The sequence below is a fragment of the Nyctereutes procyonoides genome, unplaced genomic scaffold (genome assembly GCF_905146905.1).
Source record: "Nyctereutes procyonoides isolate TBG_1078 unplaced genomic scaffold, NYPRO_anot_genome, whole genome shotgun sequence".
Lineage (NCBI taxonomy): Eukaryota > Metazoa > Chordata > Mammalia > Carnivora > Canidae > Nyctereutes > Nyctereutes procyonoides.
This window is the reverse complement of record NW_026575049.1, coordinates 26,767,239-26,836,902: the sequence shown is the minus strand read 5'-3', so window position 1 is coordinate 26,836,902 and position 69,664 is coordinate 26,767,239. Positions and strand designations below refer to the sequence as shown.

Sequence of the window (69,664 nt, the reverse complement as noted above, 5' to 3'; positions counted from 1 at the left end):
CGACCTCGCAGGTCCCGTGTGTCGCACCTGCAGGAATGCTAGTGGGGTTCCAGGGTAAGAGGGGGGACCCGGGTAGCGTGTGGTGGCCGGTGACAGGGCCGACGTGTCCCGGGCTGGAGGGGCTGGAGCAGCGCGGGGCCAGCAGGGGGACCGGGAGGGACGGGAGCCAGGCCGGGGCTGAGACGGAAGCCCGCTCCTCCCCGTGGTCCCCATGGAGCCCTGCCCCCCCCCCCCCCCCCGGATCCAGCACCGGATCCAGCAGGGCCGGCTCTAGGCAGCAGGCGGTCGGGGCCACCGGGAAGCGTGTCTGTGGGACTCGCCCTGGGCTGCAGGTGGCAAGGACTCGAGGGACCAGTGGGATGTGAGGTCGCGCCGGGCCCTCGGGGAGCGTAGCCTCCTCCTGGACAGGCTGGGAGACGAGCACTGCCCCTCGGGGGGTCGGGCACCCGCAGCTCCTGCAGGCCCGGCAGCTCCCAGCCCCTGTGGCCCCAGGTTCTCCTGTCATCAGGTGGGCGGCCCGGCAGGCCCCTCGTGTGCCCCGAGCCCGGGCCGGGTGACCCGCCGGGCGCTGGCTGGACATACGTCTGCTCCGGGACCCGCTCTCCTCGTGCGCCTCTGGACGATGCCCCTCCACCGTCTCCATTATCCCGTTCTGACAGCTCTCCTCTCTGGGCTAAGCTGACGGTTGACGCCTCTCCTGGTCTCAGTGGTCATGAGTCCGGACTCCAGGTGGGGTCCCGGGCCCTCGGCTGTGCCCTCTTCACCCAGCGGGGCTGGCGGGCGGGAACCAGTGCGGCCCCCACCTGTATTCTGAAGTCACCGGCCATCTGGGCTGGGTTGGCATTTTTTTTTAAGATTTTTTGTAAGTTATCTGATAGCAGGAGCAGGCGTGAGAGGCAGAGGGAGAGGGAGAAGCAGACTCCACAGCGAGCAGGGAGCCCGTCCTGGGGCTCGATCCCAACTCTGCGACCATGCCCTGAGCCAGAGGGGGGAGCCCTAACCCACTAGGCACCCTGGCGCCCCAGGGGTGGGATTTTTAGTGACCCTTTTTATCAACATAATTGAGTTGAATTTCATCTATATAATTAAAATAAAATTTGGAAATTACATTTAAAAATGGATCAAAAGAGGGATGCCTGGGGGCCTCGGCGGGTGAGCATCTGCCACTGGCACGGGTCATAATCCCGGGGTCCTGGGATCGAGTCCCACCTCGGGCTCCCCGCAGGGAGCCTCTTCTCCCTCTGCCTGTGTCTCTGCTTCTCTCTGTGTGTCTCTTATGAACAAATAAGTAAAATCTTTTTTTTAAAAAAAAGGATCAAAGGAGAGAAAGAGTGAAAAAAGAGAGAAAGGTGTCCGACCTGCCTACATAGACCCTGGGCTTCGTACCCTCTTCCTGTCGGAGGACCGCAGCCAGCTGGACCCCTGTACTCCCCGGAGCTGGACGCCCACAGTCACCTTGACTCTCTGGGCCTCTCCTCCACGTTCTTGGCTGTTTCTGCCTCTGGTGCTCTGGGTCCTGGAGTGTGGCCCACCGTGTGACCTGGGAGCTGACAGCGGGTCTCCCCCACGCCCAGCGTGGTAGACTTTAAGGACTGGATCTGAGGCAGGCAGGAGCGAGCCTGACTGGCCACCAGGGTCTGTTCCTCATGCCTCATAGGACTGGGAGTGGCTCTTTGAACCCTCCCACCCCGCCCAGCAGTGAGGACGGGTCCTCTCAGGTCCCCCCACAGGGGAGGACACAGCCTCTGGGGGAGAGGTCACAGCCAGAGCCGGGAGGTGGCCGTCGTGCTCTCCATGCTCGGTCCATGCGCCCCAACTCAGAGCCTGGCAAGCTGAGGAACGTCCGAAATGGGGCACCAAGATGTCTTTGTAAGCGTGGAGGTTTACGCGATCCCACAAGCAATAGCCGAATCTCAGACACAATGATGAGAAGAAAATAGGAGGGAGCTCCCTTCAGGGGAAGAGGAAGTCATACAGGCTCCTAAGGAAACAATTACTTTTCAGAGAGGAAGCCCACTTGTCCTGTGTTTTCAGACAACTCACCACACACTCAGTCACTCCCGTGTCAAATGATCAGCCCACCCTTCACATGCTTTCTTAGAAGTTTCCTTACATAAGGATTGACGTGACGCCAAGTGAGCCCCCAGTGCCCGCGCCCCGACTTAAGAAATAGACACAAGACTGGCCGACTGGGCCCCGGGCCCCCGTTTCCTGCCCGCTGGGAGGTTCGGGAAAATGGGTGTCCCCTGACCTCCAGCTCGGGGCTCAGGAGGGGCGAGGGATTAAGGGAGGGTCGGGGCAGGGCCTGGGAGGGGGCCGGCCTCTGGTCTGCAGGTGGTGGCCGTCCTGCCCTGGAATCCAGGCGGGACCCACACCTGGAGGCCTGCCCCCCTCCGCCCGGCGGCCGGGCCTACACAGCCCCCCAGGTCTCAATATGTCAGAGGAGGAAGGCGAGCTCCTCAAATCCCGAGAGACGCCATCAATATTCACAAGGGCCCGTGAGATTCTGCATGTGCACGAGCCCTGATCCACTTGATCCAGCCAGTCCCCTAACGGAGCACACTTCGGGTCTTTCCAAATGTTTGCTATTCTCAAGAAAGCCCTGGCGCTGAGTTTTACAAATGCTCTGGCATTCTGGACAGATGGTCGTTGGAAATCCCCAAAGCATTGCAAGCTGAGGCTCTGGTTCGCCTCGACAGATTTCCCTGTGACACCCTGCTTGGAGCCCTCTCCCACTGAGGCCGTGAGAGGCGCCTGGTGACACCCCCGCCCCGGCTCTCCTGCATTTGGGGGATCCTGGCAGGGGAAGAACAGGACCACCCAGCGGCTTGGGAGGAGGTCAGCCCCAAGCCATATCCCGGCCACTATTCTGGAACACAATCCCTGAGTTACTGAGCTCACGTCACTCTGGATGAAGGCCCCTCCTTCCACAGCTGGGCTCAGCAGAGTCACCCAGGTCGAGGCTCCCTTGTTGGCCACCTAGAGCTGCTCGCTCAAGGAGAAGGGGTTCAGGTTGGACCCATGGGGTTGATGTCCTGGGCTGAGGAGAAGCCCAGAGGGCGTGGGGACGGAGGATCAGTGTCCTGGGAAGGGGGCCTGGGGACAGTCATCATGTAGAGGGCCTGAGGGATGGAAGGGGCAGCCCCTGGGTCTCAAGGGGTGACCGTGTTCCCAACTGCAACAGAGAAAAGCATGAGATGTGACCACACGGACCAGCCGAATTCGGGGCAGGGCTGCCCAGAGGCCACCGGCGAAGGCAACAAAAGCTTCCCGGGCTGGTCCCACGTGGCTGGAGACACAGAGATGAAAAAGCCCCTGCCTGGACCCCGAAAAGCCCTCTGGACCTTCTTTTTTTTCACCCACCACCGTCCCCCTGGCCTCCAGGAACCTGATGCCCCCAGAAGACTTTATCTTCCAGGGATAGGTGACGGGTGGCAACAAGCCTTCCCTATGTTACCATGTGGTGCAACAGGCCAGTGACGCCTCCTTGTTTCACGATGACTTCCCGCACAGCCAGGCCCCAGGCGGGGACAGGCCCAGACAGCCCGACATGCAGGGACAAGAGTGAAGCCGTCGGTGGGCCTTTCTCAATCATACACCTGTCCTCCCAGCGCGTGGACTGTGAAGGTCCTGGCAGCAAGCAGGTGGCTGGGGACACCAAAGGTGGAAGCCGGGTCCTGAGGCATCCCTTCAGCTGGGGTCCACAGGCAGAGCAGGGGGTGGGTCCGTGGGACGAAGATATGGGGTCACCTGGGTCCTCTCCTGTCTCCTCTAGGCTGCCATCTCCTCGAGGGCAGGACAGTACCTAGCACATCCTTGCATGCCAGGTTCCTGCCGGGGTGGGACCCCGAGTAGGTGCTCCTGGGTGCTGCTGGATGGCCGAGGGACACAGGGAAGGACTGAACCAGCCTTGCCTTCCCTGTGGGTGGGAGTATCACATGTGGAAATGTGGCATACCTTCTTGGAGAACATTCTGGCAAAGCCAGACGCACACAGGCACTGCCGGGGCCCTGGCAGGTTCCCGGAGCCCTGGCTCTGAAGGTGACTTGAGCACAGAGCTCCGTGCCTGAGCCCTTTGTAGCCAAGACCCCCTCCAGTCCTCCCAGCAGATGGGCAGGAGCTGGGACCGTGCACAGGCGGAGGTTGCCAGGGGTCAGTGGTCCTATAGGGGCGGCGGGGGTGTCCAGCTAGCTCCCAGAGGGAGGATTCCAGCCTGTGCTGAGCGTGAGGTCAGGATCCTGGGTAGGTGACCCTGGGGACAACTTCAGAGTCCCTGGAGGGCGAGGAGGCAGACAGGGGCATGTGTGGTGGGGCGGCTTCTCTGTCCTACAGGGAAGCTGACTGTCTCCTCTCCCACCACAGAGCTCCCAGGATGTGGGAGGACGCAGGCACCCCAGGGAGGCCGGGAGCCCTGGTGCCACCTGTGCACAGGTGCTGGGAGAGCCCCGGGGTGAGGATGCCCTTGGGCCCTCTGCTCCTCTCTTTCCCATCCTACCTGTTACTGGGTCTTCCTCCCTTTGGGGCTGACCCTCCCTTGTGTATATTTTCCCTCTCCCCAGGCCTCTCCTGACTCTTTCTGACCCTTGTGTTCCCCTCAGCCTAGCTCTGCTGTCCCCAGGCAGTCCCCTTTCTTCCTCTCTCTCACTCCCTTCTTCGGTGTTCCCTACCTCCCTCCCTCCCTCTTTCCCCCAATCCCATTTTTCTTGTGTTGGATCCTTTGGTTCTCTCATCTGCCCAGTGTGCCTTATCTTTCCCTTTGATTATGAATTTTTCCCTCCACTCCACTTTTCTCCCCTTCTCCCTCATGGCTGCCTCTTTCCTTCCCTTGAAGTCTTACCTCTGACTACTGGACCTTATTTTTCTTTGTCTCTCTTAGATCCAGCATGAATTACAGGCTTTCATTCCTCCTTTGACCCCCTGGGACTTTCCTCTCCAACATGCCCTGAATGATGATAGAACCTATTCTTGTAGAAAGAGAGAGAAAATCTCTTTTCCCAATCCTCCTGCCCATCCCATCCAGCTGTCCTCTTCCTTGTAGTTGTGGATCTTTGGTTCTCCTGGCTGCAGGGTATTCCATCTAGGGAGCACACTGTTCTTCCTTCATCAGCCCTGCTCTCATGGGCACTCACGACTGTGAGGTCTTTACTTTAGACTCTTTCCAGGGAAATCCTGTCCACCTTTTACCCCTCTTTATTTTTCTAAGATTTGACTCTACCAGGCTTCTATTGGCTCTCCTGCTAACTAATGATGTTTCATAGCCTCACTCTAAAAAATCTGCAAATCTTTATAAATACTGAATAACATAAGGTAGAGATGAAAATGTCCCTCCCTCCCACCACAACAATTGAGGGAGAGAGATCTCGTTGTGTCATAAAATTAGTTCAAGGAACGAGTTCAATGAATCTGAATATAGATTAAAATCTCACATTCTCAGCACCAATCTTGATTTTCTGTTCTATTGTGTGAACACCAGCAGCTATTACCCAATAGTATAGAGGACTGGTGGGAGGAAGGACTTTGGAACCAGTTGCCTGAGTTGCAATCCTGCCACTATCATTTACTGGATTATGATGTCTGGCAAATTCTTTAGCCAGATTATAGGCATACTTACGGGAGATAATAATGGAACTTTCACCTACTTGGTTGTGAGGCTTAAATGAACTTGTTTATATTTATATCTACATATATTATGAAGAGGGCCTGACTTACAGTAAACATGATGAAAAGATTTGCTATTACCTATTATAGAAATCTGTCTCTGAAAACTGCACTAAAGATTATCTTGCAAAAGTGTCTAAGACCCATATAATGAGAACTACAAAACATTATTAAGAGAAAGCAAAGGAGGTGTGAAAAACGGAGAGATATACCATGTTCGTGGATCAGAAGTCTCCATATTGTTAAAATGTCAATTCTGGAGATACCATGTAATCTCAAACAAGTTCTAAGATTCTGCCTTCCTGAGGCAGCTCTGATACAAGGATTTGGCCAAGCTGACCCACATTTGCCCGAATAATTCCATTTACAGTAGTCTAAGATAGGGATGGGCCACAAGAGATGTTAGTATGGCCACTTGAGTGGGAAGCTGTGAGGAAGCCGTCTTTTATAACATGGACCCCTGCTGAGGTACTGATTTGACTCACCTCCTTGGTGTGCAACCACAACTGCAAGAACCTCCTCCACATCCTCCTTGAGCTTCTCCCACCCTTGAGTGAGGTGTGTTTGCTAGCTCTTTGGTGAAGGGAATCTTAAGAAAGAAAAAACCAATACAAATTGAATAATTTGCTTCCCATGACAGCAAGCCAAGACTTAATTACTGGTTCAATCTATCCTAAGAATGCGACTTTTTAAGTCAACCTGAAGTTTTGTAATCAAAACTCACCAGCACTGGTGAGGTCATCTGCTTGATAAAAACAGAACATCTGCTATTCACTTCCCTCCACCACAAGAAGACAATCTGACCTGAAACAACCCTCTTTTCTGTTTTGCTAACAAGTTCCTAGCTCCATCCCCTGCATATGAAAACCTTCACTGGTACAACTGGCCTCAGAGCATCTCTACTTGCTAGGTGGAATGTTGCCCAATTCATAAAGCATTTAATGAAGCCAAATAGATCTTCAAATTTACTCAGTTGTGTTGGGGCCAGGCGGGAAGGGAAACTCCTCAAGATGGCGGATACCCCAAAATGGCTGAGGTTCCTGTCACCACCTCCACTTGGGACGCCAATGGACCAATGACCTGCTGACAGCTTGACGAAGACCCTTACACCTCTCTTTTGGACTTCCCCAACCGAACCCAATGCCCTTCAAACCCCAGAGGAGGAAGTCACCTTTGACTGACCGAATTACAATCCTTCCTTTGCATAGTGAGGGTCACTCTGACTGGTTGGATTGCAATCCTTCCTTTGCATATGAGCCAACCAATAGGAAACCGGTCTGCCTTACAACGTTATGTAAACCCCCTACCACCTTGTCTTGGTGCGACTTCCCCGACTCACTCCCTTCCCCACCCCCCACTCACTCCTCCCCCCCAGTCGTGGAACCTCCCCCGAGGGTGCCTGCAATAAAATCTGTTCTTGGACCCTCGCTTGCCTTGGCGGTCTCATTTCCATTTAGTTACTAAAAAACCTAACAAGTTGAAGTTTGTTGTTGTTGTTATTGTTTTTAAATATTTTATGTATTTATTCATGAGAGACACAGAGAGAGAGAGAAGCAGAGGGAGAAGCAGGATCCATGCAGGGAGACCGACGTGGGACTGGATCCTGGGTCTCCAGGATCATACCCTGGGCTGAAGGCGGCGCTAAACCGCTGAGCCACCTGGGCTTCCTCAAAGTTTGTCTTTAACAGGACCTCACAGGACACCTAGAACTAAAGTCAGGGACAAGAACAAGACATGGATTTTTGCCCACCCTCACATGCTCTACAGCTCACTCTTGTAGGCTCCAGTTCATCCTCGCTTTCCCACACCCTACCTCTATCACCTCATCACACAACGCTTGTGCCATGGACTTCACGTCTGCTGCACAGCAGACATGAAGATGACAACTTACTGACATTGCTTAACCTTCTCCTAAAATGGCATAGAGTTAGAGTCCCATAAGAAGTCCTTATGCATCCCATATGATCCAGCAATTCTACCTCTGGGTGTGTAGAGCAAGATAGCTCTGTAGAGAGCAAGATAAAATCACTTGTGTCAAGCAGTGAGTGATTCATTCAGGTGGTAATGTGAGCAGCCAAGGGTGTTGCAAGTCAGACCAGATATCCCCTAAATAGCACAGGTTGGCAATATCCAGCACGGATAACCAGCAGAACCAAAGCGCAAAGGCTCAAGGCTGATTAAACTCCAAAGGAGCTTCAAGAGAAGCTGCAGCAAACTGTCCGCCTCTCCAGATGCTGACCCTTTTACATCTGACTGCATTGAAAGGGCAACTGAGGCCAGAGGCTCTGCCCAATTGGTCTCCGAACATAATACAGATCCTCCACTGCTTGAATATAATAAGCAGCAAGTGCCAAGAGCTGACCTGGACTGGGTGGAAACCTCATCTCACCTGTGTGCCCACAGACTGACTTTGAGTGTGGTTCATTAATTTCTTGACTCTTGTATCTTGTTTGTTGTGTGATTTTGTTTTGTGCTTTGCTTAGTGTGACATATATGAAGCCAAGTTAAATGCATATGAAATGTCATCGAATTTGGAATCCTGACTCTGCTTTACAGTGTGATTAACCCTGCTTTATGACTCGATAAGGCTGGCATTTCGGAAAGACAACTCATGTGTGCACCTTCATAGTGTGCTTGTAACAATATCCAAAGGAAACAAAATCAATATTTTGAAGAGCTAGTTGCACCTCTGTGTTCATTGCAGTATTATTCACAATAGCCAGGATATGGAAACAACTTATGTGTCCAACTGATTGATGAACAGATAAAGATGTGGGAGATTTTATATATATGTATGTGTGAAAAGGGAATAACAAAAGCATCAAAATCAAAACCTAGTACTTTGAAAAAAATAATTGAGAGAAAGCAAAAATAAATAAAATTATGAGTAAAAAATGGGATCATCTTTTTTTAAGATTTTATTTTTCATTTTTATTTATTTGAGATAGAGAGTGAGAGAGAACATGAGGGGGTGGAGGAGGGCAGAGAGAGAGGGAGAAGCAGGCTTCCTGCTGAGCAGAGAGCTTGATGTGGAGCTTGATCCCAGGACCCTGGGATCATGACCCAAGCCAAAGGCAGATGCTTAGCCAACTGAGCCATCCAAGGGCCCTCATCTTTTGTTTAAGATTTTAAAGTAATCTATACTCAACATAGCTGAAACCCACAACCTGGAGACCAAGAGTCACCTGCTCCACTGACTGAGGCAGCCAGGGACCCCTGAGGTTGTCTTTTATAGAGCTGTAGAAAGTCTGAAGAAAATACTATAAACACACACCAATCAGTTTGAAAAATGAGGCTGAATGGACAACTTCCAGAAAAAAAATATGATAAAAATGATACCCAAAGAAATGCAACACCTGCGTTAACCATAAACCATTAAAGAAATGAAATTTTTCCTTAAAATGACCACATAAACAAATATCAGATTACCAGCTCCAGATATTTTATGGTAAGTTCAATCAACCATGTAAAGATTAGAATTGAACTTTCCTAAGAAATTAGAAAAAAAAAAACCTCCCCAGTTGATTTTGGGCAGATATAATAATCTTGATTCAAAACTACATAAGAAGAAGAAGAAGAAGAAGAAGAAGAAGAAGAAGAAGAAGAAGAAGAAGAAGAAGAAGAAGAAAAGAAGAAGAAGAAAAAAAGACTACATAAGAAGAGGGTGCCTGGCTGGCTCAGTCAGTGGAGCATGTGACTCTTGGTCTCAGGGTTGTGGGTTCGAGCCCCATGTTGGAGAGATTACTTAAAAATAAAAAAAATAATAAAACTAACTAAGAAGATGAGTGAGAAAAATTATAGCCATATTTATTTATAAATATAGATGCAAAAATCATAATTAAACTGTTAGCAAACAAATATCAAGCCAAGAAAGATTTAAAGAATATAGGATTTCAACTATACTCAAAAAGATTATTTAAAAAAAGATAAAGAATATGGGACTTAAAATTTTCTATTTCCCTCTTAGAAGAATTTCTCTTAAAATGGAAGGACAGAAAAAAGTCTCCTTTATGAGTGCCATTGTTCAAGCCAGTGTCCCAGGAGCCTCAATAAAGGACAAGAGCTGTGGGGGTTGCAAAAGAACGGAAACTAAAAGAAATAGTAAGCAAGTTCTCAGTGAGGCTGGTATATATCCAACTTTAATTTAGGAAAATTAATAGTGGGGCAGCCCCGGTGGCTCAGCGGTTTAGCGTCACCTTCAGTCCAGGCCCGATCCTGGACACCTGGGATGGAGTCCCACTTCGGGCTCCCTGCGTGGAGCCTGCTTCTCCCTCTGCCTGTGTCTCTGCCTCTCTGTGTGTGTGTGTGTCTCTCATGAATTAATAAATAAAATCTTGGAAAAAAAAAGGAAAATTAATAGTGTTCCCAGATACTAGCAATAAAAAGTGTAAAGGTAGGGCAGCCCTGGTGGCTCAGCAGTTTGGTGCCTGCCTTCGGCCTGGGGTATGATCCTGGGGACCCGGGACTGAGTCCCACGTCGGGCTCCCTGCATGGAGCCTGTTTCTCCCTCTGTGTCTCTGCCTCTATCTCTCTTCTCTCTCTGTGTCTCTCGTGAATAAATAAATAAAATCTTTTTTTAAAAAAAAGTGTAAAGGTAGTTGAAAGCTACAATAGCTCCCAAAAAGTTTACAAGAAGTGAATCTAGCAAAATGTGTGAGACCTTTATGAAAAAGTACAAGACTCATTAAAAACATAAAAAGAGGGACGCCTGGGTAGCTGCCTTTGGCCTAGGGTGTGATCCTGGGGTCCTGGCATCAAGTCCCACATCAGGCTTCCCTCGGGGAGCCTGCTTCTTCTCCCTCTGCCTGTGTTTCTGCCTCTCTCTGTGTGTCTCTCATGAAAAAATAAATAAAATCTTAATTAAAAAAAAGAAAAAGAAGACATATAAATTCAGGTATATACCATGTTAATGAATAAAGACCCTCAGTGCCAGGAAGATGTCCATGCTTCCCAATTAATCTGCACATTGATAGTAGGATTTGTCATGGAACATGAAAAAGCTTGCCCATAAATTCATGTTGATCTAAAAGGGCCAATTTCAGACATTTTGGGGTTTATTCAGTGCTCTCTCTTTTTTGATTTACTGAGGTGAAACTCACATAACACAAAAAAAGGCTGGGCAGGTGGACACGACACTGCACTCGTGACCGGATCTCCTGTTCTCTACTCCTGGATTCTGACTGTTCAGCAGGGACCTGCCTCACCTGAGCCGACCCTCGGAGCTGACCTTGACCTAGAGGCCACACAGTCAGTGACAGGGGACAGGGATTGGGGGTTCCCCAGCTGTGGATCAAAACAGACACATGGGCTCTGCTTCTGCTCCTGACACCAGCAGCCCACTGCACCGTCCCTGTGCCTCTTGTGGGTCCTTCCAGAGTCCTGCCTTTCCATTCTAGTTTCCTTGGCTCATGCAGGCACCAGTGCTCCTGAGAAGGGCCGGCGGTGCTCTGAGGGAACAGCTGAGTCTCTGGGAACCAGAGATTGACTGGAAATGCAGAAAAACACCCAGGGTGAGGGTGGGGAGACAGACCAAGTGCAGCCAAGTTCTTCATGGGACCCTCAGATAGCCACGTGTTGATTTTACCCTCAGTTCACCTGGATGGGGCATTGGCCTTCATCTCTCTCTCTCTCTCTCTCTCTCTCTCTCTCTCTCTCAAAGCTGAGACAGAGCCCAAGGGGATCTATCTCCATGATGATTTGGAAATGCACCTTGTCAAGGCTGGACCTCGTAATAAAGGGTAAAGAAGCAGCCAAGGGAAACTGCATAGCCAAAGAGCCCAGGTAGGGGAGGCAGGAGGAGGCAGCCAGTTCCCAACACCCCTTTGTCAGGATTACACACAGGGCAGAGGGTGAAGACTCCCTACAGTCTCCACCTGAGACACCAGCTTCAGAGACAACTCCTTGATTTGCCTTCGCTATGCATCTCCTTCCCAGCCAACACATCTTTGCTTCTTTTATTCCTACCAGGAAAGCCCCATCACCCTGGGGACAGCACTGGCCCAGCTACCATCACTAACATTCTGGGTCTCCCGGGAGGTAGCAAGGAGCATGACCTCCGACGTCCAACCTCTGACCTCCATCCAGAAAGGCCACCACAGAGCCTGGAGACTCAGCTCTGTGTGAGGCAGCGCTCACCCCTTGCTGAGGTCAGTCATCCTGTCCCTCAGCCAAAGAAAGGAAGCCTGTCAGTCACAAGTGTCATGGGCTGACTTCTGTGTCTCCTGAACTCATATGTTGAAGCCCTAACCCCCGGGACGCCTGGATGGCTCAGTGGTTGAGCATCTGCCTTTGGCCCAGGGTGTGATCCGGGAGCCCCAGGATCGAGTCCCACGTCGGACTCCCTGTATGGAGCCTGCTTCTCCCTCTGCCTGTGTCTCTGCCTCTCTCTCTCTCTCTCTGTCTCTCATGAATAAAAAAAATAAAATCTTAAAAAAAAAAAAATGAAGCCCTAACCCCCAGTGTGATAGGGTTCAGGGTAAGGGTGGGGGTCTCTGAGGTGATTTGGTTTAGACGACAGCATGAGGTGGGCCCCATGAGGGGATTTGTGTCCTTCTAAGAAGATGAAGAGAAAGTAAAACTGTTCCTCCTTCTCCCTCTGTCTCCTTCTCCATTTGTCCCTCTATCTGCTCTGCCAAGTGAAGGCGGAGGGGGCCTTCAGCAGAGGACCAGCCACAGAATTAGGAACTCGAAGCCCGAAGCCCGTTTGCTGTGGAGTCAGGAGAAAACACGGGGTAGGGGGCCTGACAAAAGATCTGCACTCCTTCTTCTCCCCTGTTCACTCCAGAGGCATGTGGAGAGAGGCCCTCGGCCCGCCTGGGGAGCACAGAGGTGATGAGCACAGGGCTCCCCACTCCTCAGAGAGCCTTCGTCGTCTCCCAGGAGCCAGCCCTGGTCCTGCTCTCTGCAGCCAGTCTGCCCCAGGCCCCAGGGGCATCCTACTTTCTCTTTCTCTTTGCAATAACGGGTCCTGCCGGGCGCACAGCGGGGCCTGTCTCCATCTGAGGGGAGGGCAGCTGAGCCTGAGGAAGCGCCACCAGCCGAGGACCCTCCCACCCCGAGGCCAAAGCAGGAAGGAGGTGGGGCCTCCGTGGAGGCGGCCTGGGAGGTGTCAGATCGGGGGCTTTCCTAAAGCGAGGCCAATGAGAGGAATGGAGCCCTGGAGCCTCGGTGGCCACCGCCCAAGGTACAGCTGTGCCCCCCTCCCCACCCCACGCTGGGCCTCCTCTAGCAGCCCCTCCTTCCTGGTGGCCCACCCCGGGTCCCAATGAATGAATCTTGGCTTCCCTTCTCTCCCTCTCTGGCCTCCAAGTTCTCCACAGGGCCCACTCCTGCCTGGGTCCTGGCCCTATTCTGGGGATGCTCCCACTGTTGCCTCCGAACATGCCCCGCGCGCACCTCCACCCAGCCCTGCGGTCCTCCAGGCCAGCGCCTCTGGGTCTGAAAGTCTGTTGGGCATGTCGGTTCCTGCCTGGGCCCCAGTGATGCCACCCTTGGAGGCTTCCGGAAGTTCCTGTGCTCTGTTAACACTCAGAATTGAACTGGAGGATGGGCAACGGGGTTGGTGGTTTGAGTTTAAAGCATTCTGGTCTATTTTCTCTTTGATATTGGAACCATTATAAACACGGTGTCAGTCTAGCTTCTTCAGAGGTGAGAAAGACCTCGCCTGTTCAGGGCTCGCCCAGCCGCGGGCAGACAGGTAGATGCAGCCTGTTCTCAACCTCACCCACAACCTAGGTCACCGAGCTTCATGCTTTCTTCATGTTTGTAACTACCCCAGAGTGCAAATGGGAGAAGGATGTCAAGATGAGGAGAAATGCACATATTTAAAATGAAGTAGGAAAAAAAGGCACTTCTAGGATTGCACTCTGAGGCCACAGCAGTCATGGGAGGACCTTGCTGGAAATGGCCCGCCTGGGGACAGGGACAGCAGCCCCATCACTTACTAACCCTGGGCTAGGCTAGGCTGCTCCACTTCAGCTGGCCAGGCTTCCTTTCCTCTAGGGTGGGGGGTGGCTCCCAAGAGATCTGGGGAGGACTCTGAGTTCCGAAATTTAAAGCTCTTAGAACAGTAGCCTGAATCCCTGAATTTATGCATTAATCTGATACTTTTTTAAAAAAAGAATGTGTAGGTAAAAAATCAGGAATGAATTGAAGTATTAGAAAAGCTGCTCCCTGGGGAGGGAGGGTTCCTATTTCTCTTTGCTATTTTTCTAACAGGTTGTGGGATGAGTGTGCTGAAAGGAGCAGTTCTGCAGGGGCCCCTTGAGAGAAGCCCCCACCCCACCCCATCCTTGTCCCCCCTGGAAAAGCAGCAGGCAATGCTCGGGGGCAGGGAGTCCCCATGCCCCGAGGGAGGCCAGCAGCCAGGGACAATCCCAAGAAAACTCATCGAATTCTGTTTCCTGTCTTTCCCCCACTAGAAGCCCAATGGACAGGATAGATCCTGGAACCTTCTTCTTCCACTTTCCAAGCCTCCTCTACGCCTCTGGGCGGAATCTCTGCTACCTCTGCTTCCAAGTGGAAAGAGAGAGGTATCCCTGGCATGACTATGAGTACTGGGACTCGGGCGTCTTTCAAAACAAGGTAAGGCCTGTTACGGCAGGAGCTGCATCAGTTGGGAAGGTGGAAAAGGATGGAATAAGATGCCAGATGGGGAATCTCAGTGATGCATGCTCTTTCCCACTACATTGTCCCAAGACGCTGGCCCATGAACTCCTTGCTTGACAGTCCTGGAACTGGATACAGCATGGCATTTGATTATCCTATGAACCTTGTTCTGAGAGCTGACTGGTATTTGTCTCCAAGTCTTGTCATGGAGCTTGACCCCAGCAGTCTTTGATGAAAGAGTGCTTTTAGAAAGTCCAGGCCTATTGGACACCAGAACACCAGGCCCTGGTTATGGTCCTGCCAGTCAAGTCGTCCCCCTGCCACACCACTGACTCTTCTGTGCCCAGGACCTGTGATCCCTTCAGGGGAGAACCCACATCCCTCGTCTGCCTGCCCCCGGCCTCCTCCCAGCCACAGTCAGGTGTCCCTGGAAGGCTGCCACGGCACCAATGACCAGCTTCAGCAGTTACTAGAGCCAGGCCACCCCCCTGCAGCCCTGCCCCCTAACCACACACCACTGCTGAGAGATATCCCACCCCACGCCTGCCCTCTCCTCTCCCCTGACATTGCAGACTTTTCAGAGCCTGTTTGCAAGAGAGAGCCATATGGGCTGGGTTGGGGTATGCACTAGTGGTACTAACCCATCGAAACATCATCGGAGTCACATATGTCACTTAACTTTTCCTGGTAGCCAGTGTTCAAGGGGTAAAAAAAGGGAGGGTGAAATTAGTATTGATAATGTATTGGATGATATATCTAAGAGATTATTTCAAGTTATAGTTAATATAAAAATTCTTCATGAGGTTACCTACATTCTTTTTTCCTATGCTGTTGGAATGAGATGTGCATGTTACACTTGCCCCACATCTCAATTCAGACAAGCCACACATTAAGTGCTCTGGAGACACGTGCGGCTAGTGGTTTCCCTGCAGGGCAGCATGGCTGTGTGGCCCTCCCCAGCAGACAGCACCCACAAAACTAGCCTGGATTCAGAGGGCTTAGCCTGGGGCCAGTAGGATGCCTGTAGGATGGATGGATGGATGGATGGATGGACGGACGGATGGATAGATGGATGGATAGATGGAGACTAGATGTTGGATGGATGGAGAGTGGAAGTTGGAATTGATGGATGGTTGAGGACTGTGGGAAGGGATGGCTCAGTGAAAAAAAGACAGAGTGGGGAGAGATGGAATGGGGGGATAAATCAATGGACAGCATGGCCCCGGGACTCCTGCACCCTCGCCCGTCCTCCCATGGCACCCGGCCCTGCCATACTCCCTGCTCTGCCAGCCAAGAGTATCCCCTTCTCTTCTCCTCTCTCGCAGGTCTATCCTCAGGCTCGCTGCCATGCAGAATCCCGCTTCCTTTCTTGGTTCCGTGACTTGAATCTGTCCCCTTACAAGCATAAGTACCATGTCACCTGGTACTTATCCTGGAGCCCCTGCCCCACCTGTGCAGAGAAGATACTTAGGTTCCTACAGGAATACAGGAACGTGACGTTGAGCATCTTCACCGCCCGCCTCTACTACTTCTGGCACTCAGATTTCCAGGATGGGCTTCAGAGGCTATGCCGTGCAGGGGTCCAGGTGGACATCATGTGCTTTGAAGGTAAGAGCAGAAGGAGCTGGGGACAGGACTGTGGGAGGGAGTAGGACCAGGGTGGGGATAGGGGAGGATCCAGAATGTCCCTAGGGAGAGTGAGTGGGAAGACAGCCTGGGAAACTGAGGCAGGACTGGTGGCATCTGGTAGGGAGGGTATGAGAGATTCAGGAGAAGAAGGCCTCCCAGGGCCCACCTGACTGGTCTCTTCTGTCTTCACCTCAGATTATAAATACTGTTGGAAAAACTTCGTGCACCACCAGGGGATGCCCTTCCAGAGGCGGAATCTACTAAAACATTATCATCAGCTGGCCACAGAGCTTGACAAAATTCTTGGGTGAGGGAGTCCTCAACCTCCCTTCCTCTCCCTGCTAATGTTGCTCCTCCTCCTGGGCTCCAGCCACCTTCACCTCCCTCCCCAGCCCCTCAGCACTGCCACCCCCCATGCCTGCACTTTCCTCCTGAGCATCCTCCCTCCTCCCTGGAGGCCTCCCTCCCCCTCCCCACGAGCCCCCCCAACCTGGCTCTTCCCATCTCACCACATTAACCAAACCTTGTTAATAAACTGAAGGTAAACAGGCATGAATATGTCTAAGGGTTAAAGTCAGAAGATGGGAGGAACATCCTTCCCCAGGATGTGACTTACCAGAGAACAAGGGTCGTCGGTGAGAGCACGTTCTTGTGCGAGGGCTTCTGTGCTTGGTGAGCCCTTGGTGACCCTCTGTGTCCCCTGCTCCTTTTCTCCTAACAGCAGCAGGCAGACTGGATTCTGTCCCACCCTAAGGATCTCATCTTAACAACCATCTTTTAAAAGTCTGTGCCTCAAATATAGTCGCATCCTGAGGCAGTAGGGGTTGGGACTTTGGCTGATGGATGTGGGGGGCACATGGTTCAACCCAGACAATGACCCAGGGCCTTCTTGAGCTGAAGATGTGGGCAAAAGCGGGATCCTTATTCTGCGTCTCTGTCTCCTGGGTTATGCCTGACTTGCCCCTGGCTCACCCTCGCACTGCCTCTTCAGGTCACCGCCACACCTGCTCTCACTCCCCCCGTCCCTTATTCCCCTTCCCACGTTGCTGCCAAAGGGGAAGCTCTGGACAGGTTGCAGCCTGGGCATAGCAACAGGGAGTGGGCAAGACAGTAATTATGTAGTTTACATGTAAATAAGGTGAGTTTGTTTGTTTGTTTGTTTTTTTTTTTTTTTTAATTTTTATTTATTTATGATAGTCACAGAGACATAGGCAGAGGGAGAAGCAGGCTCCATGCACCGGGAGCCCGACGTGGGAGTCGATCCCGGGTCTCCAGGATCGCGCCCTGGGCCAAAGGCAGGCGCCAAACCGCTGCGCCACCCAGGGATCCCTGTTTGTTTTTTTTAATGTAGGATTGGATATGGGAGGACCGGGATCATCAGAACTTTTCCCAAAAAGCAGAATAAAATGTGGCAGGTGGCTGAGAATCAAGTCGGGGAGACAGGGAAGCACAAGCAGAAGAGGTAAAACAGAGAGGGCCTGTGATTCCTGGACCACAGAGCCCCATGTGCACATACTGGGTGGAAAGCAGATGGCAGGGCCCGCACCGGGTGGCCTGGCCCAGGGCGTGGCGAAAAGGAGCCAGAGACCATCCTGAGCCAGTGGCATTCTGGGCAGGTGGCAGCTGAGGAAGGGACAGCAAGCGGGCAGGTGTTCGGTTTGGAACACATCCCTAAAATCATTGTGGAGAACGTCTTGGGTCCCATACAGACCGGACCGGCTGTTTCTCCCTCTGGTCTTGGCTGGCCAGGGTGGATTGTTGGTGGCCGCAGACACCTGCCCCTTCCCTCCCCCTCCGTCTATACTGCTGCCTGGGGGCAGAGAGCTGTGGCCGCCCAGCCTCCAAGTGGAGAGGAACACACATGGACGACACCCCTCTGGACTGTCTGGGTCGTCAAAATGGGCCTAAGGGGTCAGCTCAAAATATCTCCTCCTTGTAGAGGAGAAAGAACAAAGCAGAAGGACAGTCCTAGAGATCCCTGGAGGCTTCTGGGACTTCTCCTCCACAACAGTCCCCTTCCTGCTCTCGCACATCCCTGCTCTCAGCCCAGAGTCTCAGCCAGCTAGCAGGAATTCCCCAGGCCGAGCAGCGGGAGTGCAGTCATTAGGGAAAGGCCAGTGGAGGGTGTCAGCCGTCCTGTCCACCCTTCTTGCTTCTCAGGCCAGAGGCGCCTTAGCTGTCAATTTGACCAACACCTGAGTATGCAGATCTGATCACTCTCTTGGAAGAGCCTGGGCCCAGCTCTTTCTGGAATCTTCTTCCATTGGCTGGGGCCTCTGGACATTAGAACAGATGGCAGTGGAGGGGACACCATTCCCTTGGATCCTCCAACTCTTGCCCATGCTCTTGTTACCCCCTTGAGGGCATCCCAGGGCCTGTAGGGCAAAATGAGGTGGGTTGCGGGGGTGCCCACCAACTGGGAGAAGTTCTCTGGGGACTCATGTGTGTATGTGATCTGGACTGGGGGTGACAGGTGGCTGCTCTAAGACCTCCTCTCTAGGATTTGAGTTCTCCAGTTGCTCTTTCTTTTTACATCTGGGGATCTTGGCAGACATGTGACAAGACAAGCAGATAGCTTTCAGGAAATACACTTCAGGTCCAGGTCCCTGATTCCTGACCTGGGAAGCCTCTGGGGGCAACAAGGCCCCTGCTCTTGTGCCCCACTCCCCAACTCCTATTCACAGAATAATGAGGAAGTAGGAGAAGCCAGGCCTCACCCCTGGGCAGGCATTCCAGCTCCGCCATTTGTTTGCTGGGTGGCTCCAGAGAGTATCTTAGCCTCTCTGTGCTGGGACCTCATCTGAGATGTCAGGATCATGATAGGCCCTTACTGAAGCTATCAGAGGCTGTGGTAGAGGATGGAGTACAGGATCTGCTCAACACACTTGCCTTCTCCAAGGTTGGAGTTGAAGATCTGACCCACAGACCTCACCTCAGTTTCCAGATTCCCAGAGTCATGACAGATACTGAATGACTCTTAAGGGCAACACAGAGGTGATGAGGACAGGGCTCCCCACTCCTCAGAGAGCCTGCCTCTCCTGGGAGCCAGCCCCAGTCCTGCTCTCTGCAGCCAGTCCACCCCAGGCCCCCAGGGGCATCCTACTTTCTCTTTCTCTTTGCAATAACTTGGGTTTTCCCCGGGCACACAGCGGGGCTTGTCTCCATCTGAGGGGAGGGCAGCTGAGCCTGAGGAAGTGCCACCATCCGAGGGCCCTCCCCACCCCGAGGCCAAAGCAGGAAGGAGGTGGGGCTTCCGTGGAGGCCTGGGAGGTTACTCCAGATTGGGACTTTCTGAAAGCAAGACTGGTAAGAAAGGGCTGGTGCCCAACAAAGGGCAGAGCTGGGACAAGCCCGCTGAGAAGAGGCAGCTGGGTAGGGACTCCCAGGGTCAGATAAGTCGGGAGGGAAGAAGGCAGGATGGAAGCCAAAAGAAGCAAGATCAGACCAGGGGCCTCTCACCCCAGGTTTTGTCTGGCAGAAAGGGGAGGGAGGACACTCACAGATGAAGGGCTTTCCCAAGGCCAAGAACAGCCTTGGGAGAGGGAAGTGGGCTGCAGAGCCCAGGGCCCAGGCTGGGGTGGGATGAGCCTGCTAGGGAGCCCAGGATGGGGCTGCGAGGACCAGGTACCATTGCTTGCTGTGCTCTGTGCCTCCTTCCTGCTCCCAGTGCGACTTGTCTCCCTCTCTAACACCCTGTCAGCAGGGTCTGCTCCTGCCTCTGGCCTGTGGGCACTGCCTGGGCAGGTGCCCATCGCCCCATGCCCCCACCCCCACCCCCTTGGCCTCCAGCTGCTGGTCTCTGCCTCCCTGGCCACATCCTATAGGCGTGGCCACTGGGTCTTCCTCAAGTGGCTTGTTTAAGCTTGGCTATTATAGACTTTAGATTCAAGGATGATTGAGACATTGGGGTTGGCTATAAAAGCATATTTGTAAGTTTTATTTTAAAGACGTGCACAATTTTGCAAAGAATGTTCTAATTTCTATAACTGCCTCAAACAACGGTTCATTTGGCTGACGCTCAGGAAGTCAATAAAAAACCGACACTGGGTTTCCGTGGTGAAGAGACAGACTAGTTATGGATACGGTGCCACCCAGGAGAGCGGGGAGCTGATGCTGGAACTCCCTGATGGTGTTTAAGGGCAAAAATGAAGGGTAAGGGGTCCAGGGTCATGGATTCTTCTGATCGAGCAGAGATTAGGTAAACTTCAAGACTGATTAATTTGTCTTTCTGGTATCAAACGGTCTGGCTTCATCCAGATTGTGGTCAGTGGTCATACTTGCTTCCCTGGTCCAGGTCTGAAAACCACCTCAGCAACGTCCCATCAGTGATGCTGGCTTTGTTAGCGGAGGCAGAACCCAAGCACTTAGTGGCTATGGGGACTGTGTAGACTATATTCCCTGGGTAATGTCCATCCTTTTAAGCAAAGCATCCTCTGAGTTCCCTCCCAGCTTTTTCCCCAGCAATCTTGAAACTGTGGGCTTCATGCCTTTCTGCAGACTTAATTCTGTGGATGGTCTCATTTCTGTTCTGTGGAGGGAAAACCCATCTCCAAGACAAGAAGATAAATCGTTTCCCATGAAGACACTACCAAGTGTGGAAAATTAAATTCGCCTTTAAAGACTTCTGTTTTTTTTTTTTTTGCCTTTAAATACTTCTTATGAGTTGTTTCTGTCATGCCTAAATTTTAGCGATTCAAGTTTTGTGCTAATAAAATAGTGCATTTATCTAAAATTTGAAATATTTCAGCCCTGAGTGTCTGGGTTTGCCAGGGTCTGGGGAGTTTCCCAGAACGTGGGAACCTCAGTGTTAAAATCAGGATGCCACAGGGCCCTTGGTTGTGCTATGAATGGAAGTTTTCATTCTAATCCTTGGGCTGAGGGCAGCCAGTTGCCCTGAGAGTAGCAGCTTCGGGTGAGGTCACTGGCAGGTAATCCAAGGCCACGATCCAGAGATGGCATTTTCAGTGACAGTCATCCAAATGCACCCGAAGTTTTACTAGGGCATAAGGGGTAACAGAGATGGGTTTCCGTTGATGAAATCAGTGGCTTTGTTAATTAGCATAACAGATGACTGACATGGTTTTTTGTTGGTGGAATCAGTGGTGTTTCGAGGAGTTAGCTGGAAATATAGGGAAGGCATTTCTGGTCTTGCAGGAGCATGGTATGGAAATCACCTGCACCCCATAGTCTGTGCCCTGAGGAATAGCACCTTTGGCTTGATTCCTGTGCTGGGTTCCAAGTGTCTGTGGTCCCCTAAGCCAGACTCAGTGGCCAGCCAGGTCACATCAGCTTTGGGTGGAGTGTCCAGAAGGAGAATGGCCTGGGGCTCCATCAGGCTTCCCCAGTTAGTTCAGACTGTTTGGCATCTGCTCAGTCAGCAATATCTACACACAGTGGGGCTCTGCCAGATGGAGCTTTCTTTTTATTTTTGTGGTTTTGAAAAGATTTTATTTATTTGAGACAAAGAGAGTGAGAAAGAGCACGAGCAGGATGAGGGATAGAGGGAGAAGCAGACTTCCCTGCTGAGGAGGGAGCCAGACATGGGGCTTGACCCTGGGGCTCCAGGATCATGACTTGAGCTGAAGGCAGACGCTGAACAGACTGAATGACCCAGGTGCCCCCAGATGGAGCTTTCATGCCCCTCTCTGGGTGCCGGCAGGAAGGCTCCTAGTTCTGTTCACCTACTTGTATGTTTGCGGAGCCAACAGCATTTATCAGAAAGAACCTGTGCACGCGTACCCGCATGAGCCAGGTCACTCTGGAACTGAAAAAAAAAAAAGCTGTAGATTATACTGTAGAGTATAATCACAACCAGGGGTGGAAAAGCTATGTGAATCCTTTAGCCAAAGTCTGTCACAACAATCCCTGGTGACAGCAGATTTTCCTGTTCACCAGCCTGTCTGCACTTTGAACAGACAAAATTGTGATACCCACGCCTAAGCAAAAGAGCACAGAGTTAAAAGAAGTACCAGAGTTAAAAGAAGTCCCCTCCCTCCCCAAAGAGAAGGGTTCTGGAATGGGACATGTCAGGGTTGAGATGCCTATGGGGACCTGAACAGAGGGGTCTTGGGGCACAGAACAAAGATGGGTGAGCCAAAGGACACATGACGTCTAGTTTTCCCCACCCAACCCAAGGCATCCTGCCTGCGGTGGCCTAGAGCTGGGGGTGGTGGATGCTCCACCAGACTGGCGATGGGGCTGTGTGCAGGTGGGAGACCTCCCCCTTTTCCTTCTCCTGCCCCAGGCCTCCTGGCCGACAAAGAAAGAGGAGAATGTCCTTTCCCTCCTCACCACAAGGGCCCAAATGTACTCAAGGAGTTGGGTTCAGACAGAGCCTGGGGTGACACCAGAAGGTGCCCTCTGCATCTTTGGTTTTCTTCCTCTTGCCCAGAACCACGATGAATCCACTACAAGAAGAAACATTCCGCCAGCAGTTCAGCAACCAACGGGTCCCAAAGCCATCCTACCAGAGGAGGACCTACCTGTGCTACCAGCTGAAGCCACAGGAAGGCTCCATCATTGCCAAAGTCTGCCTTCAAAATCAGGTGCCACGCGGGCCGTCTGGACACGAGGCTGGTGGGAGAAATCCCGAGGCTTACATAAGTCTCAGCCCTGCTTCCCAGAAGCTCTGCGCCTCCGCAGAAGCCAGTCCCTCCAGCAGAATGCTCTTCCCGCCCCTCTTAAAGAAATTGTTACTTGTCCTCCGGACGTCAGCTCTGTCGCTGCTTCTGAGAAGCTAAGCTGTCTTCCAAGGACCAAACACTCAACTCCACCTGCACCAACTCCCTCATACACCTGCCCTCTGCTTTTCTGCCCACCTTCCCACCTGCGCTGCCCCGCCTCCCTCTCATTCTGACCTGCTCCTGGGGAACCCCATGTTCGAATATCTCCAGATATCCAATAGGTGGGGTCTGCAGAGCATCTGGGACCGTGCCGTGGGGGTGTCTGTTTGCCAACCCGTCTCCTCTCGGGGACCTGGTCTGATTCTGACCAAGTTGCTGATGCTTTGGGGTGCTGAACTAATGGATGAGTGAGAGAATGCAGGGAGGGAGGTTCTTTCCCTGTCTTAGGCAAGTTCACAGGGCGGAGCCCCTTCTCCCCAGTGGTGCCCATAGCATGGGACCTCTGGCCTCTGCCCGGTAACCAAGCCTTTCTTCTCTCCGTCTGGGACCCTCTCTAGGAAAAGCGCCATGCAGAAATTTGCTTTATTGACGATATAAAGTCACGACAACTAGACCCATCCCAGAGATTTGAAATCACCTGCTATGTCACATGGAGCCCCTGCCCCACCTGTGCCAAGAAACTGGTTGCGTTTGTCAAAGATCACCCCCACATCAGCCTGAGGCTCTTTGCCTCCCGCCTGTACTTCCACTGGCGCCGGAAGCATAAGCGGGGACTGAGGCACCTGCAGGAATCTAGGATCTCCCTGGCCGTCATGAGCTACCTGGGTAGGGAGACAGCAGAGCTGCCAGGGGATGGGAAGGTTTGCAGCTCCAAGAGAGAAGAGCTCCTGGGGGAAGGGAGGGGGGTGGCTGGATGGAAGGGTGGTGGCCCAGCTAAGGCCCAGGCTGTGATACCCCCAGGAAGGGCAAAGGACGGAGGAGTCCCTGGGCCCACAGAGGGCAGGCTTGCTGCTGTCCCGCACCCCCGGAACCTGACTGCCTTCTCTCTTTCATCTCAGAGTTTGAGGACTGCTGGGAGAAGTTTGTGGACCACGAGGGCAGGCCTTTCCAGCCCTGGTACAAGCTGAAGCAGTACAGTGAAAGCATAGGCCGTCGGCTCCAGAGGATCCTCCAGGTGAGAAGCTGTTCTCGCTGCAGGTGCAGGTCCCCACTGTCCCCATTACCTTTCTCTCCCTGCCTACACGCTTCCCCTCACCCCACCCAGGGCTCCCTTTTCTTAGGATTCTTATCCTTAGTTCCTTTATCTCCCTTTTCTTAGAATCTTGTCAGTTTTCTGTTTCCCTTGAGACCTCCCCGCCTCTTCTCATCCGCTCTCCTTGGCTTGCACTCCACACCCCTGGCTGCCAGTGACACTTCTAATTTTTCTCTTTCTCAACAGCCCCTGAACAATTTAGAGAATGACTTCAGAAATTTGAGACTTTAATGAGCATCGGGCCCCCCAACTCCATTCCTGAAGCATCTCAGCGGTTCATAAACTGCTGCCTCTGAGGAGCAGGTTGTGAGCTCTGCAGGCTCATCTAACCCTCTCCTTTCCTCCTTCATTCTTTTGTTTCCTTTTATAAGTGGGTATATATTTTTATAATTGAGAAAATAAAGAGAATGTGTAAGTCTGTAGAAGTTGGATTACTTTCTAAAAGGGAAATCGGGATTTTCCCTCAATTAAAAAAAATGAGTATAAGGAAAGGCCTTTTTATTCTACTGCACCAAGAAAAAAATGTATCTGAGAATTCCCTCTCAAGTCTGGAATAGTTGGATCATTTTGTCTTCCCCTCTATCCTCTGTTCCTTCCCAGTATCTCCTAGCCATCTAAATAAATAAGGTGAAATAGTTGGGCACATGCAGTGGCTCATAGAATTGCCTGGAGGGATAAATAAAACCACTTGGAGCAGTGTTATTGGGTGCTCTTAGTTGGAGCAATAAGAGCCAACTCCGGCTGATGAAAACAGGAAAAGAAAAAAAAAGATTTGTTAAAAAGATGTTAGGAGTACCCTTGAAGCTCTAGGAAAGAGGGAAAGCTAGATTTGGAGGCTTCCAAGCAGGAAGGAGCCCTCCCAACTATGCTATAGAGCTGGTTTCATGAAGGTGGCACTGCCAGTGGCAGCACGCTCCACCTGCATAAGCCGCACCTAGAAGCCAGGCGCTGACCCAGGGCCTCTGCTTGGCTGCCTCCACTGCCAACACCCACCCGACCCCCAGAATGGAGAAAAGGAAAGGAGAAGAAATGGGTGACAATAAATAATGAACACAGCAGGGGTGCCTGGGTGGCTCATGAGTTAGGTGTCAGACTCCTGATTTCCACTCAAGTCATGATCTCAGGGTAGCAAGATCGAATCCTGTGTCAGGCGGTGCACTGGGCATTGAACATGCTTGAGATTCTCTCTCTCCCTCTCCTTCTGCCCCTCCTGTCCACCCCCATTCCATCTGCCCCCCTCTCACACATATGCACACTCTCAAAAAAATGAACACAACCTAAGATGAAAGAGTAAAATCAAATGTATAGCACTAAATATGAACAGAATAAATTCTTCCATGCTGCTTCCAAGAAGCACTCTGAAAAAAAAAAAAAAAGGAAGGAAACAGATTGAAAATGAAAGGGATGGGGAAGCCTGGGTTGCTCAGTGGTTGAGCATCTGCCTTTGGCTCAGGTCATGATCCCGGGGCCCTGGGATCGAGTCCCACATTGGGCTCCCCACAGGGAGCCTGCTTCTTCCTCTGCCTGTGTCTCTGCCTCTCTCTCTCTGTGTCTCTCTCATGCATAAATAAATAAAATCTTTAAAAAAAAAAAGGAAAATGAAAGAAATGAACAAAGAAACCAGGCAAACTAAAATTTAAGAAGAAAGCGATAGCAGCACGATCACACAAGGTACACTGAATGAATCAAACAGGTTGAGGACAGGCTTAGCCTAACGGCACAGGGGAACAATGAAACAAAATAATCATAGACTTGTACGTGCCAAACAACATAGCCGCCAAATATATACATAAAGGAAAAATGATTAGAAACTATGTTTGGTTGGTGTGGCAATGCTTATAGCCCAGGGAAAGCATCAGGGTTGGCCCGAGTCTGTCATGTAATTCTATTCCCCTTTGCCACTTTTTTAGCCTCTCTTAAAGCTAGGAGTAGCCATGTGATCCAGTTAGGACCCATCACACGTAAGAAAATAGCTACTGGGTTTGTTGTTGCTTTTTTTTTTTTTTTTTTTAGATTTTATTTATTTATTCATGAGAGACACATAGATAGAGGCAGAGACACAAGCAAAGGGAGGAGCAAGCTTCAGTCTGATGTGGGACTCGATCCCAGGACCCCGGGATCATGCCCTGAGCTGAAGGCAGATGCTCAACCACTGAGCCACCGAGGTGCCCCTCTGAAATCTCTTTTAAATAAGATAATAAATGTCTGCATTATTCACATCACAGTTAGGTATTTTGTTATTTATAACTAAATGTGCCCTAACTAATGTAACTTCAAATTCAAATCTAGAGAATACAGCAAAACCTATACTCAGAGGGGCACCTAGCTGGCTCAGTCAGTATGTAAAGCATGAAGTCTTAATCATGGGGTTATGAGTTCAAGTCCATGTCAAGGGTAAAGTTTACTTAAATAGACTTAAGGGCTGTTTACAAAAAGTGGCTTTGGGGTACCAGGGCTCTGTGCTCAGCAGGGAGTTTGCTTGAAGATTCTTCCTCTGCCCCTCCCCTGCTGCTTTATTTTTTTTTAAGATTTTATTTATTTATTCATGAGAGACACACACACAGAGGCAGAGACACAGGCAGAGGGAGAAGCAGGCTCCATGCAGGGAACCGGATGTGGGACTCAATCTCGGGTCTCCAGGAGCAGGCCCTGGGCTGAAGGCGGCACTAAACCGCTGAGCCACCCGGGCTGCCCTCCCCTGCTGCTTTAAAATATATAAACATATCTTAAGAAAAATTTTAAAGTGGGTTAAAAAAAAAAGCTATAGTCAGAAAAAAATGAGTAGACTACATTTCTTCATTACCAAAAGAAGATAAATATAGCAATTTACTACCCATTCTAAGAAATTAAAAAAAAGCAATGAAAGAAATCAGAGATAAGAAATTAATAAAGCTCAAAACTGAAGTTAATTAGAAAATTTTAAATGGTAAGAAGGACAAATAAATCCAAAAATCTGTTCCTTGAAAAGATCAATGAAGTAAATTAATCCAGAAAGAATCTAATAAAAGAAAAAAGACAGCAAAAATATACAAGATAAAGTATTAGAAAAAATATAACTCTGATATAGAAAAGACTGGGAAAAACTGTAAGAGGATATTTCATTTGAATTTATAGAAACAAATTTGACCCAAAAAGTCAAAAACTGGGATAGACTTATTCTCATGGAGGAAATGGGAAAGATAAAGACCTACCACTAAAAAAAAAAAGAAGCAAAACAAAAACAAAACCACCAGGACCAATTGTATTCACAAATCTTTTTATCATACCTCTAAAGAATATATAATTTTAGTGTTAATAAGAGATTACAAGTTATGGGAAAATATGGAAAATTTCTCCCAACTCACTCATGTTGTAAAGAAACAGCCTTGGAACGCCTGGGTGGCTCATTGGTTGAGCATCTGCCTTTGGCTCAAGGTGTGATCCTGGAATGCCTGGATTGAGTCCCACATCGGGCTCTCTGCATTGGAGCCTGCTTCTCCCACTGCCTATGTCTCTGCCTCTCTCTCTCTCTCTCTGTATCTCATGAATAAATAAAATCTTTAAAAAAAAGCAGCCTTACTACAAAAAACTGATAAATACCAAAAATAAAGAACATTAGATTCCCTAAGTTGATATCACTTATGAATATCGATGCAAAAATTATAAATAAAATATTTACAAATAGGGGCACCCGATTGGCTCAGTTGGTGGAGCATGCAACTCTTGACCTCAGGGTTGTGAGTTCAAGCCCCCACTGGTGGAGAGATTACTTAAAAAGTAAAATATTTTTTAAAAAAGATTTTATTTGGGCAGCCCTGGTGGCTCAGTGGTTTAGCGCCATCTTCAGCCCAGGGTATGATCCTAAAGACCCGGGATTGAGTCTCAGGTCAGGCTCCCTGCATGGAGCCTGCTTCCCTTTGCCTTTGTCTCTGCCTCTCTCTCTCTCTCTCTGTGTCTCTCATGAATAAATAAATAAAATCTTAAAAAAAAAAAGATTTTATTTATCTATTTGAGAGAGAGAAAGAGCACGAGCAGGTGAGGGGCAGAGAGAGAGGGAGAAGCAGACTCCCTGTTGAGCAGGGAGCCCGATACAGGATTCAATCCCAGGACCCCAGGATCATGACCTGAGCTGAAGGAGACACTTTACCAACTGAGCCACCCAGGCGCCCCAAAAATAAAATATATTTTTTTAAAACTACAAATAGAATTATTAACATATTAAGAGAATAATAATATATTATGACCAAATAAGATCCCTGGGTGGCGCAGTGGTTTGGCGCCTGCCTTTGGCCCAGGGCACGATCCTGGAGACCCGGGATCGAGTCCCACATCGGGCTCCCTGCATGGAGCCTGCTTCTCCCTCTGCCTGTGTCTCTGCCTCTCTCTCTCTCTCTCTCTCTCTCTGTGACTATCATAAATAAATAAATAAATAAATAAATAAATAAATAAATAAATGATTTTTAAAATGCAAGTATAGTTATATCAGGAAATAGATCAACATGATCCATTACATGACCAATTAAAGAAGAAAAACTATGTGATGTCATTTCAATAAATGCTGAACAGAAGTTCATAAGATTCGGCCATCATTAAAGTATTAAGCAAAGATAAAAATAATACTCAAGTGTAGGAAAAGATTTTTATCAAAAGACAGCAATAAATATTATCATAAACAGTAAAACATTCAAACCATTTCAATTAAATTGGGACACGACAGGGAGGGCACCTAGACTATTCAAAATTGTCTTGGAGTTCTAATGAATACAATTAGAGGAAGAAATTCCATAATTAGTGTGAACATTGGAAAAAAGATAAACTGTCTTCAGTTGTGGATGTTTTGGCACCCTCCAAACTGAAGAGACTCTGGTTTGTAGGGGGAAAAAAAGAGAGTAAATAAGAAGGCTAAATACAACATAAATATATAAAACCCTTTTCTCTAAAATAAAAACAATCATCAAAAAGTGGAAAAGAGGAAAATATTACACTTAAAACAGCAATAAAAAGTATTAAATCTGAAAGAAACTAAAGACACAAATGCCTGGAAATATGTCTTATGTTCATAGCTTGGAAAACAATATTTTTTATGTTTATTTTTGCTTACTATCATTTTTTGCAGAGACAGGAAAAACCATCCTAAAATTCCTATGAAATCTTCAGAGACCCCGAATTGCCACGCTAACTTAGAAAATAGAGAAGTTTGGAGAAAGATGCAAAGTTTTAAAAATTAAAATCTGTATGACTAAGGGAAAATTAAAAGTCCCGAGGCCACAAATAAAGTTTATGAATAAAGAAAAAAAGAGACCAAGCCCAATGATGGAAGATTTCAGTACAAATCTCCTCCGTGTGTGCATCTCAGTAAAGGAAATCCGTCTAGATGACTTGGATCCTGCAATCTCAATGGGCCTTCTATAAGTGTTTGGCCTGTTATTTAAGATGTCTGGAGGGTTCAAAAGAATCAATCATGTTAGATTTGTAATTGCCATTTAAGTTTTAAGGAACTAAAATTAATCACATTAATAATAATGTTTAAATGTTCAAAGAAATTGATTTCCAGAGTTCTATTACTTTCATAAATTGTTCAACACATTAAGTGCCAATACAACTGAGCACTCCCCTCCAGACGCAAAAACCTCCTGGATGTTAAAGAATTATCAAAAATGTTAGACTGAGACTGCCTGAAAGTAACCAAAAGCCCCCAAACCAGGAGCTGAAACTAGCCGGGAGCAGGGGTCTCTGAGGATGGTCTGTTCGCCTCAAAGCCCCTAGGTCTCCTTTTGTGTTCTCTGCCGTGTGAAGGTGTCCCTGGGTTTGTACAGTTAGTGGCCCTGGATGGATACTTATCTTAAACAGAAAATCCAGATATAAGCTGCAGAGCTAGGACAACCTGCTGCTTCCAGGTTTCTACTAGCGTTCCCAGGATGTGTGGGGTCTTTGTCCTCGTGGCCCCCAAATGTAGCCCAGTTGTAGCATCTATGTTCTGTCAGCTAGGTTGGGGAAGCAGGGAAGAACAGGGCCATGGACCAAGGTAGATGTCTCCCAGGAAGGGTTCCAGAAGCTTCCATTTGGCCTTTATTGTCACATCTCATTGACCAAGGTTAGTCAGTCATTTGGCCACATCTAGCAGCAAAGGAGTCTGGGAAATGTAGCCTTTATTTGGGATGGCCATATAACCTGGGAAAAGTCAGGGGTTATACACTGATAAAAAAAAGACGACAAATAAAGTGGGACAATTAGTCTCTGCCACATAGGGGAGAAAGTACCTAATAACAAATGTAAAATGTGTATGTGCTGAATGGGGTAGCATCCCCTCCAAAATGCGTGTCCTTTCCAGAACCTCAGAATGTGACCTTATCTGGAAATAGGGTCGTGGCAGATGTAATTATCTGAGATGAGATCAGGCTCAAGTAGGGTGGCCCTTTAAAATCGAATAAGAAGAGGGGATACCCAGGCCCAGCCTCACAGGAAGAAGCGCCTGTGAAGACCAAAGGAGAGGTTGGATCTACAAGCCAAGGAATGCCAAGGATTGCCAGCAACACCAGAAGGGGAAAGGTACCAGAAAGATCCTCCCCTAGAGCCTTCAGGGAAAGCACAACCTGTGGGCATCTTGATGTCAGACGTCAGGCCTCCAGAACTACAAGAGAATAAATTTTTGCTGCTGAAAGCTGCCCAGCTTGTGGTACTTTATCATGGCGCCCTGGAAACCAACGCAATGTATATATAAATAGCAGTCCTGGGGCAGCCCCAGTGGCCCAGCGGTTTAGTGCTGCCTTCAGCCCAGGGTGTGATCCTGGAGATCCGGGATCGAGTCCCTACCCTGCATGGAGCCTGCTTCTCCCTCTGCCTGTGTCTCTGTCTCTCTCTCTCTCTCTGTATGTCTCTCATGAATAAATAAATGAAATCTTCAAAAAAAAAAAAAGCCCTGAGAAGAAAGATGTATACTTTATGAATGTAATTTAAAATTTGGAATAAAGGACATAAAAATAGAAGCTACATGAAGTGAGGAAAAATGTGATACTCTTGCAGAGAATATTTTACTTTTTTCCTTTTCCTTCTATAAACTCAAAGCAATCTTAACCAAAATTTCCTTTGGATTTTTTCCCATAATCTGGCATATCAATTTTAATTTCAATATGAAAAGAGAAAATCTGCAAGTATAGCCAAGCGAATTCTGAAAAAGAGTAACACTGTTGGGCGAGAAGAGGGATCGCCCTGCGAAGTATTTCAAAACTTTAAGAATATTGAATATTGGATATTAAATGTACCCTAAAGCTAGAGTAGCTAAACTGACTTACAAAGGCTTCATACCAGCCAAATCTGAGAAATTTTGAGCATTCAAGTAAATAATGATGTGATGAATTATATAGCCCATTGAATGAAATAGGAGATCATGAATCTATACTAATATAAACACATAACTACAATGAAAATGTGATGAAGCATGGGATAGTTATATAATTTCAAATGACCTCCTCCAGAAAATAGTTATTTGTTTCAACAGGAAAAGGAGTAACTAGTAGATACCACCTTAATCAAATGGTCCAAGTGGACGTGGTGAGCAACGGGACAGATGGACATTGTGTGCTATGTCCTGGGGTCCCGTGAGAACACCACATCACCTTGGTGATGTCCCTGCTAAGATGTGTGACCTGAATCTAATCATAAGGAAGCATTGGGTGAGCCTCAATTCAGGGGCAGACAGCAAATTTTTCCCTTGCCTATCACTGATCATATAGCACCCCTAGCGGTGGGGAGCGGCGGGGGTGAAGGGGGAGAGGCTGGGAAAATGAGCATTTCGTTGGGCTAGTTGTTGCTTCCTCTCCTCCCAAGTGAATGAAGGTTCTGTTAGCAGGAAGATGAGTTGGGTTGGTGGGCAAGTGTTACAGGCTGAACTGTGTCCCCTGCAAGATTCTTTTGGTGTGTGTGTGTGTATGTGTGTAAGTAGGTTTCACACCCAATGTGGGGCTTGAACTCGCAACTCTGAAATCAAGTTCAAGAGTCACAGGCTCTACTCACTAAGTCAGGCAGGCACACCTCCCCACCCCCCCACCCCCCCACCTTGTGCTGAAGTCCCAATTGCCAGGACCTCAGAATGTGACTGCATTAGGAGACAGAGCCTTTAAAGAGGGGATGAAGTTAAATGATGTCATAGGGGTGAACCCCAGTCCAGTAGTATTAGTGTCCTTATAAGAAGAGGAGAGTCCTGGGGCACCTGGGTAACTCAGTCGGTTAAGTGTCTGCCTTAGGCTCAATTCATGATCCCAGGATCCTGGGATCAAGCCTCAGGTCAGGCTCCCTGCTCAGTGGGGAGTCTGGTTCTCCCTGTGATCCTCCCTTCTGCTCGGTGCTAGCTTGCTCTCTCTCTCTCAAATAAATAAATAAAATCTTCAAAAAAAAAGAAGAAGAGATTAGGACACAGACACACACAGAAGGAAGGCCATGTGAGGACACAAGCTGAAGGTAGCCATCAGCAAGCCAAGGAGTGAGACCTCAGAAGAAACAACCCCACCGACACCCTGATCTCAGACTTCCAGCCTCTAGGACCGCTGGAGAATTTGTTGTTGAAGCACATCAATCAGTTCTGGTGGCGTTTGCACGCTGCTACAGTAAGTACCAGTGTCAGTCGTGGGGAGGTGTGGCTAGGGGAAGGCAGGACTCGGGACAGTCCACCCACCCAGGCCTTTCTTCGAAAGAAATAGATACAGAGCAGAGGTTGGAGTGGAGGGGGGTTGCGCAGCTGTTGGAACCGCTGTCTTCCCTCCTCCCTGCCGTGTTCCCTGACCCTGACGTCCCCATCAGAATCACGCTTGGGATGCGCCCCACCGTAGGAGCCCACCTGGCCAGTTGTTTCTGGGGAGCTGCTGGCTCAGCTGACTACTCCATTCACACGTCATAAGGCCCTAGAACAGGTCACAACATCCAGAACCGGGGGTGTTCTCAAGATCTGTTGGAGAAACGGGACTCTGTCGCTGGGAGGCCAGCCACCTCTCCTTCACCTGTCCTTCTGGATGGATGTGCTCTTTACCTTCTACCTGTTTGCTCTCATGTGGCCTCTGCAACTCTGCGCTCGGCCACCTTTACACCTTCTGGAAATGCCTCGACCTTTGTCGTGTGTTGAATGGCACCCCCCTTCCCAGATTTCCAGTCCTGCTAATCCACACATCTCTTGTGTTAGTTTTCATTTTGTTGGTTGGTTGCTTGGTTGTCATTTTACTGGGATTTTAGGAGGAAGGAGAGGTAAAGGCTCAGCTCAGCTTTGCCATCTTCTTTTTTATTAAGATTTTATTTATTTATTCATGAGAGACACAGAGAAAGAGAGAGAGAGAGAGAGAGAGAGAGAGAGAGGCAGAGGGAGAAGCAGGCTCCATGCAGGGAGCCCAATGCGGGACTCGATCCCAGGATCATGATCTGAGCCGAAGACAGAAGCTCAACCACTAACCCAGGTGCCCCAGCTTTGCCATCCTGAACCAGAAGTACAGGCAGCTTTGGCTGGATGGTTGGATAGATGGAAGGATAAGGGGGAAAGTGGATGAATAACTGAATAGATGAGGAACATTCACTCTTCCTCGTGGGCAAAGCACAGCGCACTCCAGTGATTGAGGGCTGGCGGGTGGATGGCTCCAGGGTCGGCCTGACCGCCGGGCTTGCACTGCCCAGAGACCCCCTGGGCCACACGGCTTCCTTCCAGTCTGGGGTGGGCTGGGCATCCTACCCACACCCTCCCAAGGTCTGAATATACCCAGTGGGGAAAAAGGCTGACGAAATCCCTGGAAGCGCCTGGCTGAGGGTGGGAGAGAACAGACTTCCAGGCAAGAGCACCAGAGTGCTCTGTTAGGATCACACCAGGCTCAGGCACCATCTGATTCCATCTAAGAAGGAGGTGGGGGGTCCAGGAGGAAACCGAAGGCCCTGTTGTGCAGTGTAGGGGGTGTGTGGGGCCTGCAGCCCCCAGTCCTGGGGGCCAGCTACTTCTTCCCCTTTCCCCTCAGATTTGCAAGGACAGTTGGGAGACTTTGGAAAGACAGGACGTCTCCCTGGGGCAGAGTGGAGCAAGGGCAGCCTCCTCTCTTTTCCCCAATGTCCACAGAGGTGCTCCTCCTCTCCCTTCCCCACCTGAGCGGGTTATCCATGCAGCCTCTCCCACTCTCCCACGCTGGACCCTCCTCCCCTCCCAACCAGGGTCCAGCATCCGCCCTCTCCAACTCCCCAGCTCCACCTTTGGAAAGGGCTTTCCTCCCACGGGCCTTAAACCCTCCTTCTAGCTTTCCTCTCCTGCCTCTTTCTCCCTCCCTCCCTCCAAACCTCTTCCCTCCACCTTGCTTGCTTTCTAGTTCTGCAGCTTTCCCTTCCAGGAAGACAGGGAGCACTGACAGCTGGAAGTCACTTGCAAGGAGCTCTCGAAGGCCGGGAGCAGGAGAAGCCAGCAAGGGCCCCACAGCAGACCCAGATCCCCGCCAGCCAGCCAGCCAGCCAGCCTACTCTCAAAGGGAAAAGGGAGGCTCTCAAGGCTGGTCTGAGACCCCCAGGTGAGGGGTGGGGGACCCTCTCAGGGGTCTTTGAGGTCCAAAGGTTTTCATCACAATGCTTAGGATCCAGTCTGGGTGACGGGTGCATGGGGGTTCTTTACACCGTGGCTTCTACTTTGGGATAGGTTTGAACCTTTTCATCATAAAAAGTGTAAAAACAGGACACCTGGGTGGCTCCGTGTTTGAGCATCTGCCTTTGGCTCAGGTTGTGAGATCTGAGATCAAGTCCTGGGATCTCAGTCCTGCATCAGGCTCCCCGCAGGGAGCCTGCTTCTCCCTCTGCTTATGTCTCTGCCTCTCTCTGTCTCTATGTCTCTCATGAATAAATAAATAAGATCTTTAAAAAAAAAAAAAGGCTTAAAAACTAAGAGCATCAAATGTGTTTTTCTCCCCAAGCTCCAGAGCAGAACATGGACCACGGTGGGACCTCTCTATCTGAATCCCACAGACACCCTTCAACTCAACAAAAAACTGGCCGTGTGGTCTTCCTTCCTTTACTGCACACCTTTCTCTGCTCAACATGGTCCTCTCGCCCTCACATCAGCCCTGGCTGGGGTGGACAGCCCCACCTCACCCCTGCCTGGGGTAGGGAGGTGCTCCTCTGGCCCCGGCTGGGAGCTTCCTTGCCCTCGGCAGAGACACAGCTCCTAAGTACAAGAGAGTCGAGACCAGACATCCTTGGCACAGGGATTGGAGCCTGTGGGTAAGCAGGCCTGTCTTGGTCCCTCTCAGGGAAGCTTTTTTTCTTTTTTAATTTAAATTCAATTAGGCAACATATAGTACATCATCAGCTTCAGATGCTGTTCTCAATAATTCACCCGCGATATATATAACACACCGTGCTTATCAGATGGAGGAAGTTTGTGAATGCTTCTCAGAAAGTCCATGTGGAATGAAGCCTCTGTTGCCCACAGCATCAACCCCAACAGCCCCCAGTCCTGACTCTTGCTTCCTAGGACCACCTCCCATATAACGGGCCTGTGGACCTCAGCAAGCCTAGTCTCAGACTCCACTCTCTAGGACACAGTAGTGGTTCACTGGGGCCGCCGTAACAAAGGGGGACCAGGAGGCTAAAAGAAAGAAATATATTTGCTCATGGTTCCAGAGGCTGAAGTCCGAGGTCAAAGTGTTGGCACGGTTAGTTCCTTGAGGCTGTGAGGGAAGGATCTGTTCCAGGCAGGCCTCTCCCATCGGCTTGGAGACAGCCGTCCCCTCCCCGTGTCCTTCACATTGTCTTCCCTCTATGTCTGCCTCTGGACCCCAGATTTCCCCTTTTATAAAGACATCAGTCACATTGGATCAGGGCCTGTGCTCTGACCTTATTCTCACTTTATTACCCCTGTAAAGGGCCTGTGTCCAAATAAAGTTGTATTCTGAAGGACTGGAGGTTAGGGTTCCAGCATATGAATTTAAGGAGGCAGGGGGAGGTGGGGCCACAACCAGACCCATAACACATGGAGCATTAGGATGGTGACAGCCCTAGCCCTAAGCCCTAGCCCTTGCAGGTGGCGTGGGCTCGGTGGGAAAGCCCGGAGAAACAAAATGGCAGTCAGCCCATCCAGTGTCAACTCGGGCAAGGCTGTGGACGCCAGAAAGCCTAAGTTTTTGTTTGGGAGAATATCGTTCTTTTATATATATATATCTCACATATATATCATATATATATAAATATAAATAAATAATTTTATATATCATATATTTTTATATTTTTTCACATTTTACATATGACAAAGTTTCAAGAGCCCCTGACCTCCTACAGCCATGGGGCACAACTTGTGGACCATTGGGCCCAATATTTAGCCATGAGAGGTGCAGAGGAGGCTACGCGCTGCCTCGGGAGGCCTCTTAGGCCAACTTGGGGAACCTGACCGGGAAGGAACAGAACCCTAAGCCCTGGGATGAGAACATTTGGAGTAAAAGAGTCTGAGTACTGACCACCAGAGTCTTCTGACCCCTGAGGCTGGCATGGGAAGCCCATCACTCTGACTAGGTAAGAGGAGACGTCTCCCGCGGTGACCATGTGACGGTGTCACCTGAGGCAGATACCCCTCCAGATTACACTTTTCCTTCTCAAGATTCACCTTCACCTCTTCTTATCCCAGCATGGACCAAGTAGGGAAGCACACTCCCTCCCCAGGAGGACATCATTAACTCGCCCCAAGAATTGAGAGAGCCGCTGACACACCCGAGCAGGAATGAGGGGTGCATGTGTGGGGCTGGGCTGGAGGCTTGAAGACTGATAGGGGCAGGGGGGCAATAAACAGCATGGGAGGCGGTGTCGATGTGAGAGCACTCGCCATGACACAGGGGTTACCCAACTGATGAGGTCACCTGCCGCCAGCCCTGGTGCACTGGCAAGGGGGCTCCTTGAGGCCGGGCCTGACCACAGCCCCCAATGGGATGGAGACGCTGTGACAAGGGGTCTGAAGGTCCCCACCCCCCTTTTTAAAAGATCTTATTTATTTATTTATTTGAGCAAGAGAGAGAGAGCACAAACGGGGGGAAGGGCAGAGGGAGAGGGAGAAGCAGGCTCCCAGCTGACCAGGAGCCTGAGGCAGGGCTCCATCCCAGGACCCTGAGATTATGACCTGAGCCCAAGGCGGACTCTTAACCCAATGAGCCACCCAGGTGCCCCTTGAACCCTCTTTTTGATGTTTAACTGCTGACAGCTTTTCAGCCTCACTCCCCCCTTCTCCCTTTGCACCCCCCATCTGGGCAAACTGATAAAAAAGCCTGATGTGCCTTCTTTTGGTATCAGCAGAAGACTCAAACCCCATCAGTGGAGGGGTGGTTGGCCCAGCCTGCCCTCTAACAGCAAGAAAACCCATCCCAGCCTCCCCTCCTGGTTCTCTCGGGCCATTCTGGACCCGCTTAAGAGCCCGCTTACTCTCCCCATTCTCCTTAATTATGCATGTAATCCATATTTTCACACCTTCTGATGTGTGTACTGCACATATCTCAACATCTGAAACAAATTTTGGGGGTCCAGAGGGCTCATCTGCCTCTGCAGGTGACCACAACAGATGCTGAAACAGTCTCATCATAGTTCTGAGGAAAGGGCCAGAAGGCTCAGGTTGATGGAAATGTAGGGATGGATTTATTACCTCTGACCATGCTCTCCTGAAGGGGGCACACTGTATCTCAGATTCACACCCTTTGGGGAGCACTCACCATGGAGATCTCATATCTGGCAGTGCCAGCCATCGTCCTTGTCACCGGGTGCCTGCACAATGAAACCACCAGTGGAATGACCACAGTGGATGACATGGAGGTTTCTCATGGCCTAACAGTATGAGCTTCCTTTCACAAAGCGGGTCCCAAGGCTCGGTCCCATAGCTGAGGAATGGCCAATGTGTCAGAGCCAGGGGCTGAGGTTCGCCCTCCATACAGCATCAGCCCCAGGGAGATCAACTGGACCCTTCATGGCAAGTTGATTGCACCAGATTCTTCTGCTGGAGAAGCCGGCAGTTCACACCAGATTGGACACCAACTTGCGATCAGGTTTGTCTTCTCTGCCCACATCACCTGTCCCATCACTGCCATCGTCACCCCCATGGAGTCAGGCCATTGTCCTCCAGGATCTCATGGAAGTGCTGCTTCCAGGAAGAGGCTGCCCTGGCCCTCCTCAGCCCCGCAATTTAGATCCTGGCCAATCAGAGGTCCTAGTTTCCAGCAGAGGGACAGTGCCACAGCTGCCACCCGGTCACTTTCGCAGAAACAGTGGTCACTTAATTGATGGGGTTAAATGGCTTGAGGACCCGAGATGCCAGGGTTGCTGCTTACTGCAGGCAGAGGTGTCACTGAGGTCCCTCTAGGTGCCCAGTGGCAATTTATGAACAGGCATTTGCAGCAGACTCAACTGATCTGACAAAGATGAGTTGACAAGGGCTCAGACTTTTCATGGGCGAGAGGCTAGGTCACCCCACCAGGCACACAGCCTGGACCAGAGGGCACTCAGGCTGAGTGAGGGGCAGAGGAGGGAGGTGAGGAACGTCAGTAACAGGCTTAGGGCTGGCTACAGCACTGAGGACTCTCACCATCAAGTCTTTATTTAGAGGTTGTAACCGGCCATCTCTTTGGAGACTCTGAAAGAGTGAGTCTATACAGAGAAGACAGCTTCAGTGGCCACCTGGACACTCAGGTCTTGGCCTCAGCTGTTTGGGCTGTGCATGGGGTGCACAGTTGCATGTCTCCACCTCCTGCTCCAGGCTCTTCCAGTACAACAGACAGGGGTAAAGGACAGTGGAAGCTGCAAAGTTTGGAAGTTGAGGGCTAGGGTTGGTGCACCCCAGGGCAACCCTCGACCAGCAGTGGATGGCACTCAGTGAATAATGCTCCCATTCCTCATCCTTTGGGAATGGACAACTCTGGGACACATGTGAGTACTTCCTGGGTCATTTCAGGTGGAATGACACACAGTTGCCATAATGGTGACCTCAGCAACACAGCTTCCCGTGGCCTTTCTTCCTTCTCTGACTCGTTCTAGCCCTCCACTCCCACTCCACGGATACTTTCCAAATAATAATCCTTGCCTTAGGCTCTGCCTCTAGGGGTGACTGAGGTCCCTCCAAACTTGCTTCTCCCCCTTCAGTCTCCATCCAGGTGAAGAACAACTATCTACCCAGTTGTCCAAACTAGAAACCCAGGCACAATCGTGACACCTCCCTGACCTTTACATCAAAATCATTTCCCAGGTCTTGACAACTCTACCACCTAAGCCAACCTCCGGATTATCCATCCTCCCTCTTTCACAGACATGTGCATGGCCACCACCACTCCCCAACTACATGGCCATTGGGAGGTTTGAGACGTGAGTTGATTCTTACCTGTTCTCTGTCATCAACCCTGTACATTCCTGTCCAGCCTCTATCCTGGGCCCAGGGTGAACCTAAATGCAGAGAAGCTTAGAGGACTCTCCCAGCTGTCACTCATTTCTGCCCTGACTGCCACTCTCTGGGCTCAGACAGGAGTGCCGAGCTTGGTTGAACAGCAGATGAGCATTAGCTTGAGACAGTCCCAGGTTCCAGAACCTGCAATTCCAGAGACCTGGGACACTGACCACCCCGGGGTTCTAGAAGAGAACACACATGGCAGGAAGGAGAGAAAAGGTGAAGATGAGATGTACCCCTCCACCTCTAATGACACCTTGCAAGGACCCCAGCGGTGGGCACTCACCCATCTACATTCCAGCTTCCAGTTCCCGAGCACTTTCTCACCCCTCACCATCCCACCACATGTCCAGAGGCCTCAGAAAACAGGCTGACCTAAGATCATGGTCGGTAACCGGCAGGCCTGGGGCTCCCAGGGGCTGGAGCTCCTTCCTCATCACTGCTGTGATGCCACCAAAGTGAAGGCTTGAGTGCAAGAGATTTTTTTCAAAATCATCTTTAATGTATTTTTAATAATTTTTGCCTCATTTACCAGATAAATCATCTAAATAAATAGATGCTATACAGTCTCTTACCAACATCAGTACAAAAATAAACCGCGCTCTGCATCCATTCTAGCCCTCCCAGCACACACTCACTCAGAAAAGGCATGTGCTTGGAATCAACCCGCACTCCCATCCCTCCCAAATACATTCACGTTGTCTGAACAAAGCTCGACGCTCATTCCGTGCAAAGGCAGCGTTCTTGTGCTGAGACATGGAGGCCAGGCTGGCCACTTACAAAGCAAAGCTAAGCCACCTTACACGGGCATAGCGCCTCCCCCCGCAGGAGGGGAGTCAGCAATGGGATGTCACCCTGAAGGGATGACAGGGCTCGGCTGGGCATTACAAGTGGCCGTGCCAGGGGAGGGGGAATCCTGTCCTTGCCCCATCCCACAGCAAGAGGAAAGTACCGACCGGGCTCTCTACATTCAAAATGAGAGGGGGCCGGGGAAGGAAAGACAGGCGGTCCGACTCTTTCTAAGCCCCCACCACCCCTGTGAGTACTGGCCTTCTGGGGTGGGGTGGGGCAGGGTAGGGGGGAGCTCAGTGTCCCAGGCCCCTCCGGGATGCTCAGGGCTGGGAAAAGGCCTGCGAGGCCACATCCAGCCCCTCATAGAGGTCTCCACCCTGGGGAGCCGTGGGGAGCCCCAGCTCACAGGCTTCTGCCCTGAGACGCAGGGTGCCCTGCGTGCCCAAAGGGCAGAAGAGGCAAGAAGCATCCTGCCATGCAGACAGAACATGAGCCGTCTCACTCCACAAACAGCCCCCAACCCCCCTCCCAGCCTGCAAATTGCACAAACAGCTCTTTGAAAGTGCCCATGAGGCAGGAAGAGGTCCCATGTCCCCTGGGGATGGGGTGTGTGCCTTCTACTGCAAGCTGCCAGCCCGGTCCCAAAGCCAAGGCCAACAGCATTCGATTAGAGGACCCCCTGGCCACCCCCGCTCCACCCCCACCAACTCCAAGCTGCCCTTCCCAGACCCAGGGTCTCACAGCAGGGTGGGGCGGGTGGGGGGCTCTGCTGCCCTTCCTACCCCCACAAGCTCCTCTAGAGTCAACTTCCCAAGCTGGGAGGAACCACCAGAGCGGACCACCGCCCCCACATTGGAAGCACTGAATTGACCCTGGACAACAAAGGATTAAGGAGGAAGGAAAGAGACTCAGGGATTTAGGAATCTTGCCAGCAGGGCACCCCAAACAAAAATGGGGTCCAGGCTGTCTTTGGTTTGGGAACTCGGGAAGAAGGGGTCTGGGGGAAGAATCGCCCTATCCTTGCCTCAGCAGGATTCTGCTGACTTCTTCCGGACAAAGCAGAGTGCAGAGAGAGCCCTGGGAGATGGTGGGCAGGGCCTCCCCCTACAGGACCCCAACGCTGATGATGGGGGAAGGTGGAGGGAGCTGGCCTTTTACCTTTGCTCCCCTGCTCCTCTTATCCACCCCCACCTGGCTTTTTCTCCCTTCCAGGGCTGGAGCAGGAGAGAAGCCCCTCCTCACACTTGGGAAGCTACTTGGCCACAGGACACATTTGTGCAAAGCAGGAGATGAGCGTCCCTCCTCCCAGCATCCCTCCTCCCAGCATCCCTCCTCCCAGCAGGAAAAGCCTTCTGCCCAGCAGGCCCAGCGGCTCCAGTGCTTAAGCACAGCCCGACCCACCAGCCGCTGCAGCCCCACAGTAGGAGGACGCGCAGAGCGCCCCCCCCACACACACACACAGGAAAACTGGGGCACTCCCAGCTGTGGCATCTGGGATGGATGGACAGGGGAAGCAGGGTGGAAGGAGGAAGGGTTTCAGGAGTTGAAGGCTGCCCTGAGAAGGTGGTGGGATGCTCCCTCCCTCTCTGGGAGGGCAGAAAAAGAGAGGAGAGGGTAGGGTTGAAAAGTCACCTGAGTCAGAGAAAACAAGAGCCCCTCAGGGGAGGAAGGACAGGATCGAGTGCCTCAGAGCCTGTGCTGACCCTGGCACGCCTGCGGCCGGCCAGGTAAGCCACAGAACCATACTGTGTGTGGGAGCCTCAAGGCCATCCGGCCCTCACTGACAGCTGTGAGCCGACCGAGTCAGGATAGATCCTGTCACGTGCCGTGCTGTGCTGTGCAAGGGTGGGAAGTGTGGGGTGCCCGTGACAAGTTCTCAGGTGCTGTGAACCACCCCACAATTTGCCAGGTCAGGGTTTCGAAACAGGTTTGCAAGATCCACTGTGTGCATCTGCAGACACACACCTGCAGTCACGAGGTCACAGGGCAGTGTGTGTGCACCCGTGTGGCTGCGTGTGCATGTGAGTGTCTCTCACAGGCCAGGTGATGGGGGGCAGGGGCTCCCAATGGGAGGGGCTCAGCTGGCAGCCACCCCAGGGAAGGGTATGGAACGTACCCCAACAACCTCAAAGCCTTCCTCTTACGCCCTCATTTTGACCCAGTCATTTTTGGTCAAAGCCAAACTCCATATCCCACCACAAAGCTGGAGTGGAAAGTTAAAAAGAAAGAACCCCACCCCCCACCCCAAAAAGGAAAAGGGAAACCAGCCAGAAAGGTGGGAGTGGGTGGCTCAAGGGAGAGGGTCTGGGCCCTCCCATCCTCCTTTGGTTCCTGGGACCAGCTGCTGCATCTCTAGAGCCGTACAGTGATGGAGATGGATGGAGATGCAGGCGGCCAGGGGTGGGTGGCCCTCCTGGCCTGGAGGCGGCCCCCTGACTGGCAGGGCAATGCCAGGCCGCGCCAGCCCCAGCCCCCTACGCAGACCACCAAGCCTTTCTGTAAACATCACGCGCAGAGAAAGGGGCGAGGTGGCGGGAGAGTGTCAGGATCTTCCCCCTGCTCCTGTTCCATATGTTTTTTAAATAAAATAATTACCCCGCCCCAACCCCTCCCCATCTCTGGAAGTCCCCACCCCAAGCCCAAAAGCAAACAGTTTACGAAGAGTAAAAATGGTGACTCAGAACTTCCCGCCGCGGTCCCGGAAGAAACCTTCAGCCGCCTGGGCCTCCCGGAAGGTGACGGTGACGGAGTTGGCGGTGATATCGGTCACTGTCACTTCACTTGCGGGGAGCACGGGTGTCCAAGGAGGTGGCCCCTCGGCCAGGTCTGCATCTGCGACAGACACAGGAGATGGACTGAGCTAAGGACAGCACTGGCGACACTGCTGCCTTTGGATCCCTGCCCGCCCAGCACCAGGTCCCCCTCTGGGGCTGCAGCCAGCTCTGGGTCTAGCTCAAGGCCAGACGCCTGGGAGGAGGTCACTACCTTCGTCTTCCCAGCCTGGATAGGTTGACCCCCAGTGGGACCCCAGGAAGAGCTCGGGGCTGTGCCAGGGCTCCTGCAGGCTGTGCAGCCTCGGAAGCACCTCAGGCCCCCTCTGGGCATTGCAGCACTTGGACCCGATGGCTCGAGGGAACCCCCCCCCCAGCACTCTGGGGCTTGGGCATGGGATGCCTTACCCTCCTCCTCGGGGGGCTGCTCAGCAGGCTCCCACTCGCTGGCCGCCTGCAGGACGTCCGGGGCTGCTGGCTCCTGCAGGAAGAGCTCCCGTGGATGGCTGTGACTCTCCAGGTCGGGCCCGCGGGGCGGGAACTTCTTGCGTGAGAGCCGCAGGTACTTGTGGGCCTTCCGCGGCTTGCGGAGCGGGAAGGGCAGGGCGGGCACCATGGGGCCCTTGTCCACCATGGGTGCCCCTGCCTTGACCACCCCCTCAGGGCTCCCGCTGCCGAGTGGGCGCGTCAGAGAGAAGCACAGCTTCTCCTTGCCCTTGGCCTTGTGCGAGCTCCGCAGGTCCATGCTGTACAGCCGCTGCGGGGGCAAGCCAGGGCACGGCGGGTCAGCCCTGCCCTCCCAGCCGCTGCCGCGCCTTTGCTCATGCTGTTCCTCCCACCTGGAGTGCCCTTCCCTGTGTTTCACGGCCTGGAGCCAGCCATTCCTCCAACCCCCAGCCCAGCCCAGAAAGCCACCCTCTGAGCAGCCGCAGCCTGCATCACCCACCCCCACTGCCCCAGCCTGGCCTGGTGCAGCTGCTCATCTTGGCCCCACAGGGCAGCCACCTCTCCCCAGGGGGGTTGTGTACAGCTCAGGGCCGGGCCAGCGCAGCAGAGGAGCCCAAAGGAGCACAGACTGAAAACTGACCAAGAAAAAGCAAATCTGGATTCCTTCTGGTCCCAACTAAGGAGTTCTTCACCACGGGGAAGGAATCTTTGCCTCCTAAAGGACCCCCAAGGCTGAAACAGCCAGCTGGCCAAGGAGATGGTGTGAAGTGGATGCCCTCGGGTTCTGGGGGCAAGTACCCAAGGGGTGCACATGGCACTGGGTGCCCCAGGTCATGCAGCCACTGGGATGGTGTTCTGCTCTCAGCCCACAGGGTGCTCCTCTGCTCTGCAGGCCCTTCCCCCTGCAGGTGCCACATCGCACTCTAGGGATTTGTCTTATTGACTTTGGCTGAAATGGACACAAATCCAAGAAAGATGCTTGGTGCTAAGTGTTGGGAAGGCCTGGATAGATCCAGGACAGTACCTTCTGCTGCCACCTATCACCAGAGGCCAGGGAAGACAGTGAGGCTTCAGATGGGACGGTGGCTCAAACCACCCCCAGCTGGGAGCAGAGATCACAGGCATAAGCTCCATTCTCCCACCCTGCCCACTAACTCCCAACACTCGGCACAGGGTACAGGTTGTTCTGGGACAGGAGGAGGGCCAGCCAGGGAGAGGTAGGGACAAGAATGTAATGCCAGCAGCGTTTATCCTACTGCAGCTTCATCAAAATCCACTCCTTCATCCTGGCTCGGTGGCCATCACAAGCCTAGTAAACTCCTCTAACGCTGCAAGGCAATCCGTCTTTGCCCTTCTCCACCTCACCAAGAGAGAACTGCAGCTACTAATAGGCATCCAGGAGCCCCCAGACTCAGACCTGGGTTTGAATCCAGCTGTGTTACCCTGGGTAAACTCCTGGCCTCCCTGAGCCTCAGTTTTTCTGTCACTGAGACGATGAAGAAGCCGGCCTCTAAGACTGCTCCCCCCCAATTCTTGCCTCAAGGAATTCACATCCATGTGTAGTCCCCTCAACCCCTACCTACTATAGGACTTCTTCCAAGGCTAGTTCATTAAAGACACTGTGCCCCCCCCGCTTGCTCTCTTGGATCCTCTGCTCTGGGGGAAGATAGGGGCCACACTGTGAAACCACCCGGGAGCCCTCAGAGAGGTCCACATGCAAAGTTCCAGGTCTCCTGTCAACAACCAATGCTGACCTGCCGCCACACGAGGAGCTACCTTGGAAGCAGGTCACCCAGCCCCGGTCCAACCTCCAGATGAGTGCACACTGGTTGACATTACAACTGTAGCCTGAACTAGAGTCGCTAAAGAACCAGCTATGGGACTCCACCAAGACTGTGTGATATGCTAAGTGTTCATTGCTCTAAGTTGCTAAGTTTGGGACTAGCTTGTCACATGGTGGTCGATACCAAGCACAGCCTCCTGGAGGCTTTGTGGGCGGGTGACGCACATTCACTTGTGAGCAGCACTGAGCACAGAGCTTAGCATGGAGAAGACGTCTGACAAACAGATGCCACCCTCCTTCTTGGGACCCATTTCACACCAGATCCCGTGGAAAATGCCCACTGCGTGAAGGGAAACCCATCCTTTCCGGCAAAAGCCTCAGATGACCTATAATTAAGAGTGGGCAGGAGACAGGACATGGCTCACACTCTGTGTAGACCAAGAAGCCATATTGTTTGGCTTCAAATACCTAGGTGAACGTTAGTCGATTAAGGAGAGCAGGTATGCTTTTCATCCCAATTTTATAGATCAGAAAATTCAAGCTCAGAGAGGCAGAGACATGCCTCAAATCACATCACTTCAAACTCTACCCACTTTCCAAGCACAACAGTGAAGTCAGCAAAGTGGTCCCAAGACCTGGGCAACGTGAGGCGTCCCAGAGTTTAGAAGCCTGCGTGTGGCAGAGGATTGGAACAGGAGGCCCCGCTGGCTCCTTCTCACTCAAAAATGTCCCATTTCTAGGGCATCCCAAGACAACAGTTCCAGAATTCTGAGTGTCCTTTTATTGGATTCTAAAATTCCAGGTGCCCATGTTGCCTCAATTCTAAAGCTTATGTTTCCTGAAGTCCTCAAATATTACAATTTTGCATTTGGGGACTCTGAGCATCATAAAGGCTCACTTACAAGATCCTAGGCTTTCAAAATTCTAGGCTCCCTTCAGCCATATACCCACCTTGCCCCGAGCCCCACAGCACCTCCCGCCCAGGCTGTCTTCCTTCCCCAACCCCCAATGGAGACTTACCCCCTGAGTGCACCACCCCCCAGGGCCCTGGGCAGAGCAAAGAGGGTAAGTGGTTCAGCTCAACTAGCTGGTGCAAATGCATGGGCTGGGGCAGACTGATGGGAGGGGCAGGGGGACCTCAGGGTGGGCACCAGGGCTGGCGGGGTTACCTGCAGCAGAAGCCGCTTGGGTTTCGGACCTCTCTTCCTATACCCCGACGCTCGGTCTCTCTCCTCCCTGGGGTGCAAAGCAGATGGCAGAAGAAAAGCAAACACTGGTGACATTTAAGGGAAAGTAAAGCATCCGCTCCACCTCATACTCTCCTGTGTATGGGGAAAGGGGCACCCGCCATAGGCCACCCCCAATCCTCAGGTAGGGACTCCTCTCCATTGCTTTCTCTACACCCTAACAGTGGGGCCCCATGTTCATATCCCAGGGCCTCGGTCTTCCCGTCTGGCAAAAGGGGTGCAGGGGCACAGCCACTGGTCCTAACCACTGAGGTGGGACTTGCGTGACATCTCCCAAAGTATGTAGGTCTCTACTGGGCTCCAGGGTCACATCAGAGCTCTGCTCTCCATGCCACTGGGTACACCCTCCAAAACAATGCAGTTCTTCCAGTTTCCACTCTCAGAAGAGTTGTACAGAAACCTGTCAATCAAATTTGCCTCGAATGTCCCAGGGGAGCTGATGAGAATGGAAATGGTCCTCTCGTGAGACGCCTGAGTGCCTCAGTGGTTGAACTCAGGGCGTGATCCAGGGATCGGGGATCGAGTCCTACATCGGGCTCCCTGTGGGGAGCCTGCTTCTCCCTCTGCTTATGTCTGTTTCTCATGAATAAATAAATAAAATCTTTAAAATTCTTTTTAAAAATTAATAAAAATTTAAAATTTAAAAAAAGGAAATGGTCCTCTCGTGAGTAAAGCTCTACTCAGATTCTTCCCCTTTTGGGATCTGGATGACCTTGGTGGAGAGGACAGGCTCTTGCTTCTATCATCTGGTTCAGAAAAGGGAGAACAACTTGCCTATATCGAGTCTCCAGTAGATGCCAGACTCTCTGCTGGGTGCCCTCCCCACACCACAAACACACAGGCACGACCCGAGGATGCATACAAAGCCACACAAGACACACACAAGACAACACAACAGAGACTCCAACAACAGTGCCGGTGGAGAACTTCAAAGCCATTTGTATTCTATTTCGTTTCATTCCTGCTTTCTGTGGCCCCAGCTACAGAGGCCATGTGGGCAGCGGAGAGACTGTGAAGGCTGGGAGTGTGCTCCCTTCCCCCTACTGGCTGTGTGACCCCAGACAGTCTCTCCATCTGAGCTCAGGGCTGCCCATCCCAGGTGGCTGTTTCCACCACTAGCCCTCCTCCCTCCTCAGGGCAGCACTGCCCACGGGCTCCAGGGACACTGGGGGAGATACATCTGCGTAGGGCCCTTCCTCCCTCCCTCCCTGTGGGGTTGGCTGCAGCAGGTCTGCCCTGAGGCCCTGGAGCCAGCATTTGACCACACCGTGATACTAGCCACTTGGCTTGTCAGGACAGACCTGCCGGCCTTTGAGGGTGAGTCTTCTCTCAGAAGCCAGTGCTGAGCACCAAGACACTCTGTTCCAGGCCCAGCTCTACCCTGACTCAAGGGAGACCTTGACTGATCACTTCCCCTCTGGACCTCACAGTCCTCGTCTGGAGCAAGACGGTCCCTTCTCAGCTGGCCATCAGGGCGTTTGGGAGGAGCAAGAGAAGTCCCTGGGATTTATCAAAATGGAGGGTAGAAAAGCTAAAGTAATAAAGTGAGGTAGGGGTGAGAGGAAAGAGAAAGAAGAGAGGAAGAGGACGAGGAAGTAGAGGGAGAAGGAAGGGTTGTGGGGGAAGAGAACAATGATGAGTGTTTATGGCATTTACATGTGAGGGAGCCACTATTACTATCCTTGCGTTATAGTCGTGGAAACTGAGGCACAGAGAGCTTAAGTCACTTGCCAAGTGCCAAAATTCTGACAGCTTCTGCCACTAAGAGCTGAGCTCCAGGCCTAGAGAAGGTCAGGCCCAGGGTCCAGTTAGGGCCAGCAGGGCAGGCCTGCCAGGCCACACGATCCTGGTTTCCAATCCAATGCAGTGTGTGCGTGTGCGTGCACGCATAAAGGGGGAGGGGTGCATTCTATCCAGTCCTTATCACCCAGGGCCTGGTTTCTGTCAGCCTTGGATCCTGACATCAATGTCCAGGGCCCTAGGGTGGTGGCACCCTAGGAGTTGCACCCTCTCCGCCTCTCCCTGTTGGCGGGACTCCACAGAAGAGCCCCTTTGCCAGACTCTTTCTGAGTCTCTTTAAAACCCTGCAAGGCTAGTGTTAAATGGGCATCATCCCTCTTTTACCCCCTCTTCACCAAGACTGAGAGAAGGCGGCGAAAAGTCACACAGTGGGTCTGTCTGTAAAGGTCTCCAAGCTCTTCATTTGTTCCTTAACTATTTTCTGACTCATTCAAAATAACATCCAAATCCTCCACTGGGACTTAGTGGCACTCCCTGAGCTGTGCACCCCCTTCCTTCAACTGCCCCACTCCTGCCTCATCTCCCACACGTCACCCAGCTCACACCACTCCAGCCAGCCGCACTCAGAGCCACACTTGCCTCCATACTGTTCCTTAAACATTGGCTCTCACTCCAGGGCCTTGCATTGACTGTTCTCTTTACTTGGGATGTCCTTCCCTAAAATACTTGCTAGACTCATTCTCTCAAGTAATCCAGGTCTGTGGTCAAACACTCTCACCTAACTGACCCTTGAACCCCTACCCATCCCCTCCCCCTGCCCCCAACCCTGTCCTTGCAGTAGTTATGACCATCTGATAGCATATACATTTCTTGATGTTGTTTTTATTATCTGTCTCTGCACTGGAATTCGAGCCCCATAAGAACAGGGATTTGGTTTTATTCCTTGCTGTGTCCCTAGCACCTAGAACAGTGTCTGGCACATGGCACAACCTCAAGCCATGAACAAGCAAACAAATGACCCTTCATTACCATCACGGAGATCATTCACACACGTGTGCCCACACTTACTGGTTTACAAAGTGATTTCATACACCTTGCTCCCCGTGAGAGCGCTGTAAGGTCAACAGCATTATTGTCACTTTGCAGATGGGGAGGATGAGGCCCCGAGGGGGAGGAGGCCTTGCCCACCACCACACAGCTGGTGAGCATCAGAACCAGGATTCTAATTCAGGACTTGGACACCTGCCTGATGCTCTCCTCACTGCTGTCTAGGACATTCCACAGAATTCTCCCCAGCACCACAATCCAAGGCCCCACCGAGCACAAGGAGCCAGAAAAACGTTGTGGGATAGGGACTCCCTGATTTTTAAAGGAGAACAGGGTAGAGTTTTCCTCAGAATGGGCAGGACGCTTCCTGGGGAGAAGCAATGGAAGAGGGCAAGGAAGGGCAGGGGAAGGGCATCTAACTGGGAGTCAGGAGGCCTGGATTAAGCCCTGGTTGGGTGGCTTCCCAGCGGTAATGTCCCCTGAAAAGTTCTTTAGCTCCTCAGAGCTTCAGCTTCCCCATCCATCAGAGGAGATTCTCATCCCCATCTCAGGAGATCACCATAAAGGGCCAAATGGAAATGATTTTGTGCAAAGATCCCACTCTGTACAGGTGGGCAACTGAGAAGATACAGAAGGATTTGGGCTGCCTGCTGGTAGGGAGATCGGTGAAGCAGCAGATTCAAAAAGCTCCTACATGAGGAGAAACGACATTTTGTCAAAGGCACCCCACTGAGATGCAACCTCACTGCCCATCAGCGGAGCTGCCAATCACTAACATTCAGAATCAGAGCAGAGTACTGGCAGATAAGGGAGATGGGGGCGGTGGGGGGGGGGGGCTTTGCCCATGGCCACTGAGCGGGGAGGTGGCCAGTGGGACGGACCAGAACTCAGACATCCTTGCTCTGAAGCCACAGTCCATCCCCTGGCCTTTCTCAAGCTTCACTGGATTCTCCTTTTCTTGGTGAGACAGTCTCTAGGGAGAATCTCTCTCTGATCTGTTATCAAGGCCACCACTGTCCATTACTGACATTGCTGGCCCTACACAGGGCATCTCCGTAAAGCATTCTTATACTTTTCACAGCAGTTAGAAGCCCTACCTTTGGGAAAATCAGGACCAGTGTTATTAGGGGATGGCCCATTTTACAGCAGAGAGACCGAGACCTGGGAAGGTTAGAGAAGTGGCTGACATCACTCAGCAACAGGAAAGGGCCCTTGGCTGCACTGGTATCTGATGCCCACCCCCTTCTTTCAGCTGCATATGAGATCGGGCTGTCCCTGCCTAACCCCCTCCCCATCATGCCCATGCCCCATGTTCGGAGCCAAGCCAGCAGCAGGCTTCTTATGAAACCTCAAAGCCTGCCTTATGCCCAGCCCCAGTCAGGCTGAGGCCCCCTTACTTCTCCTCATAGGCCATGACCAGGCGGGGGTCCAGGATGTGCTCTTCCGGCTCCCATGTGCTGTACCTGGGGAGAGAAACCGCAGGTCAGAAGCTGCCCTGCACCCACTGGCATTCACCAAGGGTATAGCTGTTCCACCAGGGCCTGCCATCTGCAGGCTTTTGCTCCCTTTCTGGCCCAATATAACTGTCACCTACTCCTCGCAGCTATCCCTGGCTGCCCAGGCTAGGTCAGGGGGCTCCTGAACTCCAGACACCAGAACTCCCCTCATTCTGAGCACTGATCACACCACCCTATAAATAACTGCATCCAACTCCCAGTTAGGCCTCATGCTCACCCCAGAAGCACAGGGTACCCTGCCCAGGATTCCCTTCCTGTGGGAGGCATGAGCCTGCGGTCAAGAGCTCAAGTCTGGGGATCCCTGGGTGGCGCAGCAGTTTGGCACCTGCCTTTGGCCCAGGGCGCGATCCTGGAGACCCGGGATCGAATCCCACGTCGGGCTCCCGGTGCATGGAGCCTGCTTCTCCCTCTGCCTGTGTCTCTGCCTCTCTCTCTCTCTCTCTCTCTGTGTGTGTGACTATCATAGATAAATAAATTAAAAAAAAAAAAAAAAAAAGAGCTCAAGTCTGGCTCTGGAGCCAAACTACCTGGGTTCAAATCCCAGCTCAGCCCTTGCTAGCTGTCCAACCTTGAAGGATTTACTCAACATCCCTGTGCCTCCATTTCCCCATCTGTAAAGAACTCTTGTGCTGCTTAATACGTTCATCTAAGTACCTAGTGCAGTGCTTACTGTTGCTGTCCCTGCCCACAACCTGCAAGCCCTGGCCTCAGCATCTCCTCTGCCCAGGCGGAGCCACTCCCTCCCTCCTCGGCACACATCTGTACCTTCACTGCCAGGTGTGAAGTTCCCCTGCCGCCCTGGCATGCAGCAGGAATCTGGTAGATGGTTCAGCAATCCTAGGATCCCACGGCAGGTCCCCTTGGTATTTCAGGTGGGGACCTTCCACCACCCCCAGACTGGGGAGCATCCCCTGGTGGGACAGCCTGGGGAGCAACAGCTTAGCAGCTCCACAGCTGAAGCCATCCTTGTGCTACCTGCACTGCTATTTACTTAACACTTGCCTTTAAAGCAGCTCACTTTTTTCATTTAATAATTTTAAAAACAAATGTTAGGAGCACCCAGGTGGCTCAGTGGTTGGCATCTGCCTTTGGCTCAAGGTGTGATCCCAGGGTCCTGGAATCGAGCCCCACATTGGAATCCTCGCACCAGGGCTTCACACCTGGTGGTGAAGGTAAAGATCTCTGCCCTCATGAATAAATAAATAAAACCTTTAAAAAAAAATCTCAAAACAAAAACAAAAAAACAAATTTTTAGGGGGCGCCTGGCTGGTTCGGTCGGAGGAGTATGTGACTCTTAGTCTCAGGGTCCTGAGTTTAAGTCCACATTAGGTATAGAGATTACTAAAAACATAAATAAATAAACTTAAAAAAAAAGCTTATGACTTCCATAAATGGAAAAACTAGTATCGCTCACCATAAACAGATGCTAATGCATAAAGAAACTAATCTTTAAAACACATACCTGAATGTGTATATATACACAATATTCAAATACACAATATATACACAAGCATATAAACACACACATAAGTTCACACGTATACACGTATATGTAAAAACAACAGCAAAGCAATGCACCATGATTCTGGCCCAGGCTGTATGCCCAGCTCTGCTGGACAGGAAGGGAGGCGAGCAGATACTAGGCAGGTGTTAGGAGGCAGCAAGAGGCTAGCTGGTGGAAGCCCTGTTCCTACTCCTCCTAACCAGCTGAGCTAAAACTTTCATCTTAAACCATCCTGGGACTGATACCTACAAGAAGTCGAATCTAGATTCGAACAAGCTACCTGAGGACAGAATCCTTTCCTCCTTCCTGCCACTGACACTTCTGCACACCTAGTTTATGTTGGGCCCCGTGCCAGGTTCTGTGGACTCAGCAACAAAGGTCCGAGCCCTGAAGGCCTTACAGTCCCTACCCAAGTGCTACGTGCCCAGCCCGATCAGGCGCCATCACAGCCCCCCTCATACGTGCTATGCTCTCCGCCTGAGGGACAGTCTCTCCATGACCTCATCCTTCCAGTGCCAGCCCTTGTAGCTTCCCCTGACATCCTTTTCCTCAAACTGTCCCACTCCCAACAGAACGAACCCTCCCCTCTGCTGCTCTCCACAGCCTGGAGCACTTGGCATCTGCCAAAATTATTGATGAATCCAGTGGCACCCTGGCTGGCAGACTATAAGCCCTCCCCAGGGTGCCCAGCCCAGCCTCCGACCCTAGGTGCTCTGGGAATGGCTATGGAAGCCACTGCAGAGTTCTGCTCACCCTGAAGAAATGCTAACAGTGAAACTGGGGTTTTTGATAGTTTGCATAGAGCCCAAAGTATAAGCAACCAGAGACTGGCGGAGATCCAAAACTTCCTCTTCCAGAACAAAGGTTAAATTTCTTCAACTGTAACTAGTTACAAGAAACGAGGAATTTTGTGGTCCTCTGTGTCCTCCACCTTCGCCCTCTCCCCTTCTCTAGCTGTTAAGATGATTCTACAGTGTTCTGGTCCTCTCTGTCTCTCTCACTTGCCCACTGCCCTGCCCATTTTTTGGTTGCTGATGTAGGTGCTATGTGTTTCCTGGCAAGTCCCTAACCTTCTCTGGACCTCAATTTCCTCATCTTAAGACTCACCATCACCACCATCACGGTAACAGCACCGCTCACTGCCAGGGGCTCATCTATTCCTCATAAAACCCCCATGAGGTAGGTTACCCTATTTAAAGATGAAGAAACAGGCACAGAGAGTAAGCATCTTGCCAAGATCACGTAGACAGTACGTGGCCAGTCTGTGGTTGGAACTGTTGAATCTTGGCCACCCTCTACCTTTGGGTCTCTCACCCGGCACTGCGCCTGGCTCCCCACTGGGCTGTGATGTCCCTGGGCGAAAGGCAGTACTGACTGACCTTGTCCTGTATCTGACTGAGGCTTTGCACACAGTGGGTGCACAGAAAGGCTCAGCGGATTCAGGCCGGGCCTTTACTTGGCTGGGGTGGCAGCACGTGAAACAATGGGACAGGGTCAGACTCAGTAAACAGCAGGAGGCCTGGTCCTGCTCCAGGCTGCGACAGAGGAAGGGCAGGGGGACGCAGCGCCTCACTCTCTCGGGCACCCCCCCCCAAAGTGGAGGCCAGCAGCCCCGATCCGCAACGTGGGGAGCCAGAGGCCGCGGTGAGAGGAGCGGGGCGCACCGCCCAGCCGCCGCGGTCCTGGGTCTGCCGGAGGGCGGGGCGGGGCGAGCGGAGGGGCCGGCGCTGGCAGGGCGGGAACACCGCGCTCCGTGGGGGGCGGAGAGCCCCGCTCGGCTCGGCCCGCCCCGCCCCTGCAGCGGGGCCGCCGTGCGCGCGCACGCACGGAGGGGGCGCGCCCGGATTACCAGCCCAGCCAATGGCTGGCGGGGGCGGGGGCGGCGCGCGCCGGCCGCGAGGTAAACACGGCCACGTGACCAGCGCCCCGCCCCCGAGCCCGGGTAAACAGGCTCGCGGCCGCCCCGCCTGAGCCGCGCTGCGCAGGCTCCCGCCGTGCCGGGGGCGAGGCCCCCCGGGGCCAGGCCCGCCCTAGTTCCCCCCAACAGTTCAATTTAAAGCCCTCCAAAATGAGCCGCCGCTCGGGGCGCTCAGGTCTAAGGGAGACGGGTGCGGCGGTGCGCAAGTCAGGCCGCCGCTGGGGCCTCGTTTACTCCTCCGTGAGGTGGGAATGCCGAAGGTCCCTGTACTGGGGGCTTAATGTGAGGATTAGATGTGCTAAGCAACGTGAAGCACTTACATCCGTGTGATACGCAATAAAAGCAAAGACGCGTTAATTAAATCAATCAAAATACAGGGCGAAAACCTGCCAGGGCTGGAACGCTGGCCTCTGCTGTTGCCGCCCAAACCCAGCGTTGGAGGAGGAGGACGCACAGCCACCTCCTCTGTCCCCGACAATGTTATCAACTTGTGTTATCAACCCTTCAACAGAGTCCTGTGAGGCTAGGGCCTCATTTTACATGTGGAGAGATGAGAGGTGCAGAGATTGAGGGCTTTGCCATGGGTCACACAGCTTGTAAATCTACAAAACTAGGCTCCAAAGACAGCCTGGTCTGGCCCCAAAGCCCAAGCCCTTGCTCCTGAATAGCCAAGTCACCTTTGGCAGAGCTGATTGTGTGTCACAGGTGCTAGGCCCCTATGCCCCGGGATCAGGGAAACCACAGTTCAGATTATCCCAGCTATATTTGACCCTGGGGCACAGACTCCTCTGCTATGGATTTCTGTGTCCCCATCTGTAAAATGGGTTGCATAGAGGCAGTTAAAAATGGGCCAAAGCGGGATTCCCAGGTGGCTCAGCGGTTTAGCACCTGCCTTTGGCCCAGGGCATGATCCTGGAGACCCAGGATCCAGTCCCACGTCGGGCTCCCTGCATGGAGCCTGCTTCTCCCTCTGCCTGTGTCTCTACCTCTCTCTCTCTCTGTGTGTCTCATGAATAAATAAATAAAATCTTTTTTTAAAAAAAATGGGCCAATGCCTGACTCATGCAAGGTGCTTACTGATTAGCAGCCTGTTTATTGCTTTGGCCACTGACAATATCATTACCAAAGCTCCCCTGAGGTAGTCCTCCCTAAAAGATGGAGTAGTGTTCACAAGTGGGAAAAGAAGGAAGGAATGCATTCCCAAAGGGGGGAACAGCAGTCCTGGGCAGGCTGAAATCAGTGGAGTATCTGAGGGTCTGTGTGGGGCACAGAGATGGAACTGATGATTTAATAATATCTTCTGCCCTGTGCCCCCAGACCCTCCCTATGCAATTTTCTGTACCTTCCAGAACAAACAAGATATGCTCCTCTGCCCCATCTGCTGGGGATGAAGGGCAGTCATTTGTCTGCAGTTGGGGAGAAAATGGACAAAGCATGTGATGGCCTATCAGAGGCCTGGCACGGAGTGTGTGTCTAAATCATGGTTTCTGTTATTAATATAAGCCTCCTTGACCAGGGCGAGGAAGGTGCTGCCGAAGGTGCGGACTCTCCTCCCCACCAACGAACGCTGGCACTACCCTCACCAAGTCTCCCAGGCCTGTAGGCAACAGCCTAACCAGCTACCCACTCCCCACCCTCTTTCTCAGTCTCTTCTCCAAGCAAGGAACCCCAAGGAGGGGAGACTAAAGCCCACATGGATTACAAAGGACCCCAGGTCCTCCTGCCTCACCCCCTGCCAACCTGTTTTCCTCCAAGTGAAGTGGGGTGATGCAGTGGGTGGCATGAAGTAGGTGCCACATGGCAAGGGAGCTGTAAGTTATATTCTTGTCATGATCTCCCCTCTTTGGGCCTCAGTTTCCCCATCTGAGGACTGATCTAAACCATTTCTAAGACTACTTTGAGCACCTTTGAGGAATGGAATCTCCTAGATTCCTTTCCTGTCTGTGGGGAGACCTAGAAGCTGAGCTAACTTTGTATTAAGAACCAACATTTCGTAAGTACCTGGTCATCTGAGGCTTCCATCCCCTCACAACAACGTTATTCCAATTGGAAGATGAAAAAGCAGAGGCTCCACCACGCTGAGGACCTAGACAGCTGTGAGCCAGGCCAGGAACCCAGGACCAAAGTGCAGGGGAGCCAGGGGTGCCCCGGGTCATCTGGTCAAACAAGGCTCCCAGAACCCCTTTGAGGAGTCACAAAAGGTAGTCATTCGGGCCCACCTGGTGCAGCATGTTAAGAAACAAGTGGCAGGGGGCTCAGGCCAGCAGGAACATGAGCAGCTGCTCTTGGAGTGCTAGGCCCTTCTCTCTTGGCTGAAGCTCTGATAAGCAGACATATCCATTTGGGATTAAAAAAGTGGAAGAAGGAATTTTTCATTGATAAGTACCTCTGTTTCAAGAAGGAAATCTTTCAAAAGATGGAGTCTAGCGAGGAGGAAAAATAGCCAACGGTGCCTTGAAGGCCAACCGGCTGACTACACTCCCATGCAGCTCCTTCTGGTGCCGAAGCTAAGGGGGGCACATGTACCGGGGAGTCAGTGCCCTGCTGCCCACCCCAGGCCTTCTCCTTTTCTAGCTCCCCCTCAACTCTTACTGTCCCTTCACAAGGCTGGAAGGCCACCTCTCATCTGCGGCGAGGAGGAGGGGATCCTCCCCCAGGTCCAGAGTATTGGGCAATGGGAGGTGGGTGGTGGGAGCAGCAGCAGTGGACCAGGGCAGGACTTGGTTGGCCAGCCCCTAACCCCAACCTCAGGATGCCTGCAGGTCGCCCTGAACACTTGTGACCAGGCCTTGCACCGGCAAGGTGAAGGAACATGAAAGAGGAGGGCAGGGCATGCGCTATACAGCCTCTTTTGCAGAGCGGGAAACTGAGGCAACACAGGCTATATTTCCCTCTGCTGTGTCTCCCCACCAGGCCCTCACGAGGCTCCCAGAATCCAATACCAGGTCAGAAACAGAAACATAGCAGAAAGCCCCTGGCACAAGCAACAGCAGCTCTGGGCAAAGGGGGGTTTCCAGGAGTCACTCCCAAGGAGGCAGGGCCCCCACAGACCAATGAAGAGGCCCCACGAATTGTTCATTCCCTCCCACTCCCAACCCCCTGTTGGCAGGTGATTGGTTAGTAGGAAGGTTCTTGATTGGACCTTAGCAGGAGAGGTGGAGCCACGGGAAGAGGACCTACAGCCAGCAACCTGTACTCCCAACTCTGAGACAGAGGCCCAGAGGCCATATGTGAAAGTGGGGAGGCCCAGTTCAAGTCCCACCTCTGCCTCCACTTGCTGTGTGACCTAAGGCAAGATGCTTACCTTCTCTGAGCATGTTTTCTCATCTTTAGAGATCACCACCATCCCTGCTTCACAAGGCTATCTGGAAACCTGCTTGGTAGACTGGAGAATGCTATCCAAAGGCAAAGTGAGCTCAGGCTCTGTCCCTAGCTCTATGGCACTGAGGACTCCTGCCCCACTGGCTAGACTTGTCTTATCCAGCCCCACAAACCCTCCTACTCAGCACTACCCTACTATTTGCTCTATCTCCACCTGGCCAGCAGCCATCTCTGAAGCCAAGATGCTGGGCCTTCACCTCCCAGATGCCAGGAAAAGCCAGAAATGGAGCTTTTCCAACCAAAAGATGGAGCTCAACCCAGAGCAGAGCAGGAGAGAAGAGAAGCCGGGGCCCACCTTGACCCTCACGTCCTTCCAGCCCCTCAGCCAGCAGAGGGGAAACCGAGGCTTAATCAAGGTTCAACTGCCAATTACTAAAGCAGCTGGAGCTAAAAGCTAGTCAGGAGAGAGGCAAAAGGCGGATGGAAGGATGAACAGGTAGGCAGACACATACACACAAAGGAGCCTTACTTTGGAGGCCATCCTTTCCATTTCACCAGATATTCGACTTTACCCTGGAAAGAAAGAGAAGCAGACAAAGTGAGATACACAGCTGCCCTGACAACCATCATGGGACAATAAGGTCCAATAATTTCTGCAGACTGATGTCCCTATAACACATACACAGTCCAGGGACACTCCCCCCCCCCACACACACACCAGAGCTTCACCAACCCAAAGACACCCAAACTTTGGCTGCTGGGTGACTACCCCACCCAGACTGTCCTTCCTGCGAAAGCACAGGAGTGCATCTGGCCCCAAACGTTTCTGGGGCTCCTACGGCAGAAGCTCAGAGCCCATGTCACACACGGGGAAATGACCACATGGGGCATGGATCGCCAAAGATCTGGTGCCCAGAGTCCCAGTATTATGACCATAGCTTTTTAACTTTTAACAAACAGAAGACTCTCCAAATTCTAGAAAATTCCTCACTGTGGCAGGTTTCCCATGGCTCTAGCCCCACCAGTCCCCTTCCCTAGGAGAGGCTACCTCTGGCCTGGGGGATGCCAGGCCAGTGACTTTAGGACTCTTAACTCAAAAGACCCTGGCAGGACTCCAGAAAACGCTGACAAAGGCTCCACCTTCAGAAGTGGTGGTCACCACCCCTCCAGTAGTTAGGAAATAGAGCCTGACCCCTTCCTTCCTCACTGATGGGGGCCTGGCTTCCCAGCCCTACCCAATCCACACCAGAACTTTAGGACCACGATAAGTCATCCCCTCAAAGAGGCCTGCCCTGACCACCCTTTCTAATGCCATCCCTCCCACGTTCCAGTTCTCTTTCTGCATCGCACACAGCCCCACTGGAAGGCATCTGTATTTATTTTCTTGTTCGTTGTGTGTCTCCTCTGCCGGACTGCCAGCTCCATGAGGGAAGGGATGTATGCTTCCCTGGGGCTTAGACGGGTGCCTGGTACATAACAGACTCTCTATAAATACATTTTGAAGGAATGGCTGAAGGAATGGTGTCCCTCACTCTCTGGCACTACCGTGTAGGAGGGTAACCACTGGATCTGCTTAGGCTACTGTGCGTGGAAAGCACTGGGCTTTGTAAAATAAATGAAAATTGAGGAAACCCTGGAGGAAGGGAGGAGGAAGGGCGTCCCCAAGAGTTCAACTCCATCAGTGCTGGGGGAAGAAAAGCCCATGGCCCTCCTCCACCTTCACCCTTGGCCCAAGACCCCAGCAGAGTTTTCTCTCTCCAAAGACCACGAGCTAGCAATTAACCAACTTGAGCTCCTGCTCAATCTCCATCTCTACTTCGGGGTGTGACCTTCACCAGGTCACTTCCTCTGCGGGGGGGGGGGGGGGGTGTCTCAGTCTCTGCCCATGTCAACTGGGGGGGGGTGACCTCTAAGACCCCTCCCAGCCCTGCCCCTGGAGCCTCCCAAGGGGCTGCAGAGAGGAGATAAGGGGCAAGGATGGTGGAGAGTGCCAGAAGAACTTTCCCCGAGGGCTTCCATCCCCCACCTCCAGTGTGAGGCGACCACTCTGCAAACAGGTGCACAGGAAATGTGGTCCGCCGGAGTCCGGCCCCGAGGCGCGGGTGCCCGAACCCAGTGAAACTGGTGCCTCCTTAAATTGCAGGGTGAATGCTTTGGAGGCGAAGGGAAGGGGGAGGAGCTTAGAGGATGCCCCAGCGCTGTGGGCGGCCTCGCGGAGCGCGGCCGGGCGGGGCCGGGAGTTGGGGTGGGGAAGAGGGAGAGGTGTGCGCTGGAAGACGGGGAGAAAGCCGGAGGTGGGGGTAGAGGGCTCCGAAAAGGTCGAAGTCCAGAGTGAGACCTCAGAAGCAGGAGGCTCAAGCTCCGCCTCCAACTTCCAAGGTCTCGGTACCGAGTCCGGGGTCCTGAGTTCGGGACCCAGCTCCGAAGCGAACACGCCAGGCAAGCCTTCCCCTCAGCTCGGGCCTCCATCTCCCCTCATTTAGAACGAGGGAAGGCTGAGGGAGGATGGCGTTCAGGATCCCCACAGTCTGATCCTAATCTCCAGCTCTGGCGGGCTCAGCTGCCCCCAGGATGCCGGGCCGACAACTTTTTTATTCTACTCATCCTACGAGGCGGCAGGGGAAACTGAGGCACGGGCTGGGGAGACGAGCCCAGCAGCACGGAGCTGCCCGGCCCCCCCCTCCGCCCCACTCTCCACCTCGCCGCCAGCGTGGAGGGGACGGTGCTGGGGCCAACAGGGGACCCCACAGGGGTCCTGGGAGCCGCCCCCAGGCAGCCTCACCTTCCGCACGCGCTTCTTCCGGATGCTCTCCACCGCGAACACCTGCTCGCCGATGGCTGACAGCTCCATGCGGGGCGGCGGGCGAGCGGGCCCGGGGCCGGGCCGAGCCGGGCCGGGGGCGGAGCTGCGGGGCCGCGGCTGAGGCGCGCGATGCTCGGGCCGGCGGGGACCCCGTCACCCTCGCCCGGGCGCGCACGCGCACGCGCACGCGCACGCGCGCACACCCCCTCGCGCTCCCTCACGCCGCCGACGTTCCATTTTTGAACCTGCGCAACGTTTTCCTCTGCGCGAGCGGGCGGGCGGGCGCGCGGGAGGGGGCGGGGCGGGGGCTCGGCTCGCGCCCGGCAGGTCACGCCCCCCTCCCCCTGCCCGCCGGCCCGCCCCGCCCCGCCCCGCCGGAGCCCCGCCCCCGCCCCCGCCCCCGCCGCCGAGCGAGCGCCGCCGGCCCGCGGGACTTATTTGGCGCGGGCGTCGCTCGCCACCGGGGCGGGGCGGGATCGTGGCCCCGAGACGCGTTTCTGAGGACGCCCCCGGTGACTGCGGGAGGCCGGAAGCGACACGCCGCCGTGGGGCAGAGCAGAAGCGGGCAGGGCGCGGAGGCCACGTGTCCCACCTCCCACCGAGGAGCGGGCGGGGCCGGGGCGCGGACCCCCGGGCGGGCCGAGATTTGCATCTCCGGACGGAGGCCCCTAGATCCCGGGTCTGCAGCGGGCGCCTGCTCGGCGGTCCGTCCGGCGGTCCGTCCGGCGGTCCGTCCGGCGGCGGCTGCGCGGAGCGCCGGGGCTAGGCAATAATTGGCGGCAGGTGTGGCCGGGGCGCGCGGCCCCTAGTAGTCGTTCTAGCTTGTGACATGAATGGACCCCGAGACCGCCCAGCCCGCTCCTGTTTTCGCTGCGGCGCCCGCACTCCTTCCCGCCGCCCCCGCCGCCCCCGCCGCCTACCTGCATGGATCCCGAGTCCTGCCTCCCTGACCCGCTCCTCCTCCCGCCTGCCTGCAGCTACCACCTCCGCGCGAGCTGCCGCCCCCCGCCCCCCCCCCCAGCCGGGGCCACACTGTGCCCGAGAGCGCTTTCTCCAATGCAGATCATGCTGGGTCACCCCAGTGCTTAAAATCCTCCCATGGCTCCTTAGTCCCCCTCAGCAGAAGGTCCAAACGCCTCTGTCTGGAGCGGAGAGAAAGGAAATAGATTTACCCTTGACTTTTGATCAGCAGCAACGGAAGCCATCCAGAAGGCGCTGGAATGATTAATGTCCAGGAAGAAAATAACCATCATCTTAGAATTAAGTACCCAGTGCAAATTTCTTTCAAGAATTATGTGCCCGGTGAAAATATCTTTCCGGGAGGGGGAGAAAATAATAACATTTGCAAATACTAAGACTAAACCTTTGCCACTGGCAGACCCTCCCTCAAGGAAATTCCAGAGGAAGAACTTCAGACGGGAGGAAGATGACCACAGATAGGTCTGATGCAACGGGGAATAAAGAACAATGAACATTAACAATATAAAACAATAACAATGTGTTCTGGATAAAAATAGAATTAAAATGCACAAGAACAATAGCATGTAACTCGAATGAGTGGAGTAAAAGGGTTCTAAGATCCTTATATTCTAAAGGAGGCAAATGGAGATACCAAATACACTCAGAGGGACGGCTGGGTAGCTCAGCGTCTTCCTTCAGCTCAGGGTGTGATTCTGTGATTCAGAATCCAGTCCCCGCATGGGGGTCCCTGCAGGGAGCCTGCTTCGCCCTCTGACTACTTCTCTCTCCTCTCTCTCTCTCTCTCTCTCTCTCTCTCTCTCTCTCTCTGTACACAGAGAAATAATGAATAAATAAATAAATCTTAAAAAAAAAAAAAAACACCAAACAAATGCTCTTAGACTTGGGCGAGTTAAGAATGCAAGTTGTTGTTACCAGGGTAAACTAAAAGAATGGAAGTGCAGCATATAATATTTATCCGAAATATTAGAGGAGGAAGATAGAATGAGAAAAATCAACCCAATCAATCCTAAACCAAGCAAGAACAGAGAGAAAAATAAATACAAGAACGATGGGACAAAGATATGACAGATATAGATGAAAATGTGCTACAATTCAATAAACGCAAGTGGACTTCCATCAAACTGGATAAAAATCCAACTACATGAAATTTAGAAAGGACATCCACAAGAGACACTCCCAAAACGTAAGGCTACTGAAAGGATGGAAGTGAATGCACAGGGAACTACATCATGCCAAGGCTAACAAGAAAAAGGCTCATCTAGTTAGTTCTTTTAATACTAGGGAGAAAAAAAAAACAAAAACACTCCCTGGAGACAAAGAAAGTCACTTCATAATGAAAATGATCCAATTCACCAGAAAGATAGAACAATTTCAAATTTGTGTGCAAATTCTATAATTTTAAAATAGAAGAAACATGAAGAGAACTATACAGAAAAATAGACATCCAAAATTATGGTGAGAGACCTAAAAACACAATCTTCTGTAATTAGTAGAACAAATATATTCAATAAGGGTCTAAGAAATTTGACTACTGGACTTTCACAGAACATTGTGACAACAACTGCAGAATTATATATGGAATATTTACAAAACAGTAAATCTCAAGGAATTTCTGAAGTTTGAAATCATACAGAGTAGATCCTCTGACTAAAACACAAATAAGCCAGAAGTTGACAACAAAAAGATAACTTCAAAAGCCCCATGTGTTTGGAAATTAAGAAGTATATTTCTAAATAACTGATGGATCACAGAAGAAATCATAATGGAAATTACACTGAATGAGAATGGAAATATTGCATATTAAAAATGAAGGGGCACCTCGCCGACTGGGTCAGAAGAGTGTGCAACTCTTGATCGCCAAGTTTGAGCTCACACTGGGTATAGAGATTACTTAAAAATAAAATCCTAAAAAAAAAAAATTGTGAGATACAGCTAAAGCATGACTCAAAGGGAAGTCATGACTTTTAATGCTTCTATTAGAAAAGCGAAAAGGCGGTAAGTAGCAAGTACCCATCTCAAGAAGCTGGAAAAAGAACAGTAAAGTAGAATAAAACAGAAGGAAGGAGAGAGTGCAGTAAGAGCAGAAGGTAATGAAAGAGATTAGCAAAAACAAAAATTGCTTCTATGAAAATACTAATTATACTGACAAACTGGTGAAATTGATCAAGAGAAAAGAGAGAAGGCACAATTAACCAATATCGCAAACGAAAAGTCAGTGAGTCTGCCGATATTGAGAAAAAGAGATAAAAGATAATTATGAATAACTTCATGGCGATAGCTTAAAAATATTTTTTGGGGGATCCCTGGGTGAGCGGTTTGGCGCCTGCCTTCAGCTCAGGGCATGATCCTGGAGTCCCAGGATCGAGTCCCACATCAGGCTCCCTGCATGGAGCCTGCTTCTCCCTCTGCCTGTGTCTCTGCCTCTCTGTGTTTCTCATGAATATATAATAATAATGATAAATAAATAAAGGCACCCCAGGCGTCCCAGTAGCTTAAAAAACTTAATGAACTTGGAAAATTCCTAGAAAAAGCATAACTTACCAAAACTGACTCGAGAAAACCTGAATGAGCATCCCTGGTCATAGTACCAAAGTATCTTAGAATGGGACACTGGACATTCATAACAGGTGCCAGCCTTAGCATTGAGCAGAGTCCAAGAGACCTCTGGCTCCCCCCACCCCCACATTAACTCTTTGATCTATATGTCATCAAAATATCTGGGGAGGGGCAGCCCCGGTGGCACAGCGGTTTAGCGCCACCTGCAGCCCAGGGTGTGATCCTGGATCTTCGGGATCGAGTTCCGCATCGGGCTCTCTGCATGGAGCCTGCTTCTCTCTCTGACTGTCTCTCTCTGAATGAATGAATGAATAAATAGATAAATCTTTAAAAAAAGAAAAAAGAATATCTGGGGAATCTGGGGCAGCCATGGAGTGGTTGTGGCACTTGGGGTTGAGAGTGGTGGCTCTGTACCAACTGGTATGAAACATAATCGTTAAAAGAATCGAATCAATCATCACTAGCGTTCCCACAAAGAAAATTCAGGTCCAGAGAGCTTCACTTATGAGTTATTTAAAGAAGAAGTAATTCCAGTCTTACCCCTACTTTTCCACATACCAGAAAAAGAGGGACTACTTCCCGATTCTTTTTATGACAAGTACAGTGCAAAAAAAAAAAAAAAAAAATTATAGACCAATGTCTCTCATGAATATACATACAAAAATCTTAAACAAAACATTAGCAAACCAAATCTGGCAGTATGGCAAAATGATACTACTTCATGACAAAATTGGGTCTCATCCAGAAATGCAAGGTTGGCTTAACATTTGAAAATCAGTTGATGTAATTCACCACATTAAAAGTTAAAAGAGAAAGACATATGGGCATCTCCATAGATGCAGGAAAAGTTCAACATCTGTTTGCTTTAAAATGTGTAGCAAACTAGGAATTCAAGGGAATGTCTTTTTTTTGGGGGGGGAATGTCTTTATCTTGGTAAAGGTATCTACAAAAAACCTATGGCAGATATTCTAATTAATGGGGAAATATTGAAAGCATTACCCTTGAGATTGGTAACAAAGCAAGGATGGTCACAATCCTCATTTCCATTAAACACTGGATATCCTAAACCTGTGTTTCCCAACATGGTAGCCACTAGCCATCTGCGACTAATGAGAACTAGTCCCAACTGACATGTAAGAGTAAAATGCAATACATGTCGGATTTAAAGACTTAGTGTTAAAACAAAAACAAGCAAATCTCCACACTGCAAAATGTTTCATTAATAGTTGTATGCTGATTACATATTGAAACAATATTTTTATACATTGGGTTGTATGAAATTTATTATAAAAATTAAGTTTACCTACTTTTGATATTTTTTAATGTGGCTACTAGAAGATTTCACATTTTATGCATGTGGCCTGTATATATGAATCACATTAGCTTTCTTTCTTTCTTTTTTTTTTTTCACAATAGGTTTCTCTTGGACAGGGCTATCCTAGACAGCAAGACAACAAAATGAAAACAAAAATAACAGGACTACAGATAAATAAAACTGTCATTATTTTCGGGTTCTATATAGAAAATCCAAAAAAATAAAAATCTTCAGATTATTTTTCAAATTAATAAAATAATTTAGTAAAACTGTTGGATTGAAAAAAAAAAAAAAACAGCATACAGAGGCACCTGGGTGGCTCAGTTGTTCAAGTGTCCAACTCGATGTCAGCTCAGGTCTTGATCCCAGGGTTGTGAGTTTGAGCCCCCAACTGGCCTCCATATTCAGCATGGAACCTACTTAAAAAAAACCAAAAACCCCAACATACAAAAATTTGTTGTTTTGTGCTTCTCTATGCTAGTAATAAATGATTAGAAGATGAAATACAAAAAAAAAAAAAAAAAGAAGATGAAATACAGGAAGGTATCATTTATAGCATAAGAAAAATATGTAGGAGCACCTGGGTAACTTAGTTAAATGTCTGACTCTTGATTTCGGCTCAGGTCATAATCTCAGGGTTGTGAGATCAAGCCCTATGTCTGGCTCCACGCTCAGAGCGGAGTCTGCTTGACATTCTCTTTCCCTCTCCTTATATTCCTCTTCCTACCCACTTTTTTCCCCTCTCTCTCTCTCTCTCTCTTTAAATAAATAAATAAATAAATAAATAAATAAATAAATAAAATCTTCTAAAAATTATGTAAATCAAAGGAATAAATCAAATGAAAATACACAAAGTCCTATGGAATACAATTTTATACAGAGATATATTAAAGACTGGATAAAGGGGTGCTTGGGTGCTCAAAAATTGAGCCTCTGCTTTCAGCTCAGGACGTGATCCCGGGGTCCTGGGATCAAGTCCTGCATCAGGCTCCCTGCATGGAACCTGCTTCTCCCTCTGTCTATGTCTCTGCCTCTCTCTGTGTCTCTCATGAATAAATAAATAAAATCTTTAAAAAATTAATAAAGACTAGATAAAAATGGAAGGTTAACATAGAAAACAATCAAGTAGAAGTGCCTGGCTGGCTTAGTTGGTGAAGCACACAACTCTTGATCTCAGCGTTGTGAGTTTGAGCTCCATGTTGGGTGTAGAAATTACTTAAAATTAAAATCTTTAATAAACAAGCAAACAGGTGGTTATCAGAGTGGAGGTGGGTGGGTGAGGGGACGATGGGGAAATAAGTGAAGGGGATGAAGAGTACACTTACCAAGATGAGCACTGAGAAATGTATAGGGTTGTTGAATCATTCTTGTACACCCAAAACTAATCTAACACTATATGTTCACTACACTGGAATTAAGACATTTTTTTAAAAATGGAGAATATGCCATGTTCATAGACTGAAAAACTCAGTCCTGGAGCTGTGTCAAGACTCTCCAAATTGACCTATAGAGTCAAGGCAATCCTAACCAAAATCATCCAATTTTTTGAACTGCATAGGGGGTAAGTAACATTTTTATGGAAGTGCAGAGGACTGACTAGTGAGGGCACTCTTTAGGAGGAAGGAAAGAGAATGAGAAGAAATTGCCCCTAGCAGATAGCAAGACTACAAAAACACCCTACATACATATATATGGAGGGAGGGAGGGCGGGAGAGATACTGAGACCACACTGGTCAATGGGTATGAACTTTTCAGTAAATGGTGCTGCGATTATTAGTTATTCATATGGGAAAAACCGCAATCAGGTCTCCTACATCACAAAAACTTATTCCATAGGACACTCAAGCTCACTGTGAAAAGCAAAACCCTGAAACTTTTAGAAGATGATATTTTGCAATATCTTTCTTCACGTGAGGTAGAGAATAATTCTTAAACGAGAAACAAAGAACATAATCCCATGGGAAACAATTGATAACTCTGAGTATATTAACATTATAAACTCTACCAAAGACTACCTAAATAGTTAAAAGAAGAAGAAAGTATTTTAAATACTCATTAATTGACAAAGGAAAGTATGTGAGGAATTCCAGTGAATTGATTAGGAGGAGAGACAAGCAAATGGAACAGGAATACAGGAGTGGAGAAGGATGGCAAAAGACTCGGAACTCTAACTTCATAAAGAGGAACCACTTAGAGTGCTTGGGTGGCTCGGTTGGTTAAGCGTCTGCCTTTGGCTCAGATCATGATCCTGAGGTCCTGAGATGCAACCCCGTGTGTGGGTCCCTGCTCAGCGGGGAGTCTGCTTCTCCCTCTGCCCTGCTCATGCTCTCTCTCTCAAAGAAATAAATAAAATCTTAAAAAAAAAAAAAAGGGCAGCCCTGGTGGCTCAGCGGTTGGGCAGCCCTGGTGGCTCAGCAGTTTAGCGCCGCCTTGGGTCCAGGGCATGATCCTGGAAACCCGGGATCGAGTCCCACGTTGGGCTCCCCGCATAGAGACTACTTCTCCCTCCGCCTGTGTCTCTGCCTCTGCCTCTCTCTCTGTCTCTCGTGAATAAATAAATAAAATCTTAAAAAAAAAAAAAGGAACCACAAAATGACCAATATAACGAGAAGTTGCTCGTGAGGTTGTGCAAACACACCCCCCCCCCATGAGATCTACAATTTCACCCCCACTTGATAAGCAAAAATTTAAGTCTGACCGTGGCAAGTCCCGACAGGAGTATGGAACAATGTGGATTCTTACACATCGTGGGTGAGAATGACAGTGGATTCACCCATTTTGGAAAATCAGTTTGGCACTACAGCCTAGCTTTAAACCTGCACAGAGGGATCCCTGGGTGGTGCAGCGGTTTGGCACCTGCCTTTGGCCCAGGGCACGATCCTGGAGACCCGGGATCGAGTCCCGCGTCGGGCTCCCGGTGCATGGAGCCTGCTTCTCCCTCTGCCTCTCTCCCTCTCTCTCTCTGTGTGTGACTATCATAAATAAATAAAAAATTAAAAAAAAATGATAAGCCTGCATAGAATCTGTGAGCCAGCAGTCCGTCTCCTAGGGACACACCTCAGAGCACTGCTTGTACGGGTACACCCAAAAATCTGTTTTTAAATGTTCATAGCAACAGTGTTTGTGGAAACCTGAAACTGGAACCAGCCTCCAAATCCAGTAGCCTGAGCAAGTAAAGCCTGAAATATTCACACACGAGGTTATTATTCAGCACTGAGATAGAAGGAACTGCAGCCGTACACAGCAACTTGGATGGATCTCTCAAAATAAGGCTTAGCAAAAAGAATTAAGAATACAAACCATATGGTACCACTTATATACGGTTTAAAAGCAGGCAAAGCTAACACTATTTTGGGTAAGGATGTATGCACTGATTGTAAAACCAAATGAGAAACAAGGAAATTATTATTATGGAGATCAAAGTAACGATTCCCCCTTGGGGAGCGAGGTGAGTGTGAATGCAGAGGAACACATAATCCTGGGGATGTGCCTTTTAATTTGGAAGTTGTTTATGTGAGTGTCTGCTTTATTATTATTCTTTGAATGTCCGTATGTTTTCTGCACTCTTATATTATGTGTCACAATCCAAAAATTAAATTAAATTTAAAGATTTAATTAATTTAAAATTAAATTAAAAGAAATATTTCTGAAATTGTAGTTAGAGGTCCACACTATTTAGGGCATTTTAGGCTATGTTGAGGATTTTTGACTTTATCCTAAAAGTACCAGATAGTTCAGGGGGAAATTACAGTTAAAAAACAAATACTAAAAGTAAAAACTCACTCTAAAGAAAATAAGAATAACTCAGGATATTCAGGGTGAGAGCTCCTCAGAGATATTTTAGGAGATACCCCATGAGCAAAACAAGAACAGGAGGGAAAGGAGCAATCGGAATGTAAGAATGAATTCTTGAACGTTAAAAACATTGCTGTAATTTTCAAAATTAACAAAGAGGGATCCCTGGGTGGCGCAGCGGTTTGGCGCCTGCCTTTGGCCCAGGGCGAGATCCTGGAGACCCGGAATCGAGTCCCACGTCGGGCTCCCGGTGCATGGAGCCTGCTTCTCCCTCTGCCTGTGTCTCTGCCTCTCTCTCTCATTCTATGTGACTATCATAAATAAATAAAAATTTAAAAAAAAATTAAAAAAAATTAACAAAGAGTTAGTGGATCCTAGAACATAGCACAGAGATGTAAAATATGAAAGAAAAAAACCAAGAAGTATAAATGATCTATTCAGGTCTAACATCTACCATCAAGAGTTTCTTTTTCGGGGATCCCTGGGTGGCGCAGCGGTTTGGCGCCTGCCTTTGGCCCAGGGCGCGATCCTGGAGACCCGGGATCAAGTCCCACGTCGGGCTCCCGGGGCATGGAGCCTGCTTCTACCTCTGCCTATGTCTCTGCCTCTCTCTCTCTGTAACTATCATAAATAAATAAAAATTAAAAAAAAAGAGTTTCTTTTTCTTTTTTTTTTAAGAGCTTATTTATTTATTCATGAGAGACACACAGAGACACAGGCAGAGGCAGAAGCAGGCTCCATGCAGGGAACCCAATGTGGGACTGGATCCTGAAGCTCTAAGATCATGCCCTGGGCGGAAGGCGGGCGCCAAACTGCTGAGCCACCCAAGCGTCCCTATCAAGAGTTTCAGAAAGAGAAAGTAGGAGGCTAAGAGGAGGGAAATGGCCAAATAGAAAATAATTTTCCAGGGGATCCCTGGGTGGCTCAGCAGTTTGGCATCTGCCTTTGGCCCAGGGTGCGATCCTG

At 50.9% G+C, this 69,664-nt stretch overlaps 2 protein-coding genes across 6 annotated transcripts; one reads left to right on the top strand and one right to left on the bottom strand.

Annotated features, from left to right (window-relative positions):
- The first annotated feature begins 12,732 nt into the window (after positions 1-12,732).
- Positions 12,733-24,137, top strand: LOC129512091 (DNA dC->dU-editing enzyme APOBEC-3H-like). 3 transcript variants are annotated; one of them, XM_055329372.1, is made up of 8 exons: positions 12,733-12,841; positions 14,079-14,241; positions 15,591-15,873; positions 16,090-16,201; positions 22,286-22,439; positions 23,075-23,342; positions 23,576-23,691; positions 23,956-24,137. In XM_055329372.1, exons 1-8 carry the CDS (start codon positions 12,798-12,800, stop codon positions 23,998-24,000), a joined length of 1,185 nt encoding a protein of 394 aa, XP_055185347.1. In that variant the 5' UTR covers positions 12,733-12,797; the 3' UTR covers positions 24,001-24,137. The 3 variants fall into 3 exon arrangements, with proteins under 3 accessions (XP_055185347.1, XP_055185346.1, XP_055185348.1); XM_055329371.1 differs by having other exon boundaries at positions 23,576-23,998; XM_055329373.1 differs by lacking the exons at positions 12,733-12,841; positions 14,079-14,241; positions 15,591-15,873; positions 16,090-16,201 and adding an exon at positions 19,160-19,200 and having other exon boundaries at positions 23,576-23,998.
- Positions 24,138-42,565: 18,428 nt separating this feature from the next.
- On the bottom strand, positions 42,566-60,249 carry CBX7 (chromobox 7). 3 transcript variants are annotated; one of them, XM_055328790.1, is made up of 6 exons: positions 60,030-60,249; positions 57,777-57,820; positions 50,385-50,450; positions 46,123-46,189; positions 43,132-43,480; positions 42,567-42,784 (listed from the first exon to the last, which is right to left on the bottom strand). In XM_055328790.1, the coding sequence occupies exons 1-6, from the start codon at positions 60,096-60,098 to the stop codon at positions 42,630-42,632; spliced, it is 750 nt and encodes a 249-aa protein (XP_055184765.1). In that variant the 5' UTR covers positions 60,099-60,249; the 3' UTR covers positions 42,567-42,629. The 3 variants fall into 3 exon arrangements, with proteins under 3 accessions (XP_055184766.1, XP_055184765.1, XP_055184767.1); XM_055328792.1 differs by having other exon boundaries at positions 43,132-43,204; positions 60,030-60,245; XM_055328791.1 differs by lacking the exons at positions 57,777-57,820; positions 60,030-60,249 and adding an exon at positions 57,231-57,414 and having other exon boundaries at positions 42,566-42,784.
- Between the last annotated feature and the right edge of the window lie 9,415 nt (positions 60,250-69,664).

Coding starts and splice junctions, on each gene's coding strand:
- LOC129512091 (XM_055329371.1), top strand. CDS start 12,798: ATGAGAGGAATGGAGCCCTGGAGCCTCGGTGGCCACCGCCCAAG. Junction 12,842..14,078: donor CTCGGTGGCCACCGCCCAAG/GTACAGCTGTGC, acceptor TTCCCCCACTAG/AAGCCCAATGGACAGGATAG. Junction 22,440..23,074: donor AAGTCTGCCTTCAAAATCAG/GTGCCACGCGGG, acceptor GACCCTCTCTAG/GAAAAGCGCCATGCAGAAAT.
- CBX7 (XM_055328790.1), bottom strand. CDS start 60,098: ATGGAGCTGTCAGCCATCGGCGAGCAGGTGTTCGCGGTGGAGAGCATC. Junction 46,190..50,384: donor GTCATGGCCTATGAGGAGAA/GTAAGGGGGCCT, acceptor TTTGCACCCCAG/GGAGGAGAGAGACCGAGCGT. Junction 43,481..46,122: donor CCAAGCGGCTTCTGCTGCAG/GTAACCCCGCCA, acceptor TTGCCCCCGCAG/CGGCTGTACAGCATGGACCT.